Consider the following 72,089-nt stretch of genomic DNA (forward strand, 5'->3'; position numbering starts at 1 on the left):
CGAAATTATGTTCATCGTCTGCTTCATCGTCTGCTTTCAAATGTCTTCCATATCTCTCGTTTCCCTCACCCCTGACTCTCAGTCTGAAGAAGGGTCTCGGCCCTAAACGTCACCCATTCCTTGTCTCCACTGATGCTGCCTGACCCACTGAGATATTCCAGATTTTGTGTCTATCTTCGGTTCAAACCAGCATCTGCAGTTCTGCTCCTTCCCACACATCAATGAGGGACCGTGGTCTCTGGGTTAACCAGATGCACTGTTATTTTATTTTACTCACAGCCTGAGATGCTTCACCATACTTCGACCACAAGCTGCGGGCGTTCAACACAATCATCCCTCAGCACCTGATAAGCAAATTGGGTCCATTGGGCCTCAGCACCCCCCTGTGTAACTGGCTACTGGACTTCCTCACTGACAGATCTCAGTCAGTGCGGGTTGGAAACAACACCTCCAACATCATCTCTCTGAGCACCGGTTCCCCTCAGGGCTGTGGCCTGAATCCACTGCTGTTTACCCTGATGATCCACGACTGTTGTGCCAGGTTTAGTACAAAGCACATCATGAAGTACGCAGATGACACAACAGTGATGGGCCTTATCCGGGACGACAATGAGCTGGCTTACAGGGAGGAGATGAAACTACTGGTGGACTGGTGCAACATGAACAATCTGATCCTGAATGTTGACAAAACAAAGGAGGTCATCATTGACTTTGGGAGAAACCGGTACAGTCACACACCACTACACATTAATGACATCGATGTGGAGCTGGTCAGTAGCACAAGTTCCTGGGGGTGCAGATCACTAACAGTCTGACCTGGCCAAATAACATCACATTATTAGTTAAGAGTGCGCAGCAGAGTTTGCACTTTCAGTGCCGAATGAGAGGAGCTCATCTCCCCCATCCCGTCCTCGCCACTTTCTAAAGGGGCACCATAGAGAGTATTCTGACCAGCTGCATCTCTGTCTGGTTTCGGGACTGTAAAGCCTCCGACTGGAAGTCCACGCAGAGAGTGGTGAGGATGGGTCCACTGTTGTTTGTCATTTACATCAATGATAATAATAATAATAATGCATGGGATTTATATAGCGCCTTTCTAGATACTCAAGGCGCTTTACATCTCATTATTCATTCACTCCTCAGTCACACTCTGTGGTGGTGAGCTACTTCTGTAGCCACAGCTGCCCTGGGGCAGACTGACGGAAGCGTGGCTGCTAATCTGCGCCTACGGCCCCTCCGACCACCACCAATCACTCACACACATTCACACACATTCACACACAGGCAAAGGTGGGTGAAGTGTCTTGCCCAAGGATACAACGACAGTATGCACTCCAAGCGGGATTCGAACCGGCTACCTTCCGGTCGCCAGCTGAACACTTAGCCCATTGCGTCATCCATGATCTGGATGATGGTGTGGTAAATTGGATTAGTAAGTATGCAGATAATATTAAGATAGCAGGTTTTGTGGATAATGAAGTTGATTTCCAAAGTCTACAGAGATATTTAGGCCATTTGGAAGAATGGGCTGAAAGATGGCAGATGGAGTTTAATGTTGATAAGTGTGAGGTGCTACATCTTGGCAGGACAAATCAAAATAGGATGTACATGGTAAATGGTAGCGAATTGCGGAATGCAGTTGAACAGAGGGATCTAGGAATAACTGTGCATAGTTCCCTGAAGGTGGAATCTCATGTAGATAGGGTGGTAAAGAAAGTTTTTGGTGTGCTGGCCTTTATATATCAGAGCATTGAGTTTAGAAGTTGGGATGTAATGTTAAAATTGTACAAGGCATTGGTGAGACCAATTCTGGAGTATGGTGTAAAATTTTGGTCGCCCAATTATAGGAAGGATGTCAACAAAATAGAGAGAGTACAGAGGAGATTTACTAGAATGTTGCCTGGGTTTCAACAACTAAGTTACAGAGAAAGGTTGAATAAGTTAGGTCTTTATTCTCTGGAGAGCAGAAGGTTAAGGGGGGACTTGATAGAGGCCTTTAAAATGATGAGAGGGATAGACAGAGTTGACGTGGATCAGCTTTTCCCATTGAGAGTAGGGAAGATTCAAACAAGAGGACATGACTTCAGAATTAAGGGGCAGACGTTTAGGGGTAACATGAGGGGGAACTTCTTTACTCAGAGAGTGGTAGCTGTGTGGATTGAGCTTCCAGTGGAAGTGGTGGAGGCAGGTTCGAATTTATCATTTAAAAATAAATGATAGGTATATGGATGGGAATGGAATGGAGGGTTATGGTCTGAGTGCAGGTAGATGGGACTATGGGAAAATAAGTGTTCGGCATGGACATGTAGGGCCGAGATGGCCTTTTTCCGTGCTGTAATTGTTATATGGTTATATGGTTATATGATGGCTGAAAAAATCATCGGGACATCTCTCCCCTCAATCGGGGACAATGGGGGCAAACATAGCTTGTCTAAGGCCAGCAGTATTATAAAAGACCCCACACATCTCCATCATGGAATGTTTACTCTGCTGCCCTCGGGCAAAAGATATCGTAGCATAAGGAGCAGAACGTCAAGTTTTTGCAACAGCTTCTTCCTACGAGCCATCAGACTCTTGAATGCCATGTAATGTGCCGCCACTATTATCTATTTTATCTTTTTATCCATTTTATCTTTTTATCCATTTTATCCTTGTTTATTTTTGTGTTGCACGGGGAGCCAAATGCAACAAAATTTTGTTCACTCGCATTTATTGATGTATTTCTGAATGACAATAAAGTTGTGATTGATTGATTGATTGATTGATTGATTGATTGATTGATTGATTGATTTAGTTGAATGTGCAGATAGTTATTAATGAATATGATATAATTGAGATCACGGAGACATGGCTCCAGGGTGACCAGGGCTGAGAGCTCAACATCCAGGGATATTCAATATAAAAAGGAGGTGGAGTTAGAGAGGAGATTAACGCAATAGAAAGGAAGGACATTAGTTTGGAGGATGTGGAATCAGTATGGGTAGAGCTGCGAAACACTAAGGGGCAGAAAACACTAGTGAGAGTTGTGTACAGGGCACCTAACAGTAGTAGTGAGTGTTGGGGATGGCATCAAACAGGAAATTAGAAATGCGTGCAACAAAGGTAAAACAGTTATAATGGGTGACTTTAATCTACATATAGATTGGGTGAATCCAATTGGCAGGGTTGCTGAGGAAGAGGATTTCTTGGAACGTATGCGGGATAGTTTTCTAAACCAACATGTAGAGGACCCAACGAGAGAGCAGGCTATTCTAGACTGGGTATTGAGTAATGAGGAAGGGTTGGTTAGCAGTCTTGTTGTGAGTGGCCCCTTGGGCAAGAGTGACCATAATATGGTTGAGTTCTTTATTAGGATGGAGAGTGACATTGTTAATTCAGAAACAAGGGTTCTGAACTTAAAGAAAGGTAATTTTGAGGGTATGAGACGTGACTTGGCCAAGATAGAAACATAGAAATTAGGTGCAGGAGTAGGCCATTCGGCCCTTCGAGCCTGCACCGCCATTCAATATGATCATGGCTGATCATCCAACTCAATATCCCGTACCTGCCTTCTCTCCATACCCTCTGATCCCCTTAGCCACAAGGGCCACATCTAACTCCCTCTTAAATATAGCCAATGAACTGGCCTCAACTACCCTCTATGGCAGAGAGTTCCAGAGATTCACCACACAAAAAAGTTCTTCTCATCCTGGTTTTTGTAGATTGGTAGATTGGCAATTGATTCTTAAAGGGTTGACGGTAGATATGCAATGGAAGGCATTTAAAGACTGCAACAATTGTTCGTTGCAGTTTGGCAAAAAGCATACATCAAGGAAGGTAGTACATCCGTGGATAACAATTGAAATCAGGGATAGTATCAAAACAAACGATGAAGCATACAAATTCTGTCTTCACTAAGAAAGACATAAATAATCTACCGGAAATAGCAGGGGACCGGGGGTCAAATGAGATGGAGGAACTAAGTGAAATCCAGGTTAGTCGGGATATGGTGTTAGGTAAATTGAATGGATTAAAGGCCGATAAATCTCCAGCTGCATCCCAGAGTACTTAGGCTGTAGCCCCAGAAATAGTGGATGCATTTTATATTATTGTATTTATATTATCAAGTGATAATTTTTCAAAACTCTTTAGATTCTGGAGTACTTCCTGAGGATTGGAGGGTAGAGAATGTAACCCCACTTTTTAAAAAGGCAGGGAGAGAGAAAACGGGGAATTACAGACAAGTTAGTCTAACATCGGTAGTGGGGAAACTGCTAGAGTCAGTTATTAAAAATGGGATAGCAGCACATTTGGTAAGTGGTGAAATCATTGGACAAAGTCAGCAAGGATTTATGAAAGGTAAATCATATCTGATGAATCCTATAGAATTTTTCGAGGATGTAACCAGTAGAGTGGATAAGGGAGAACCAGTGGATGTGTTATATCTGGACTTTTAGAAGGCTTTCGACAAGGTCCCACATAAGAGATTAGTATGCAAACTTAAAGCACATGGTATTGGGGGTTCTGTATTGATGTGGATAGAGAACTGGCTGGCAGAGGGGAATTGAATGCAACATCCCCAAGTTTGCGGATGACACAAAGCTGGGGGGCAGTGTTAGCTGTGAGGAGGATGCTAGGAGGCGGCAAGGTGACTTGGATAGGTTGGGTGAGTGGGAAAACACATGGCAGATGCAGTATAATGTGGATAATTGTGAGGTTCTCCACTTTGGAGGCAAGAACAGGAAAGTAGACTATTATCTGAATGGTGGCCGCTTAGGAAAAGGGGAGATGCAACGAGACCTGGGTGTCATGATACACCAATCATTGAAAGTAGGCATGCAGGTGCAGCAGGCAGTGAAGAAAGCGAATGGTATGTTAGCATTCATAGCAAAAGGATTTGAGTGTAGGAGCAGGGAGGTTCTACTGCAGTTGTACAGGGCCTTGGTGAGACCACACGTGGAGTATTGTGTACAGTTTTGGTCTCCTAATCTGAGGAAAGACATTCTTGCCATAGACGGAGTACAGAGAAGGTTCACCAGACTGATTCCTGGGATGTCAGGACTTTCATATGAAGAAAGACTGGATAGACTCAGCTTGTACTCGCTGGAATTTAGAAGATTGAGGGGGGATCCTATAGAAACTTACAAAATTCGTAAGGGGTTGGACAGGCTAGATGCAGGAAGATTGTTCCGAATGTTGGGGAAGTCCAGAACAAGGGGTCACAGTTTAAGGTTTAAGGGCGGAATCTTTTAGGACCGAGATGAGAAAAACATTTTGCACACGGAGAGTGGTGAATCTGTGGAATTCTCTGCCACAGTAGATAGTTGAGGCCAGTTCATTGGCTATATTTAAGAGGGAGTTTGATGTGGCCCTTATGGCTAAAGGGATCCGGGGGTATGGAGAGAAGGTAGGTACAGGATACTGAGTTGGTTGATCAGCCATGATCATATTGAATGGCGGTGCAGGCTCGAAGGGCCGAAGGGCCTACTCCTGCACCAATGTTCTATGTTTCTATGGATGAGCCAATTGACAATTGACAATAGACAATCCGTGTTAATCATTTCTATTTGCACCTTCTCTGCCAACCAATTTTCTATCCATGTCAGCACTCTACCCCCAATATTATGTGCCCTAATTTTGTGCACTTATCTCCTATGTGGGACCTTATCAAATGTTTTCTGAAAGTCCAAGAACACTACATCCACTGACCCTCCCTTGTCCATTTTCCTAGTTACATCCTCAAAAAATTCCAGAAGATTAGTCAAGCATGATTTCCCCTTCCTAAATTCATGCTGACTCGGACCGATCCTGTTACTGCTATCCAAATGCCGCTATTTCATCTTTTATAATTGACTCCAGCATCTTCCCAACCATGTCAGGCTAACTGGTCTATAATTCCCCGTTTTCTCTCTTCCCTGTATTGTCTTTTTCGTTATCTTCTGTCGCTCCCTAAACATTACCCAATCCTCTTGCTTCCCGCTCATCTTTGCTACGTTGTACTTCTTCTCTTTTATTTTTATACTGTCCCTGACGTCCCTTGTCAGCCACGGTCTCCCCTTACTCCAGTTGGAATCTTTCTTCCTCTTTGGAATGAACTGATCCTGCACCTTCCGTATTATTCCCAGAAATACCTGCCATTGTTGTTCCAATGTCATCCCTGCTAGGGTATCTTTCCAGTCAACTTTGGCCAGCTCCTCCCTCATGTCTCCATAGTCCCCTTTATTCAACTGTAACACTGACACCACCAATTTACCCTTCTCCCTCTCCAATTGTAGATTAAACGACCATATTGTGGTCACTACTTCCTAATGGCTCTGTAACCTCGAGGTCCTTTATCAAATCCGGTTCATTACATAACACTAAATCCAGAATTGCCTGATCCCTGGTAGGCTCCATTACCAGCTGCTCTAAGGAATCCATCACAGAGGCACTCCACAAACTCCCTTTCTTGGGGTCCAGTATCAATCTGATTTTCACAGTCTACCTGCATGTTCAAATCTCCCATAACAACCGTAGCAGTACCTTTACTACATGCCAATTTTAACTCCTGAATCAACTTGCACCCTATATTCAGGCCACTGTTTGGGGGCCTGTCTATTAGTCCCATTAGGGTCTTTTTACCCTTACAATGCCTTAGTTCTATCCATACTGACTCCACATCTCCTGTTTCAATGTCACCCCTTGCAAGGGACTGAGTTTCATTCCTCACCAACAGAGCTACCCCACCCTCTCTGCCCACCTGTCTGTCTATTCAATAGGAGGTTGAATATTCAGTTCCCATCCCTGACCCTCTTGCAGCCATGACTCTGTAATTCCCACAACAAACCGTTTAGTTTTAGTTTTAGTTTTAGTGATGCAGAATGGAAACAGGCCCTTCAGCCCATCGAGTCTGCGAAGGATATTTAAAATAAAAAGGCTGTTTAAAGTTCACAAGCTGAACCTTTTTAAAAAAAAATCGAATTTGAAGGAAAAGTGAAGAATTATAATGAAAATGTTCCCAAGAGCTGACGACATTCCGGGGAGCACTCGGTAATTTTGACAACCAATTCGACAGAGATTTTTGGGTCTCCAATTCATGGTTCAAAGATGCAAAAAGTTGCGTTTACAAGTGAAGCTTTGACAACCCTATTTTAAAAGAATTTTAAATTAAAAGTAGTCCACACTCCATCAACAATAAAAGCATAATTAGTCCAAAACTGAATAGATTATTCTACAGAGGCATCGTTTAAGACTCGTTTAAAGCACTACCATAATTACCTTGTTTAAGAAAGAACTGCAGATGCAGGAAAAATCAAAAGTAGACAAAAATGCTGGAGAAACTCAGCAGATGAGGCAGTATGCATCTAGACGCTGCCTCACCTGCTGAGTTTCTCCAGCATGTTTGTCTATCATAATTAATTCACTACCTTCACCCAGGAGGTGGGTATATGGAACAAGCTGCCAGAGTAGGTAGTGGAGGCTGGTACAAAGGCATATAGAAGACATTTGGACAGGACTATTTGGACTAATTGTCTGTTTCTCTAATATGTACTGAACTTTTTTTGCTGTTTAGTTAGGGTTTTACAGTGCAATATTTTTACACTACTGTTGTGCTGCGATGTAACCCGCTCCATGACAGACTGAGGAGCACCTTCAGCAACAGACGAGTTCCACCAAGATGCAGCACAGAACGCCACAGGAGATTCTGCTTCCCCGTGTCTATCAAACTGTACAACTCCACCCCCTTCTGTTGTGGAGTAGACTGACAACCTCCCTCTCCCTCCCCAATATTCGAACATCCCCAATCCTTTCCACACGTCACTTTAATTTCATGTTTCATGTTTAGTTTAGTTTAGTTTAGTTGAGAGATGCAGCGCGGAAACAGGCCCTTCGGCCCACCGGGTCCGCGCCACCAGCGATCCCCGCACATTAACACTAACCAGCGATCATCCCGTACACTTGCACTACTCCACACACTAGGGACAATTACAATGTTACTGAAGCCAATTAACCTACAAACTTGTACGTCTTTGGGGTGTGGGAGGAAACCGAAGATCTTGGAGAAAACCCACGCAGGTCACGGGGAGAACGTACAAACTCCGTATAGACAGCACCCGTAATCGGGATCGAACCTGGGTTTCCGGCGCTGCATTCGCTGTGAGGCAGCAACACTACCACTGCGCCACCGTGACCGCCTTTATCTTGTGTTTTATGACTGTTGGCTGATCAATTTCCCTCCTTGGATAGATAATGTTCTATCATATCGTAAGTCAGTATTTAATTGTTCATTTTGTGATATATGACAATAAAATAATCTTGACTCTTGACAGGTACATGGATAGGATAGGTATGGAGAGATATGGAGCAAATGCAGGCAGGAGGAACTAGTGTAGATGTGGTCAATGTGGGCAAGACAAAATGTGCAGGAACAGCAGATGCTGGTTTGCACTGAAGATAGACACAAAATGCTGGAGAAACTCAGCGGGACAGGCAGATTACAACTCAGCGATATCAATATTGATTTCTCCAACTTCAAATAACCCTTGCTTTCCCTCTCTCTCTCCATCCCTCCCCCACCCTAGTCCTCCAACTAGCTTCACTGTCCTGTGAAACGTCACCTATCCATGTTCTCCACAGATGCTGCCTGACCCGCTGAGTTACACTAGCACTCTGTGAAACGCCATCTATCCGTGTTCTCCACAGATGCTGCCTGACATTCGTCGTTTCACATTGGGACACTTTCCGGTTTGAGTGGGCCAGTGGAGTAGAGAAGCCAAGACAGTTGTTGCACCAACAGTGGATATAAAAAGGTCCAGAGAGGGTAGAAGGCTGGGTAGGGGCTGGGGGGAAGGGGGGGTGGGAAGAGGTGGGGGAATTTTGGAGACTGGAGACAGGATTGTCACTGGATGGATAGGATTCTCTCCCAGCATGAAAAGCTCAGAGGTGGCAGAAGAGCCCTACGTCCCTATGTTCCCGATGTAGGGGGAGTCCAGAACCAGGGGTCACAGTTTAAGAATAAGACCCGCTGAGTCACTGCACCTTTTATCTTGGTCTATTAACAGATTCAGATCTACCTTAGATCTCCTTTTGTAAGTCTGCGTGCCGCTCTCCTTTTTCACCGGCATTCTCGAAACTCCTTGCTTGGGTTATTGATCCACACCGTGTAGGTTAGAGTTTCGACCTCTAGTAGCTACCGGCTGTTTCTATGCCTGGCAGAATGGGTTTGGTGCACCCACTTCAAGTTGACAGATGAAATGGAGCCCGTCTCTCATGGTTACGGATGCAGTTCACTGTGAGGTCACCGGCCAGGCACATTATGACGTCACCTCAGATTATGATGGTTTACAAACTTGTGATCTTACGAATGGAAGGCAGACCCAGAAGGGAATAAACCATTTCACCATATGACCACAGGTCACAGTGGTTATAACCAACTGGACTCAAGTGTTAGATACAAGGAACTCAGTTCAGTTGAGTTTATTGTCACGTGTACAGAGAAAAGCTTTTTCTCGTGTGCTAAAAACAGTCAGCAGAAAGACAAGACATGATTACAATCGAGCCATTTACAGTGTATAGATACATGGTAAGGGAATAACGTTTAGTGCAAGATAAAGTCAGCAAAGTCCGATCAAGGATAGTCCGAGGGTCACCAATGAGGTAGATTGTAGTTCAGCACTGCTCTCTGGTTGTGGTAGGATGATTCAGTTGCCTGATAACAGCTGGGAAGAAACTATCCCTGAATCTGGAGGTGTGCATTTTCACACTTCTGTACCTTTCCTTATTTGAGGAAGGACATTCTTGCTATTTAGGGAGTGTAGCGTAGGTTCGCCAGGTTAATTCCCGGGATGGCGGGACTGATATATGATGAAAGAGTGGGTCGACTGGGCTTGTATTCGCTGGAATTCAAAGAATGAGAGGGGATCTTATAGCAATATACAATTCTTAAAGGATTGAACAGGCTAGATGCAGGAACAATGTTCCCGATGTTGGCGGAGTCCCGAAACAGGGGTCACAGTTTAAGAATAACGGGTTAGGCCATTTAGGACTGAGATGAGGGATAACTTTTTCACACGGAAAATCTGTGGAATTCTCTGCCACAGAAGACAGTGGAGGCCAATTCACTGGATGTTTTCAACAGAGAGTTGGATGTGGCTCTTAGGGCTAACGGAATTAATTGATATGGGGAGATAGCAGGAATGGGGTATTGATTTTGGATGATCATATCGAAAGGCGGTGCTGGCTCGATGGGCTGAATGGCCTACTTCTGCACCTATTTTCTATGTTTCTACGTCATGGTGAGACCAGCACACGTTGATGTCTGGTCCTGAAGAAGAGTCCCGCTAAGTTACTCCAGCACTCTGTTCCTTCATGGTCTGGCTGGTGTCTTGCTTATATGAAAGAGTTACATTGCCAATGCACACAAGCTCCAACTTTGCTGTTAACATGAAACTGTTGACAGTTCAAGAAATGAAAAATGTCGATGAAACCCGAGTGATGGACAAGATAATGCTTCACAGGAGAAAATTAAATCTGCATTGAATTAAACTCCACTTGTAGAAACTAAACTAAAGGAAGATGTTTCCAAAAGTTACAAGCTTGATTCTATTACTCCAGAAGTGAAGGGCAGGTGGGGGAGAGTCTAAGGCCATAGACGCCGATTGACTCCGCTGTCTTTAAGAGTCGTATCTAGCTCTCTCTTGAAAGTATCCAGAGAACCGTCTGGCAGTACAGTCCCTCTGAGCAGCAAAGATTCCACAGACTCACAACTCTGGGGAGAAAAAGTGTTTCCTCTATCCGCCTAAATGTTTTTAAATGGCTTAGCACTTATTCTTAAACGTGTGGCCCCAGAAAGTTCTGGCCACCGTGCATGTGCCGGGAACAACCCCCAATAGCTCTAACGTGTCCCAAAACTGCTACAAACAAATGATATGTTTCGAAAGAGAGCTGAGGGATCATCCTTCTAAACTCCAGATAGGTACAAGCCCAGCCGAGATGTTGATTCTCTCAGCATTAGACAGTGAGCCATCCTGTGAATTTTGGCTCTTGTAGGCGAACTGCTGCAGTCCCTGGCAGGTAGACTATTTTGATGTGCTGCCTAACTAGGAAAAAAAACTGCATTACAATGACTCCATGTGTGGTCTCACTGGGGCCCTGTACAACTACAGAAGGGCCTCTTTGCTCCTATACGACTCGACTACTCTTACAAGGCCTAGAGGGGTAAACTTTCAATGGAAATGCCAACAGCTTTCCAATTCACTTCACCGCCTGCTGTACCTGCATGGATTTACTTAGCAGGAATGGGGATTGATTTTGGATGATCCCCCGAAGGGCGGTGCTGGCTCGATGGGCTGAATGGCCTACTTCTGCACCTATTTTCTATGTTTCTACGTCATGGTGAGACCAGCACACGTTGATGTCTGGTCCTGAAGAAGATCCCGCTGAGTTACTCCAGCACTCTGTTCCTTCATGGTCTGGCTGGTGTCTTGCTTATATGAAAGTTACATTGCCAATGCACACAAGCTCCAACTTTGCTGTTAACATGAAACTGTTGACAGTTCAAGAAATGAAAAATGTCGATGAAACCCGAGTGATGGACAAGATAATGCTTCACAGGAGAAAATTAAATCTGCATTGAATTAAAACCCACTTGTAGAAACTAAACTAAAGGAAGATGTTTCCAAAAGTTACGAGCTTGATTCTATTACTCCAGAAGAAGTGAAGGGCAGGTGGGGAAGTTCTAATGCAATTTCATCAACACAGGGGACAAGGGGTCGGCTTAATCATACTTAGATCTGTCAAGAAATAAAAGGCAAACAATATTAAATCTCAAGTGTTTTTGTTTTGAGATACAGTGTGGCAACGGGCCCTTTGGCCCACCGATCCACGCCGACCAGCATTCACCTGTATACACGCACTATCCTACACACTGGGGACTTTTTACCAAAGCCAATTAACCTACAAACCTGCACGTCTTTGAAGTGTGGGAGGAGACCGGAGCACCCGTAGAGAAAACCCACGCGGGTCATGGGGAGAACGTGCAAACTCTGTACAGACAGCACCCGGGTCTCCGGCGCTGTGAGGCAGCAACTCTACCGCTGCACCATCGTACCTTGTTGGGGAAAAATACTTAAAAAGCAGCAGAATATTTTTGACGTTTACCAAATGAGAGTTGTCTATAGTCAAAGTGTGTGTAGTTTGTTCCTGGCACGAAAATACTTCTGCTTTATCAGTTTCACACTTAACTCTATAAACCTAAAGACTCCACTGTTGGAATGCAAATTCAATATTTGACAAATCTGAACATCGTAACAGACAGATATAAAGCACACAGAGGGATTACTGGAGTGCATTTTCCCTTTGTTGTCCCTGAGAAATTAGTGGCAGTGGCAGAGGGTTGTTCTGATGTTCTAAGCCATGCCAATCCAGATATGATTGCGGTGGCGCAGTGCTGGATACATCGTGCAGCGGACGATGCCTTACTCGGATCGTTGTTTGAAGCTCTGGAGTGTTGGGCCTGCTGCTTCGACATCGTGGAGCTGTGGCTTGTAGAGCTTCCAGCTGCGGGTGACGCTGACTTCAACATCACGGCGACCTGGGATCCCTTTGCCGAAGGCCGCCATTGTGAATCTCCGCCCAACTCGGCCTGTGGACTTCGGGTCTCCGGTAAAAAGTGGCCTATTCGGAAGTCCAAGCCTCTGAGCATGTTCCTCCATATAACCATATAATATAATAACCATATAACAATTACAGCACGGAAACAGGCCATCTCGACCCTTCTTGGCCGTGCCGAACACGTATTCTCCCCTAGTTCCATATACCTGCGCTCAGACAATAACGGGATAATTCCTTTCCCGTCCATATAACTATCCAATTTATTTTTAAATGATAAAAACGAACCTGCCTCCACCACCTTCACTGGAAGCTCATTCCACACAGCCACCGCGTTCTGAGTAAAGAAGTCCCCCCTCATGTTACCCCTAAACTTCAGTCCCTTAATTCTCAAGTCATGTCCCCTTGTTTGAATCTTCCCTACTCTCAGTGGGAAAAGCTTATCCACGTCAACTCTGTCTATCCCTCTCATCATTTTAAAGACCTCTATCAGTCCCTCCTTAACCTTCTGCGCTCCAAAGAATAAAGCCCTAACTTGTTCAACCTTTCTCTGTAACTTAGTTGCTGAAACCCAGGCAACATTCTAGTAAATCTCCTCTGTACTCTCTCTATTTTGTTGACATCCTTCCTATAATTAGGCGACCAAAATTGTACACCATACTCCAGAATTGGCCTCACCAATGCCTTGTACAATTTTAACATTACATCCCAAATTCTATACTCAATGCTCTGATTTATAAAGGCCAGCACACCAAAAGCTTTCTTTACCACCCTATCTACATGAAATTCTACTTTCAGGGAAATGTGCACAGTTATTCCCAGATCCCTCTGTTCATCTGCATTCTTCAATTCCCTACCATTTACCATGTACGTCCTATTTTGATTTGTCCTGCCAAGATGTAGCACCTCACACTTATCAGCATTAAACTCCATCTGCCATCTTTCAGCCCACTCTTCCAACTGGCATAAATCACTCTGTAGACTTTGAAAATCTACTTCATTATCCACAACCCCACCTATCTTAGTATCATCTGCATACTTACTAATCCAATTTACCACACCATCATCCAGATCATTGATGTACATGAAAAACAACAGTGGACCCAACACAGATCCCTGTGGCACCCCACTAGTCACTGGCCTCCAACCTGACAAACAAGCATCCACCATTACTCTCTTGCATCTCCCATTCAGCCACTGTTGAATCCATCTTGTTACTCCACCATTAATACCCAACCATTGAACCTTCTTAACCAACCTTCCATGAGGAACCTTGTCAAAGGCCTTACTGAAGTCCATATATACAACATCCACTGCTTTACCCTCATCAATTTCCCGAGTAATCTCTTCAAAAAATTCAAGAAGATTAGTCAAACATGACCTTCCAGGCACAAATCCATGTTGACTGTTCCTAATCAGACCCTGTTTATCCAGATGCTTATATATATTATCTCTAAGTATCCTTTCTATTAATTTTCCCACTACTGACGTCAAACTAACAGGTCTATAATTGCTAGGTTTACTCTTCGACCCCTTTTTAAACAATGGAACAACATGGAGTACGCCAATCCTCCGGTACTATTCCCGTTTCTAATGACATTTGAAATATTTCTGTCATAGCCCCTGCTATTTCTACACTAACTTCCCTCAATGTCCTAGGGAATATCCTGTCCGGACCTGGAGACTTATCCACTTTTATATTTTTTAAAAGTGTCAGTACTTCCTCTTCTTTGAATCTCATAGTTTCCATAGCTACTCTACTTGTTTCCCTTACCTCACATAATTCAATACCCTTCCATTCCGACGTCGGAGTTCCATCATCCCGGCGAGAAGGCCTGAACATCGGGACGCCAGTGCGGCTACTGCGGGGAGTTCGTGAGGCCCCGACCACGGGTGAACATCAAAGAACGTCAAAGAGGACAATGACAGAACTTTGGTGCCTTCCCTCACAGTAAGAAACTTTGAATCCGCTGTGTGGGGATGTTTATGTTAAAGACTATCGTGTTCTGTGTTCTTTTTTTATTCGTATGGTGATCTCAAATTTCACTGTACCAATTGGTGCATGTGATAATAAATGTCTCTAGAATCTTGAATCTCTTGAATCATTGGGTTTGAAAGTTTGCAGAGGGATAACATACAACTCCCTTAGCATCAGGTGAATTGGTCGGCACGCTGGCGCCGTGGTAGAGTTGCTGCCTTACAGCGCCAGAGGCCAGGGTTCGATCCTGACTATGCGTGCTGTTTGGACGGAGTTTGTATGTTCACCCTGTGACCGGTGTGGGTTTCCTTCGGGTGCTCTGGTTTCCTCCCACATTCCAGAGATGTGCCAGTTTGTAGGTTAATTGACGTCTGTAAATTGCCCCTAGTGTGAAGGATATAGGACTAGTGTACCGGTGATCGTTGGTTGGCGTGGACTCGGTGGGCGGAAGGGCCTGTTTTCACGCCATCTCTCTAAAACAAACTATTGCCGTTACCTCGTTGGTCTCAGTTTAACATTGCTTGTGAAAGTCAGCAAAGTGCAAGATTCTTTCTATAGCCCTCAGACAGGTGAGGCCATGTGTTCAAACGACGATCCGGGTAAGGCATCGCCCACTCCACCATCTATCTAGCGCTGCGCCGCTGCTGAAGCTCTGGTCCGGTCTCCGGTAAGAAAGGCCGCGCAAAAGTCCAGTTGATAGGCCACTGGGGGGAGGGGGGAGGGGGGGGGGGGTGAAGAAGCGACTCAGAGAAAAGTCGCATCCTCGCCAGGAAGTGTCTGGGAAACAGTTTCCCCCTTACTCTACCCACCTCCTCCCACATAAAACCAGACAGTCAGAACCTTTTTTAGTTTAGTTTTGAGATTCAGCACAGAATCAGGCCCTTCAGCCCACCGAGTCTACGTCAACCAGCGATCCCCGCTCTTTAAACTACCCTACACACTAGGGACAATTTACATTTACACCAAACCAATTTACCTACAAACCTGCACATCTTTATAGTGTGGGAGGAAACTGAAGATCTCAGAAAAAAACCCTACACGGGTCACGGGGAAAACGTACACACTCTGCAGAATCAAACGTTTCCTACTGTGAGGGAAGGCACCAAAGTCAGTCATCTTACTCCTGTTCCTGATGTTCACCCGTGGTCGAGGCTCCGGAGTCACCGCTACGGGCGGCCCGCCACTCAGGCCCGCTCGCCGGGATGATGGAACACCGACGTCGGAACGGGAGGACAAGCTCAGCGGCTTGGCCCTCCGAATTGGACGCCTCCCACCTGATTCCGTGTCTCCCGAAGTCCCCAGGCCGCGTTGGGCGGAGATTCATGTTGGCGGCCCTCAGTAAAGGGCCCCAGGGACTCCGCGATGTTGAAGTCAGAGCCGCCCGCGCTGGGAGCTCCACGAACCAGAGCTCCGCGATGTTGACACTGCAAGCCCGACACTCCGGAGCTCCAAATAGCGATCCGGGTAGGCATCACCCACTCCGCAGTGAATCCAGCGCCGCTCTGATCCAGTTGGTCCAGGAGGGGGGCGAAGACGGGACTTGGAGAAATAGTCGCATCCTCGGAAGGAAGTGACTGGGAAACGGTTCCCCCCTTACCCTACTCCCCTCCCCACATAGAAAAACTAAAGAATCCCCAAAGCCAACTGTTTAAACAAACTAAAATGAAAAAAAGATAGAAAAAAACGAACAGACTGTAGGCAGAGGCTGCCTTTAATGCGGTGCCCCTAGTAGCTAGTTTTTGGATAGGCAGAGAATGGAGGGATAATGATTATGTGCAGGCAGATAAGAGTTGGCAGTGGTGTCATGTTTAGCACAGACATTGTGAGCCGAAGGGCCTGTTCCTGTGTTGTACTGTTCTATGTTCTATACCTCAGGTTATCAATCTTTAACTTTAAGGGAATGAGATGAGTTAAGCCAAGCTGATTTAGACTTTAGAGATATAGCATGGAAACAGGCCCTTTGGCCCACCGAGACCGCACCGACCAGTGATCACCGGCGCACTTGGGACAATTTTCAAATTTTCTGAAGCCAATTAACCTGGAAAACTTGTAGGTCTGTGGAGTGTGGGAGGAAACTGGAGCACCCGTAGAAAACCCACACTGTCACAGGGAGAAGGTACAGGCAGCATCCCCGGTCAGGATTGACCCCGGGTCTCTGACGCTGTAAGGCAGCAACTCTACCGCTGCGCCACCGTGCTGCCCAAATAGTTGCACATCAGATTAGACACGTTAGGAAGAAGAACGTGTACAACATTGTAGATTCAATTGCTGAGTTTGATTACTTCACGCAGCTGTTCTTGTAACAGATTGGTAAAAGGTAAGAAAATAATTATTCATTTACTCCTCATGCCACCATTAACCTTGGCAAGGAGGATAGGAGGCACAGGTCAGTGGGGCTGAATGGCCCGATTTGCACAAACTAAATGGAGCAGTCTACTGGGGTCACCAAACCCACAAAGTGTCTGGACCTGAAAACTCACCCATTCCTTCTCTCCAGAGATGCTGCCTGTCCTGCTGAGTTACTCCAGTACTTTGTGTCTATCTCTGGTGTAAACCAGCATCTGCAGTTCCTTCCGACACAATTTGAATGTGGTTTGAATGTTTACCTCATGCATTCCAAAAGATTTAAGGCAGACATTATTGCTTCATTTCGAGCAAAGAGCCCAGTTTTTACTTGGCACCTGACCAAAACCCAGAAGGTATTTTACTTGTCTAAACTTGTCTAAATGTCTCACCCAGCTAGATTTTAAAATAAGCCTGCATTATTCAACGTGGTTTAAGTGGAAAACTACAATTCTGAACTAGGATTAATCCTGTATTATTCACTAATGGCTGCATGCTACACTTGGGAGTTTTGTCTTCTTAAAAACATCTGTCACTTACTTTGAAACTTTGAGTGTAACTACTTGGGGATTTTCACTGAACAAGACCCTTGCCTTGAGCACAACTCTTGGATCTAAGCAAGCATATCACACAATTTCCCCTGCAACCACATGAGATGCAATACCTGTCCCTACACCTCCTCCCTCAACTCTGTCCAAGGACCCTGACAGTCCTTTCAGGTGAGGCAGAGGTTCACTTGCACCTCCTCCAACCACATCTACTGTATCTGCTGTTCCAGGTTTGGACTCCTTTATATCGGTGAGTCAAGAGCAGGCTCAGCGATCGTTTCGATGAACACCACCGCTCAGTCTGCCAAAGCCTACACAATCTCCTGGTTTAACTACCCCTCCCATTCCCACACTGAACTTTCAGTCCTGGGCCACTGTCAGAGTGACGCCCAGCGCAAATTGGAGGAACAGCATCTCATATTTTGCATGGGCAGCTTACACCCCAGCGGTATCACTATTGACTTTGATTATATGCCTTGTTGTCACTTTCCCCTCAGCTAACAATGGACCTTTCTACATTTCCTTATCACATTCTGCTTTGATCTGTCCTTTTCACACCTTTCCCCTCCACATCTCTACACTCCCTCCCAGTCAGAAGAAAGGTCTCAATCCAAAACATCACCCATTCCTTCTCGAGAGAGATGCTGCCTGCCCCGCTGAGTTACTCCAGCATTTTGTGTCTATCTTCGGTGTAAACAAGCATCTGCAGTTCCTTCCTGCACTACTGTCAATGTCTGTGAACCACATTACCTCATGATATAAATAAGCACATACCATTTGCAGAGGCAGCAGACCATGATCAGTTTAAGACACTAGATGGGAAAATAGGACTTAGTGTCCCTTTTCTCCTACCCATAAAGGACCTAAGCCAGTAAAGGACTTTGCTTACCTAGAGGAATGAGGAGAGGAATCTTAGAAACTTACCGAATATTTGAAAGGCCTGGATAGAGTGGATGTGGAGAGGATGTTTCCACTAGTGAGAGAGACTAGGACCAGAGCACACTATATTACTTCTCGTTAGATCAGGAACTAAAATAAGAAACCAGCAGTACATTGAGCGACATCAGGTATCAAGAATGATTTTTGCCCTAAATTGCCCCACCTGCTCACTGGAACATTTCCAGCCTCATCCCATCTCTGGTTTTAAGCCAAATATCTGTGCTATTTAGTTTGGGAGATACTCTAGTAATTGCACAGACCAGTGCAGTACAGGAACAGGCCCTTCGGCCCACAATGTCTGTGCTGAAGACGATACCAAAGGGCTTGTCCCACTTACGCAACTTTTTCTGCAACTGCCGGCACCCGTCTTAGGTCGTTGAAATATTTCAACATGTTGAAAATTCAGTGGCGACCAGAAAGACGTTATGACTCTTTGGGTGACTAGGAGACTACTCATGACCATACAGGCGACACCGTGGCGACATGTTGCGGGGTGAAGCCTGTATGGTCCTGAGTAGTCGCCCAAAGAGTTGTACTTTGTTCAGGTCGCCGCTGGATTTTCAATTTTGAAAAGTCAAGTAAGTGGTACAGGCCCTAAGGTAAAGCAACGGGTGCCAATGATCCATATCCATGAGTAAATCCAAAAGCCTCTTAAACACCATTATTCACTGGAAGGATGAGAGGATATCTTACAAAACATATAACATTCTTAAAGGATTGGACATACAGGCTAGATGAAGGAAAAATGTTCCCAATGTTACACCAGAGGTCACAGTTTAAGAATAAGGTGTAGGCCATTTAGAAAGGAGGTGAGGAAAAACGTTTTCACCCAGAGAGTTGCGAATGTGGAATTCTCTGCCCCCGAAGGCGGTGGAGGCCAATTCACTGAATGTTTTGAAGAGAGAGATAGATTTATCTCTTAGGGCTAATGGAATCAAGGGATATGGGAAAAAGCAGGAACAAGGTACTGAATTTAGATGACCAGCTGTGATCATATTGAATGGCGGTGCTGGCTCGAAGGGCATATTTGTATGAAAACTTTCCCCGCACATCTCCTTTAAACTTTGCCTCTCTCACCTTAAAGCTCTGCCCTCTAGTCTTCCACATTTCCACTCTGGGAGAAAGGTTCTGACCGCCTACCCTATCTATGCCTCTCAAATTTTACATACTTCTATCAGGTCTCCCCTCATCCTCTGATGTTTCAGAGCGAAGAATAACCAGCAAACACCTTCGCTCAGCCAACCTGATCTCCCGGTTGCTGGACACTTTTAATTCTTCTTCCCATTCCCACACAGACCTTTCTGTCCTCAGTCTTCTCCATTGTCAGAGTGAGTGAAGCTAAATACAAATTGGAGGAACAGCAGCTCACATTTTGCTTGGGCAGCCGGTAGTACAAATCTTGATTTCTCTCACATCAGGTAGCCCCGGCATTCCCACTCGCTCTCTATCCCTCCCCCACACAAGTCGCACCAGCTTCTCGTTTTCACCCTACAAACAGCTTACAACGGCCTGTTTCCTTTATCATCATAACTTTTTTGCATATCTTTCATTCATTGTACTTTATCTCTCCACATCACATCTATATCTCTTGTTTCCCTTATCCCTAACCAGTCTGAAGAAGGGTCTCTACCTAAAACATCACCCATTCCTTCTCTCCAGAGATGCTGCTTGTCCCGCTGAGTTACTCCAACTTTTTGTGTCTATCTTCGGTTTAAACCAGCATCTGTACATCCTTCTTACACAACAAACAACCTGTTAGTCTGTTTTGGTTAGGCTGGTACATAAGCTTAATCAGAAACTCCTGCTCCATAATGAATCATTTTGTAAAGACTATTTATACACAGAAGAGAACTCCAATTCATGGCCTGGTGTTTTGCACAGAGTGAAGGGAACAACCTTGAGGGGTACGAACGCAGCAATTACCCCCTCGATCTCTGAATGTTGTACCTAGTGTGTTACTTTCAGAATTTCTAGACATCGCACAACAGGGATATGAAACCAGGGTGGACATACACAATTTTAATCTCGTATTTTAAACAGATGGGGTGAAAGGGCTGTTTCCTTGCTGTATAACTATGATTCCAATTCCCACATAGGGTTGCCAACTGTCCCGTATTAGCTGGGACATCCCGGATTTTGGGCTAAAATAGTTTGTCCCATACGGGACCGCCCTTGTCCCGTATTTGACTGGTACTACTATTCGGGTCGAGGGGACTGTCAGGTCAGAGCGCCACGTCCAGCCCCGCCTCACACGTCCCGACATAGTGCAGCCCCTGGAGTGCAGCGGCAGCAGCTCCTCGCCCGTGGCCCCGTCGGTCGGCAGCCCGGTAAGCTATCTGAACTTTGGACCTTTGTTTACCGCAGACACCGCCATCCTTCCTTCTCATGGCCGATCATCGGTTTATGAGTTGGATGGGGTGCTGGACTATGCGCGCAAAGTCACCTGGGCCAAAACTCCTCAGCTGGCCCGCCGGCTGGGCTTTGTGTACAATCCAGCACTCGGGCCAACTCATCATTCACCCAGACACGGCCAAGTCGGTCAACAAATTGTCGTTGGGCATTTGTCCCGTATTTTGACCTTTTGCCCCTTATTTGGGAGTGAGAAAGTTGGCAAACCAATTGCCATAGGTAATCGCACTCTGCCTCAGTCTCAAGTGGAAAGCTTCCTAATGTCGGACAAGTATCTGCAACTAGTGCTTCTCCATAAATGAGAGGAATAGATCGGGTAGAAGAACCGTCTCTTGCCCAGAGTAGGGGGATCGAGGACCAGAGGGCATAGGTTTAAGGTGAAGGGGAAAAGATTTAACAGGAATCTGAGGGGTAACCTTTTCACACAGAGGGTGATGAGTGTCTGGAGCAAGCTGCCAGAGAAGGTAGTTGAGGCTGGGACCATCCCAACATTTAAGAAACTTTAAGATGGGTACATGGATAGGACACGTTGGGAGAGATATGGGCCAAATGCTGGCAGGTGGGCCTTGTGTAGCTGGGACATGTTGGCCGGTGTGGGCAAGTAGGGCCAAAGGGCCTGTTTCCATGCTGTATAACTAAATGCAGAAAGCGAGTTTGATTTGACAGCCCACAAATTTCTCTGCACACTGCTGATATTTTTCTCAGTTCAGTTTAGTTTATTGTCACGTGTAGCAAGGTACAGTGTACAGGCTTTTGTCACGTGCCATCTAGTCAACAGAAAGACAATACATCATTACAATCGAGCTATTTACAAGGTACAGATACATAATAAGGCAATAATGTATAGTGCAAGGTAAAGCAAGCAAAGTCCGACCAAGTATAGGTCGAGGGTCACCAATAAGGTAGATCAGCACTGCTCTCTGGTTGTGCAGTTGAGAAATTCCTAGCCCAAGTGATGCTGAGAGAATATCGCTACATTATTTTGCAAATCATAGACTGACACTGGATGATGCTGGAGTAACTCATCTCTGGATAGAAGGAATGGGTGAAGTTTTGGATCAAGACCCATCTTCAGATTCTTTGTACATAGTGTACAAACTTGTGAGCATCAGCAAGAGTTCTCCTTCAATAAACCGCAGAGTACCTTTCAAAGTCCAACCAAAGAGCTGTTCTTCCCTAGTCTGTGCAAACTTCAGGGCAATGCCAGACAAATAACTGGCATATCTCATTCAGTTTGCACAAATTCAGCCAAGTAGATAAGAATTTTGTTTTGCCGGCATGTTTACAATTCCAATTAAGTAAACAAAAAAAAAATAATGCTTTGAATGTTCAAAATAAATGAAGGGTCACGTACCTGAAATGTTAATGTTTCTCCTTCCACAGATGCTGCCTGACCTGCTGAGAGAGTTTCCAGCATTTTGCTTCGCGTTTTGCAGCATCTGCACGTTTGGTTTTCCCAAGAGGCTCTCGCCTGCATTTATTCCCTTGACAGCTTCCAAACTTGACAACGAGTTGTAGAGGGAGCTTCATAACTATTGGAAGTTGGTGAGTGGAGGTGGGCGACTTGTGTCAGAAGTAACTGCAGATGCTGGTATACACCGAAGATAGACACGAAAAGCTGGAGTAACTCAGCGGGTCAGGCAGCATCTCTGGAGAAAAAGGGATAGGTGACATTTCTGGTTGAGACCCTTCTTCAGGCTACTTGCTTTTTTCACACAAATGGTGGTTGAGGTGGGGACTATCCCAATGTTTAAGAAACAGTTAGATAGGTACATGGATAGGACAAGTTTAGAGGGATATGGCCAAACAAAGGAAGGTGGGACGAATGTAGACGAGGCATGTTGGGCTGAAGGGTCTGTTCCCATACTGTACAACTCTATGATCTAGCAAATGTGCATACATATTATATAACCTCACAACAACACCTTAATATGGGCCAAAGAACAACATGGCCATTTTACTGTTAGTAAGATGGATGGACAACACAAGAGCAATGGGAACAATACCGAGCTTCCCACCAAAACGCACAGCTGCCCAATGTCTTCAGCATCTGTGGAAGGGTCCCGACCCGAAACGTCACCCATTCCTTCTCTCCAGAGATGCTGCCTGTCCAGCTGAGTTACTGCAGCATTTTGTGTCCTCCTAATGTAATCAAGAGGACATGACTTCCGAATTAAGGGACAGAAGTTTAGGGGTAACATGAGGGGGAACTTCTTTACTCAGAGAGTGGTAGCTGTGTGGAATGAGCTTCCAGTGGAAGTGGTGGAGGTAGGTTCGATTTTATCATTTAAAAATAAATTGGATAGGTATATGGATGGGAAAGGAATGGAGGGTTATGGTCTGAGTGCAGGTAGATGGGACTAAGGGAAAATATTTGTTCGGCACGGACTTGTAAGGCCGAGATGGCCTGTTTCCGTGCTGTAATTGTTATATGATTATATGGTTATATAATGTCACACTTACATCAAAAATACACCATTAAGGAATGTACGTAGAGGGTCTTCAATCTAGTGTGGGATGCATTACAAATCTACAGCCTGGTAGCTCATAGACAAACAAAGATACCATATCTGAAAAGAGGGCAGGATCACAATTGCAATCAAACACCATGTTGCATATTGAAAATTTGTTAAATTAGCAATAATTGCACCTTGGAACTTTGATCAAAATGTTTAGGGTGGCACAGTGGTGCAGCTGGTAAAGTAGCTATCTCACAAAGCCAGAGTTCGGGGTTTGATCCTGGCCTCCGGCGCTGTTTGTGTGGAGTTTACGCGCAAGTTTAGTCCAGGTACTCCATTTCCTTCTGCATTCTAAAGACGTGGGGTTTTGTAGGCTAATTGGCCTCTAGTGTGTAGGATGCAAAAAGTGAGAAAATGTGAACCTAATGAACGGGTGAACAATGGGTCGGTGTGGACTCAGTGGACCGAAGACTAAAACTAAAACAAACACAATCTGGCTTCCTCTGGTATCCTTCCAAATCCCAAAGACGTATAGGTTTGTAGGTTTAAGGTACACAAAAATGCTGGAGAAACTCAGCGGGTGCAGCAGCATCTATGGAGTGAAGGAGATAGGCAAAGTTTCGGGCCAAAACCCTTCTTCAGTGTTTGTAGGTTAATCGGCCTCTAGAGATAGCCCCAGTCTGTAGGGAGTGAATGGGAAAGTGGGATAGCATAGAACTATAGTGTGAACAGGTGATCTATGGTCAGTATTGGCTGTGGGCCGAAGGGCCCATTTCCATCCTGTATCACTAAGCTAAACCTTTAAGTGGTGTCCTTCGAATCTACGACTAGTCTCGCAATGTTAAATTCCTGCGCAGAAGTCGTGGCACTATGTGGTCAAGGGAAAACCAGAAACACACACAGAGACACACACACACACACACACACACACACACACACACACACACACACACACACACACACACACACACACACACACACACACACACACACACACACACACACACACACACACACACACACACACACACACACACACACACACACACACACACAGACACACACACACACACACACACACACACACACACACACACACACACACACACACACACACACACACACACACACACACACACACACACACACACACACACACACACACACACACACACACACACACACACACACACACACACACACACACACACACACACACACACACACACACACACACACACACACACACACACACACACAGACACACACACACACACACACACACACACACACACACACACACACACACACACACACACACACACACACACACACACACACACACACACACACACACACACACAGACACACACACACACACACACACACACACACATATACACACACACAGACACACACAGAGACGCACACACACACACACACACACACACACACACACACACACACACACACACACACACACACACACACACACACACACACACACACACATACACACACATATAGACACACACAGCCACACACAGACACTCACACCAATGTTAGCAGAAACTTGCGGAGGAGATTTTACTGCCAACCGGATGAGTTATACATGTCATTTGGCACCTAACTATCAGAGGGAACATGTGATTATTGAATTGCTCGAGATAAGAGATCCTGATAATCTGACTCACTTGGGAAGGCAGATTCCACATCAACCTAACCATTGATTTAGCAGCAAAAGAACAACTAAGTGCTGGAGTAACTCAACGGACCAGGCAGCATCGCTGGAGAACATTGACTTATTTGCAGATTGCATTTTTTGTGGTTTGTTTACATAGACATTTAGCACCAAGAGGAAAGGCAGGCAGCAATAGATCAGTCTAGAGAAGGACTAATAATATTGTGCTTTCAAGACTGAAGGAAGTACAAGCCCATGTTTAAATAAAAGCGCGCTGAAGTAATTCAGCGGGTCAGGCAACATCTCCGAAGACAAATAGACAGCATTTAGGTTTAAGACTTCTTCAGGCCTGTTCATAAATTATAGGAACAGAATTAGGCCATTCGGCCCATCAAGTCTACTCCCCCATTCAATCATGGCTGATCTATCTCTCAATACCATTCTTCCCCCTTCTCCCCATAACACCCGCACTAATCAAGAATTTGTCAATCTCCGCCTTTAAAATGTATGTTGTAGTTTAGATTAATATAGAAGCAAGGAACTGCAAATACTGGTTTACAAAAAAACCCACAAAGTGCTGGAGTAACTCAGCAGGTCAGTTACCACCTCTGGAGAACATGGAGGTCACGTTTTGGGTCGAGACCTGAAATGTTGCATTGGTTTGTTCTGGAAAAGCCCAGATTCTAAATGAACGTCCAGCAAGTCCAGGTGTCCCTTGAAAATAGCTCCACTCTCAGTCGAAAGAAGGAACCGCATTCTAGTAATGTTAAGATAAACTGGAAATGTTGGCATGTGAGGTTTAAAGACAGACTTGGAACCAAAGACAGCTAATAGTGGATTAAATGAGAGGCAATAAGTGCAATTTGCCATTAACCTTGTGAAAACCCATTACTATGCCTATGCCAAAAGTTTTCAAAGCAAAAAGCAAATAAACCTAATTAATTGTGTTCTATCGGTTTTTTTTCCAATGTGCCCATAACCGTTTTTACTTAAGGTTATTAATGTTATTATTATTAATGATCGTGGCGTGTTATTAATTTGGTGTTCTGGCCATTTAGCTGCAGTGGTATCAACTTCAACACAAGTCGTGACACAGTGGCATAGCAGTAGAGTTGCTGAAGGAAATGGTTTACAGAGGTCATGGGGAGAACGTACAAACTTCGCACAGACAACACCCGTAGGCAGGATCGAACCCGGGACTCTTGCACTATAGGGCAGTAACTCTACCGCTGTGCCACCGTGCTACCCATTTAAAGGCCTCTAAAACGCCACATCTGTCTTCACCACCAGCTCTGGCCGTGCTTTCCAGGCACCCACAAGCTTGTGTCTAAAAAAAACTAGCTCAGAACATCTTTAAATTATGCCCTTTTCTCGTTAAAGCTATGTCCTGTGGTCTTTGACATTTCCACACTGAGAAAAGGTGGCTAAAATATTTTGTGACAGTGATTTCTTGCTATTGCGATAGATATCAGATTGTACATTTACACACTTCCAGCTTAAGGAAGCTTATAGATTTATAATATAGAACATGCCGAACAGTGCAGGGCAAGAACAGACCCTTCGGCCTAGAATGTCCATGCCAAACATGATAGCAAGACCATTATCTATATAATTAGAAGTCTCACCTTGACCACTTCCGTCTGCGCTGTATATTGAGTTTAGAAACAAACGCTACCATATATTGCTATTTTTCTATTGATTAAAAACTAAAGAGTTATGAGTGTTTAAAAAACCTTGTGATGCTCTCGCCTGTCAATCTGGGGGAGGGACTATAAAACCTCGGATGCCTGGACATGACTCACTCAGCAAGATTGCGAGGGAGATGCCGCGACTACCATTCTAAGCTGTGAATCAACTGAACTGTGAGTCTGCAAAGTATTTGCAATAAATGAGTTGTTAGCCCTTAATGAAAATGAAATGAGTTGTTTGGCCTGCCCTGTGCTTGAAACTGCAATGGCAGTGGAAGTAAAATGAAAATGCAGTCAGCTGTTTGGCTTGGCCTGCCCTGTCCTTGAAACTGCAATGGCAATCAAAGTTAAATGAAAATGCAATCAGCTGTTTGGCTTGGCCTGCCCTGCCCTTGAAACTGCAATGGCAGAGTAAGTGAAATGAAAATGCAATCAGCTGTTTGGCTTGGCCTGCCTGTCCTTGAAACTGCAATGGCAGTGGAAGTGAAATGAAAATGCAATCAGCTGTTTGGCTTGGCCTTAGACACTCTGGAGCCATGATCCTCTTATGATCTTTGCAACTTTTGCATAAGATGTCACCAAGCTTTACAAAAGCAGAAATCCTCCCTTTTGTCAAGCACCCAAAATGCCCAATATTACCATGTGTAGGATGCGAAACTGGGATAACTTAGGATTGATGGACGGGTGATTATTGTTCTGTGCTGACCATGAGCTGAAAGGTCTGCTTCCACACTGTATCTTTAAAGTAAATTAAACCTCTCACTCATTTAAACTGGAGCAAAAATAAGTCAAATTCACTAAATCTTTCATTAAAAGACAGGTCCGTCATTCCATGAGACCAGAGGTGAAGATGGAAAAGGAAGTACAGTGAAGCAACATAATATGTGGCAACGTGTAGAATTCACCTGCAGCTTCAGAAAGCAATAAAGATCTGAGGTTTAAATTCCTTTGGTTCTGAGAAGGGAAAGAGAGTGAAGTGAAGCGTTACAGTAGCACAATATGTGGCAACGTGTAGAATTCACCTGCAGCTTCAGAGAGCTCTTATAATGAGCACGTGGACCAGACACGGCATACAGCAGCAATGGTTACTCTTGGCCAGGCCGACCCTGCAACGCCGCCAGGACAACTGAGCTTCATGGTCAGGTCAATATCCCTGCGCTTACAACAACTGGGACTTGAAAATGGGGCCAAACTAGCGACTCTGGTTACTGTCTCAGTGTACTACTGCTATACACTTGTACTCTATCTGAGATGCTTATCTAACATGTATCTAAGTGCTTATGTATGGTGATACGTACTGAACTGTATACAAAAATGAAAAGGTCACCGCAAAGTCTAATTGGTTCTGAAACTGGGAGCAAAACACAAAGTGACTGAATGAAAGATATACATTCCAAACCCATGCCTTATACTACAACACAGCTGGCTGGAGGAGTCAACGACAATTTATATTGCAGATGAACTGAGGGAAAAACAATTATTACATGACAAGATTAAAATAACTGCAGAGATTAAGAGCAATGACAAACCATTATTTGTGAACTTTTATGGCTTTCTCTCACAAATACATGTTAACCTTTCACTTTCCTATCTATATTTTCTTCAACAAACTAAATAAGGATTTCTCTCACAAATACATATTAAGTTGTGTTTTTTCTTATTTCTATGTTCTACAACAAATTGTCAATGAACCTTTATGGATTTCTCTCACAAATACATGTTAAGTTTCTTTTTTTCCGCCGTATATTTTCTTCAACAAATTAACATGTCAATATACATTTGATATATTCCTTACCAGTCAATAATGTTGTTGTACGCAATAATGCTGTTCTTTAAATATGGCTGGGGATTGATGCTACTTCCAAACGCATATTTTAAATGTCCGTCACGTAAACGGTATGATCCTCTCCTGGATATCACTGCTATTAGGATGTCCTTCAGGTGATTCTGAGGGAAGTAGGATATTTTTTGCAATTAAAACAGAAAATGCTAGAAAACAGTAGTGACTGCAAATGGAGAATTTTTCACATTCACTTTTAACCATTCTAGTCCTTTAATAGAAACATAGAAAATAGGTGCAGGAGGATGCCATTCGACCCTTTGAGCCAGCACCGCCATTCATTGTGACCATGACTGATCGTCCCCAATGAATAACCTGTGCCTGCCTTCAAATAATTTCAGGAAATGGTCCAGTGATTTTGTTTTCTCAAATCCCTTTGAGGGGAGCTGGTGAAGTGGGACGGCAAATGCGAACGGGTGATCAATGGTCGGTGTGGACTAGATAGGTGAAGGGCCAGTTTCCATGTTGTACCTTTATTAAATGAATATGTTATTGAGTTTTCTTCACATTATTTACTTAGTATTTTGTTGTGTTGGTTGGGCTAGTATTATGTTGTGTTAGTTGGGCTAGTATTATGTTGTGTTAGTTGGGCTAGTCCTGTAATCTTCCCAAAGCCGTAGTTACATTAATTTAGTTTATTATCATTTGTACTGAGTTATGGTGAAATGCTTTTTTGTTGCCTGCTATCCAGCCAGTGAAAAGTAGTATGTTTTAAAGTGTGTATTTAGTGGGGTTTTTTGTGTTTTGTCTGGGGGGTGGTGTGGGTGGTGTAAGGGGGAAACCGCTTCGGTCGCCTCCTCCATGGAGAGGCGACTTTTTCCAGGTCGCCTCCCCCGTGGCCTACCATCAAGGATCGGCGAGGTCTTTCCCGGAGATGTGTCCGGGGCTTCAGCGGCAGGCGCAGCGTGGACTCGGCGTAGAGCGGGTGAGCCCTTGCTGGGGCTCGCCGGAGGGGAGCGCTCCATTTCACTGGCCCGGGGCAGCCGGCAGCCTGAAGTCTCAGCCTAAAGCCGCGGTCTGCAGAGTTCCAGCTGCTGCGGCGTCTACAGCCCGGGATCCCTCGTGGGGGACCCCGGGGAAGAAGAAGCCGCCATTGCCAGCCCGCGGATAACTTCTACCGCGGGCCCGGCATGGACTCACCATCACCCCTGGAGGGGAGCTTCGACCGCCGGCCCTGCAGTCTACAGTGCTTCTGGCTGCGGCGGGGTCTTTAAATCTCAACCGCTGGCCTGCGGCCTACACAATCTTGAAGCCGTGGTCTCCGGTGAGGAAAGACCGATCCTGGACTGGACTCTGGACTCTGGTCTTGTCCACGGGGGGGGGGGGGGGGGGGGGGGGGGAATGGAGGAGGACGGCCAAAATTTTTTTGTGCCGTCCACCACAGTGATGAATGCTGTGGTGGATGTTTATGTTACATGTTGTGTCCTGTTTATGCATTTTATTATTTTGTTAACCCATCTTTATGCTTTGTATGGAACTGATTTTTAAATTATGTAAAGCACTTTGGGGTCAATGAAAATGTGCTATATAAATGTACTTATTATTATTATTATTATTATTAAAAGACTATACATGATTACAATCAATTTTACATCGGCAACTAAAGATACAGAACTGAAACTTATAGGCTGCTAGTGTTCTCTCTGAGCTATGAATCCCTGTCTGCAACTTGCAGGGAAACAAGCTACGTATCTGAAAAGACAGGACCCAGAGTGGCAACATGCATCGTGGGCAGGTCTTAACAAACCTACCCACAAATCAGATCAAATAAAACTCTGATTTAGACTTGAGATACAGTGCGGAAACAAGTTCTTCGGCCCACTGAGTTATTGCCGACCAGCGTTTAACTCCTTACACTAGCACCATCCTACACACTAGGGACAATTCACAATTTTTTCCGAAGCCAATTAACCTACAAACCTGTATGTCTTTGGAATGTGGGAGGAAACCAGAGGACCTGGAGAAAACCCACACGGTCACGGGGATCACATACAAACTTCTACAGACAGCACCTGTAGTCAGTATTGAACCCAGGTATTTGACGCTATAAGACAGCAGCTCTACCACTGTGCTGCCTTAATATCTGATAACTAGCAAGACAGCGCTCTAGATTTTCTTGTTGTCAAGGACATGGAAATATTTTGATTTCCCTGACATTTAGAAGCATTCAAAAATAAATTGTACAACACATTTTTAAATATATACTAATTCCTTGATGTATGAAAGGTCACTACAAATTCTCACTGGCTCTTTGGGTCACAAGTCTTCAATATTCCATGTTATCTTTCGTTATATCAAATGGCATGTATAAAATATGCTGTACCAAAATGGTAACAAGCATTTCACTATGGATCACAGCACTCTTGGCATTCTCCCACTCCATTGTGTTGTCTGCTCTGTAAGTAACTGTGAATTATTACCCTGCATATTGTAGACACAGGACAGGCAGCATCTCTGGAGAGAAGGAATGGGCGACATTTCGGGTCAAGACCCTTCTCCAGACTGATGTCAGGGAAGTGAGTGAGACAGAGATAGTATTTAGTCGGAGATAGTAAGGCTGGTGGAAGAACTGGGAAGGGGAAGGGGATGGATCGAGAGGGACAGCAGGGGCTATTTGAAGTCAGAGAAGTCAATGTTCATACCGCTTGGGTGTAAGCTACCCACGCGAAATATGAGGCACTCTTCCTCCAATTTGTGCTGGGGCTCATTCTGGAGGAGGCCCAGGCCAAAAAGGTCACATTGGGAATGGGAGGGGGATTTAAAGTGTTGAGCAACCGGGAGATCAGGTCGGTTAAGGCGGACTGAGCGGAGGTGTTCAGCGAAACAATCGTGGAGCCTGAGCTTGGTCTCACCGATGTACAGACGTTAACACCAGGAACAGCTTTCCTACGCACCATGCATATTGTGTTCCCCTCATAATAGCTTCAAAAGCCCCAGCAATTCCAAAGAAGTCACTTGTACCAAAAAGTCACGGCAATAAACATGCTGGAAGTAATTAGCAAAAGTAAATTGGTGGACATTAGTTTTTAGAGATACAGCATGGAAACAAGCCCACTGTGTTCACACCAACCATCAATCACCCGTTCACACTAGTTCCATGTTATCAGACTTTCTCATCCACTCCCTACACACTGGAGGCTCTTTACAGAGGGCCAAGTAACCTACAAATCCACACGTCTTAGGGATGTGGGAGGAAACCAGAACACCCAGTGGAAAACCACAGGGTGAATGTGCAAACTGCACACAGATAGCATCTGAGGTCAGGATCAAAACCGGGTCTCTTGTGCTGAGGCCAGAGCTATTCACTACATCTTGCAGTATCATCAGTGCAAGCTTGCCTTAACAGCACTGAGAAATGAAAACGTTCTCATCCACAATCAGCACCTCATTCCTCACCAAATGCTGTTATCTTTAAGAGCTCTATCTATCTCTCCTTGAAAGCATCCAGCGAATTGGCCTCCATTGCCTTCTGGTCAGAGAATTGCACAGATTCACAAAGCTCTGGGTGAAAAGGTTTTTCCTCATCTCCGTTCTAAATGGCCTACCACTTATTCTTAACCTGTGGCCCATGGTTCTGGACTCCTCCAACATTGGAAACATGTTTCCTGCCTCTAGCGTGTCCAATCCCTTAATATTCTGAAGTCTGAAGAAGGGTTTCGGCCCGAAACGTTGCCTATTTCCTTCGCTCCATAGATGCTGCTGCACCCGCTGAGTTTCTCCAGCTTTTTTGTGTAACCCTTAATATTCTTCTATGTTTCAATAAGATTCCCCCTCATTCTTCTAAATTCCAGAGCATACACCCCAGCCGCTCCATCCTATCAACATATGACAGTCCCGCCATCCCGGGAATTAAGCTCGTGAACCTATGCTGCACTCCCTCAAAAGCAAGAATGTACTTCCTCAAATTTGGAGACCAAAACTGCACACATGTGAAGAGAAAACGATTAGTTAAAACAAATCTAGGTCCCTTGCAGTCAGAAACAGGTGAACTGATCATGGGGAACAAGGACATGGCAGACCAATTGAATAACTACTTTGGATCTGTCATCACTAAGGAAGACATAAATAATCTGCTGGGAATAACACAGGACCGGGGGTCAAATGAGATGGAGGAACAGTGAAATCCAGGTTAGTCAGGAAGTGGTGTTAGGTAAATTGAATGGATTAAAGGCCAATAAACCCCCAGGGCCAGATAGGCTGCATCCCAGAGTACTTAAGGAAGTAGCCCCAGAAATAGTGGATGCATTAGTCATAACTTTTCAAAACTCTTTAGATTCTGGAGTAGTTCCTGAGGATTGGAGGGTACCTAATGTAACCCCACTTTTTAAAAAGGGAGGGAGAGAGAAAACAGGGAATTACAGACCAGTTAGTCGTACATCAGTAGTGGGGAAACTGCTAGACTCAGTTATTAAAGATGGGATAGCAGCACATTTGGAAAGTGGTGAAATCATTGGACAAAGTCAGCATGGATTTATGAAAGGTGAATCATGTCTGACGAATCTTATAGAATTTTTCGAGGATGTAACTAGTCGAGTGGATAAGGGAGAACCAGTGGATGTGTTATATCTGGGCTTTCAGAAGGCTTTCGATAAGGTACCACATAAGAGATTAGTATACAAACTTAAAGCACACGGTATTGGGGGTTCAGTATTGATGTGGATAGAGAACTGGCTGGCAGACAGGAAGCAAAGAGTAGGAGTAAACGGGTCCTTTTCAGAATGGCAGGCAGTGACAAGTGGGGTACCGCGAGGATCAGTGCTGGGACCCCAGCTATTTACAATATATATTAATGGTTTGGACGAGGAATTGAATGCAACATCCCCAAGTTTGCGGATGACATGAAGCTGGGGGGCAGTGTTAGCTGTGAGGAGGATGCTAGGAGGCTGCAAGGTGACTTGGATAGGCTGGGTAAGTGGGCAAATGCATGGCAGATGCAGTATAATGTGGATAAATGTGAGGCTATCCACTTTGGTGGCAAAAACAGGAAAGTAGACTATTATCTGAATGGTGGCCGATTAGGAAAAGGGGAGATGCAACAAGACCTGGGTGTCATGGTACATCAGTCATTGAAACTAGGCATGCAGGTGCAGCAGCCAGTGAAGAATGCAAATGGTATGTTAGCATTCATAGCAAAAGGATTTGAGTACAAGATACAAGATACAAGATACATTTAATTGTCATTTGGACCCCTTGAGGTCCAAACGAAATGCCGTTTCTGCAGCCATACATTACAAACACATAGACCCAAGATACAACATAATTTACATAAACATCCATCACATCGCTGTGATGGAAGGCCTAATAAACTTATCTCTCCACTGCACTCTCCCCCCAGTATAGGAGCAGGGAGGTTCTACTGCTGTTATACAGGGTCTTGGTGAGAACACACCTGGAGTATTGCGTACAGTTTTGGTCTCCTAACCTGAGGAAAGACATTCTTGCCATAGAGGGAGTACAGAGAAGGTTTACCAGACTGATTCCTGAGACGGCAGGACTTTCATATGAAGAAAGACTGGATAGACTCGGCTTGTACTCGTTAGAATTTGGAAGATTGAGGGGGGTCTTATAGAAACTTACAAAATTCTTAAGGGGTTTGACAGGCTAGACGCAGGAAGATTTTTCCCGATGTTGGGGATGTCCAGAACAAGGGGGTCACAGTTTAAGGATAAGAGGGAAATCTTTTAGGACCGAGATGAGAAAAACATTTTTCACACAGGGAGTGGTGAATCTCTGGAATTTTCTGCCACAGAAGGTAGTTGAGGCCAGTTCATTGGCTATATTTAAGAGGGAGTTAGATGTTGCCCTTGTGGCTAAAGGTATCAGGGGGTATGGAGAGAAGGCAGGTACAGGATACCGAGTTGGATGATCAGCCATGATCATATTGAATGGCGGTGCATCTCGAATGGCCGAATGGCCTACTCCTGCACCTATTTTGTATGTTTCTATGTTTCTACAATACTCCAGGTGTGATCTCACTAGGGCCCTAGACAACTGCAGAAGGACATCTTTGCTCCTATACTCAACTCCCCATTTGAAAAGCCAACATGCCATTCGCTTTCTTCACTGCCTGCTGTACCTGCATGCTTACTGGGACCAAGATGGCTGCGCGCCAGGACGCTGCGGCTGTGAGCTCTCCTAGATTGAACTGTTTTTTCATCTTATCTCTGTTTGTTTGGTGGGAATTGTGCCAGGGTAGACCAAGCACGATTCACTTCACCCGAGAATCGCTAACTTTTATTGGAACGACGCAACAAGTGGGGGTTACGTGTACTTTCCAACATACACACGAGATTCCAGCAGAGATCAGCAGAGCACCGGGGTCCCCATGGATAACCTCCCCCAACAGTTACCGCAGGAGACGGAGAGACCGCAAACGGAAGCGAGGGCGTAGAGCCGACGTGCTAACTCGGCTAAAGAGGAATCCGCACAGACCACCACTCCCTCCCCAGCCTCTTTGTCTCCAACGCCAGGTCTCATAACAACAAGATGGATGAACTAAGACTGTTTATCATCACAATCAGCTATCCAGGATAGTTGTGTTCTGATAATCAGTGATACCTGGCTCCATCCTGAAATACCTGATGTTGCTATCGAGCTAGCGGGCCGGGCTACTCACCGCAGCGACAGAACCGAAGCCTCAGGTAAACAAAGCTGGGGGGGGGGGTTGTTTTTATGAACAATAACTGGACTACGGATGCTACTGTTACTGAGAGACATTGCTCACCAGACCTAGAAATAATGGTAGTTAAATGTAGACCCTACCATCTCCCAAGAGAGTTTTCTGTGATTTTTATTACAGCCGTGTACTTAGCTCCGGAGGCTAAAGCTAATGTAACACTGGGCTACCTGCTAAATGCGATCAACAAACAACAGAACTCACATCCTGATGGGGTTTTTATCGTGGCTGGTGACTTTAATCACACCAACTTAAAGAAAGTACTGCCACGGTTTGTGCAACATGTTAAATGCCCAACTCGAGGGGAAAACACATTAGAGTGTGTTTATTCTAACATTCCTAAAGGTTACAGAGCCTTACCCCTCCCACCCCCCCCCTTGGACAGTCAAACCACCAGTCATTGTTGTTAATCCCAGCCTACATCCCCATCAGTAGAAAGCAGAAACCCACTACCAGGATCATGCAAACTTGGACAGAGGATGCAACCTTACAACTGCAGGGCTGCTTTCAGAGCACAGACTGGAGTCTATGTTATAATCAGGACCTAGACGAGTACGCTGCAGCAGTACTCTTCTACACCAGATGTTGTGTGGAATGTGTCACCATCAACAAGTGCATCCGTGTCTTTCCGAACAGGAAACCATGGATGACTACGGAGGTCCAGCGTCTTCTGAAGGAGCGAGACTTGGCCCACAAATCTGGCAACAAAGAACTGTACAGCACTGCCAGACACAAGCGGGGCATTAAATCAGCTAAAATCTCCTACAAGGAGAAGATTGAGGACCATTTCACCTCCAGGGATACAGTACGCATGTGGCAGGGAATACACCACCTAACAAACCTCAGGGGCAGCAGGGACCCACCGACAGCTGCAAATACATCGTTGGCAGAGGAGCTCAACCACTTTTTTGCCCGTTTCGAGAGACGTCCAAATGAAAGAACCTCTCTCCAACTGGACCCTGCTGACCAGCCACTTACCCTCCAGTTAGAGGAGGTAAAGCGGGCCCTGAGAACTGTTAATGCTATGTAAGGCTGCTGGCCCGGATGAGATCCCAGGCAGGGTGCTCCGGGACTGTGCTCACCAGCTCGCTGGGGTTTTCACAGACATTTTTAACCTTTCCCTAGCACACTCCTCCGTGCCAGCGTGCCTGAAAACCACCACTATCATCCCGGTGCCCAAGCAGACAATCATCAACTCCCTCAATGACTACAGGCCCGTTGCTCTTACATCTGTAGTCTTCAAGTGCTTTGAAAGGCTGGTCCTAGGTCACCTTAAATTATCTCTCCCACCCTCACTCGACCCACACCAGTATGCATATAGGGCTAATAGATCTACAGAGGATGCCATAAACACTGTCCTCCATGCTGCACTACAACACCTAGAGGAGAAGGGGTCATATGTCAGGATGCTTTTTGTTGATTACAGCTCAGCTTTTAATACAATCATACCCAGCAAGCTGATCACAAAAATGCTAGACCTTGGCCTCAGCAGTCAACTGTGTCGGTGGATATTGGACTTTCTCAGTGAACGCCCACAGACGGTGAGACTTGGACCTTACACCTCGACATCCCTGACCCTCAGCACAGGAGCACCGCAGGGCTGTGTGCTCAGTCCGCTCTTCTACGCCCTATACACACATGACCGCTTGCCCCATCACCCCGCAAATAGGATTATAAAATTTACGGACGATACAACCATGGTGGGGCCCATCTCAAATGGGAATGAGGTCGCCTATAGAGAGGAGGTGCACAGACTTTCTGAGTGGTGTGCTCACAACAATCTCTCTCTGAACACTAAAAAGACAAAGGAAATCATCACTGATTTCAGGCAACATAGAGCGGAGCTCAGGCCACTGGAGATAGGAGGCGAGGAGGTGGAGAGGGTGCCTAGTTTTAAATTTCTGGGGATCTACATCAGTGAGGATCTTAAATGGTCTGTGAACTCTGCTGTAGTTGTAAAAAAAGGCGGAACAGAGACTTTACTTCCTCAGAACACTGAGGAAGGCACATCTGTCTGCTAAACTGCTGGAGTCTTTCTACCGCTGTTCGGTAGAAAGCATACTGACTTACTGCATAACTGCCTGGTTTGGGAACTGTTCAGCAGCTGACAGAGCAGCTCTCCAGAGGGGGATAAAAACTGCCCAGGGTATCATTGGACTGACTCCCCCTGCCCCATCTGGAGGACATTTTCCACTCCAGATGCCGCAGCAGGACCTGTAATATCGTGAAAGACATTACACATCCTTGTCACCACCTTTTCACACTGCTGCCCTCAGGAAAAAGGTACAGGTCGCTAAAGTCACGCACTGCCAGACTCAAGAACAGCTTTTACCCATCAGCAATCTTGGAACTGAACTCTGTCTCGGGAGTGGGTTATGGGGAAGGAGGGGGGGTGGGAGAGAGTGTTAATTTATGTAAATGTGAATCCATGGGTGGGTTTGGGGAGGGAGGGAGTATAAAAGGTATGAGTATGTGAATGTTTGAAGTTATTTTAAATGGAGAGACACAGTAATCTCGTTGTATGTGATACATGCAATGACAATAAAGCATTCTGATTCTGATTATGATCTTACTTTAATTGACTGATGAACAAGGACCCCCAGATACCATTATATTTCCCCTTTTCCCCAACTTGACACCATTTAATTAGTAATCTGCCTTCCTGCTTTATCCACCAAAGTGGATAACCTCACATTTATCCACATTAAACTGCATCTGCCACGCATCTGCCCACTGCCCAGTCCTTCTGGGGTAGGACTGACCTGTAGAAAAGGGACGGGTTACTCCTTAACTGGAGGGGGATCGATGCTCTAGCAGGCAGGTTTGCGAGGGCTACACGAGTGGATTAAACTAAATAGTGTGGGGGAGGGATTGAGAAATTGGGAGTATAAAGACTTAAAGTGAAGTGAGTATGGGAAAAGTTACAAAAGACTCCAGAATTAATGGGAATGAAATTTCGAGAAGGGATAAGAGGAAGGTCAGGGCCAATAGTGACCAGACTGAGAGGGGAGGTGAATACCGAAGTCAAAGTGTTGTATATGAATGCGCAAAGTATAAGAAATAGTGGACAAGAATGAGGCTCCGTTTGAAATTGACAAGTACGTTGTTGTGGGAATTGTGGACATTGCTGCAAGGCCAGGGCTGGGAACTGAACATTCAAGGGTACACGTCCTATTGAAAAGACAGGCAGGTGGGCAGAGGACGTGGGGTAGCTTTGTTGGCGAGGAATGAAATTCAGTCCCTTGCAAGGAGGGGTGACATTGAAACAGGAGATGTGAAGTCAGCATGGCTAGAAATAAGGAATTGTAAGGGTAAAAATACCATCCTTGGAGTTATCTACAGGCCCCCAACCAATAGCCTGGAATTCGGGTGCAAGTTGAATCAAGAGTTAAAATTGGCATGTTATAAAGGGAATGCTACGTTTGTTATGAGATTTCAAGATGCAGATAGACTGGGAAAGTCAGGTTGGTACTGGAGCCCAAGAAAGGGAGTTTGTGGAGTGCCTCTGTGATGGATTGTTAGAGTAGCTTGTATTGGCACCTTCCAGGGAGAAGGCAATTCTGGATTTAATGGTGTGTAATGAACCGGATTTTATAAGGGAACTCGAGGTAAAGGAGCCATTAGAAGGTAGTGACTGTAATATGATAAGTTTCAATCTAGAATTTGAGATGGTGAAGGGTAAATTGGAGGTGTCAAGTGGTACAACTGAACAAAGCAGACTGTGGAACTATAAGGCAGGAGCTGGCCAAAGTTGACCGGAAAGATACCCTAGCAGGGATGACAGTGGAACAACAATGGCAAGTATTTCTGGGAATAATACAGATGGTGCAGGATTCCAAAGAGGAAGAAAGATTCCAAGGGGAGCAAGGGGCGACCATGGCTGACAAGGGAAGTCAGGGACAGTATAAAAATAAACTTAGCAAAGATGAGCAGGAAGCCAGAGGATTGGGAAACTTTTAAAGAGCAACAGAAGATAACTAAAAAGGCAATACGGGGAGAAAAGATGAGGTACTAAGGTAAGCTAGCCTAGAATATAAAGGAGGGTAGTAAAAGCTTCTTTAGGTATGTGAAGAGGAAAAAATTAGTTAAGACCAAAGTTGGACCCTTGAAGACTGAAAAGGGTGACTATATCATGGGGAACAAGGAAATGGCAGATGAGTTGAACAGGTACTTTGGATCCGTCTTCACTAAGGACACACACAATCTTCCTGATGTACTAGAGGCCAGAGGATCCGTGAAAATGGAGGAACTGAAGGAATTTCACATTAGACAGGAAATGGTGCTGGTTAGACTGATGGGACTAACGTCAGATAAATCCCAAGGGCCTGATGGTCTGCATCCCAGGGTACTTAAGGAAGTGGCTCTAGAAATCGTGGACGCATTGGTGATCATTTTCCAATGTTCTATAGATTCAGGATCAGTTCCTGTGGATTGGAGGGTAGCTAATGTTATCCCACTTTTTAAGAAAGGCGGGAGAGAGAAAACAGAGAATTATAGACCAGTTAGCTGAACTAAACTACCTGAAACACTAACAGAATCAACTATTACGCTTATTCCAAAAAAAGATAAAGATTTAGAAGATCCGGGCTCGTACAGAGCTATATCACTTTTAAATACAGATCAGAAAATTTTAGCAAAGATTTTAGCAAGTAGATTAAGCAAATATATTAGTAAACTGATAAACCCTGATCAAACGGGGTTTATACCTAAAAGATACTCATTTAATAATCTGAGACGCCTGTTTAATATAATGTACTCGCATAAAGTAGAGGAAGAAGATATATCAATTATTTCTTTGGATGCAGAGAAAGCATTTGATCAGGTAGAGTGGCAATACTTATATAAAGTACTACAAAAATTTAACATGGGAGAGAATTTTATAACATGGGTAAAATTATTATATGATAAACCGATGGCAAGAATTTTAACTAATAACATGTTATCTCAAAAATTCCAACTATCAAGGGGTAATAGGCAGGGATGTGCACTATCACCCCTGCTATTTGCCCTTATGATAGAACCCCTGGCTGAAAGTATAAGAATTCATCCGAATATTCAGGGCTATAATACCAGGGACTCAAAGAATAAAATCTCATTATATGCAGACGATATACTTTTATATATTACAAAGTCACAAACGAGCATACCAAATTGATTAAACTTAATAGAGGAATTTGGGTCTTTTTCTGGATATAGAATAAACTGGAACAAAAGCGAAATCATGACATTAAAACCTCAAGAACCTACACACTTACTGAAGTTCCCCTTTAAAATCGCAACAGAAAAATTTAAATATTTGGGTATTCAGATTACTAGAAAATATAAAGCATTATTCAATGCTAATTTCATACCTTTATTAAATAAACTTAATACACGGATTAAATTTTGGAAAACACTTCCCTTATCATTATTAGGTAGAATAAATGCAATAAAAATGATCTTCTTACCACAATTACTATACCTATTTCAGTCTATACCGGTATATATACCAAAATATTTTTTTAAAAAATTAGACTCTAACATTACAAATTATATTTGGGACTATAAATCACATAGAATCACAAAAAAACACTTATGTAAACCAAAAGAGGTCGGGGGACTTTCACTTCCGAATTTTATGTATTATTACTGGGCAGTGCATATTAAGAATATGATTTATTGGTTGGATAGTTCTACACAACAGACAGAATGGATAAAAATGGAGAAGGAGGATTGTCATCCTTGTAATATAGGAACGATCCTCTTTTCCCCCAAAAAACTGAATAACACAATATATAAGAAGAACCCAATTATATATGGTACAATAAGAATTTGGAAACAAATAAAATTATCTTTAAATTAAGAAATCTATCACTGTTAATGCCAATTGCGAATAACCCTTTATTTAAACCATCTCTTATTGATAAGACATATAACCAATGGGAAAGTCTCGGAATTAGAAGGATCAGGGATATGTACGAAACAGGAAACCTACTATCATTCCAACAACTACAATTAAAATTTAAATTGAAAAACAACCAATATTTTAAATATCTTCAGATTTGCGACTTTGTGAAAAAATATATACAAGGATATCAAAAAGTAATCCTGACTTATTGGAAGAAGCAATGAATATTGAAGCTGACTCACAAAAATTAATATCCTATTTATATAATAGTATTCTAAATATAGACCTACCATCGACAGAGGTACTTAGAGAAGAGTGGGAACGGGAATTAATGATAAAAATTACGAAGGTTAAATGGGAAAAATACCTGATATATATTCACAAATGTTCAATTAATGTAAGACATAATCTAATACAATTTAAAATTGTACATAGATTATATTATTCAAAAACAAGATTGAACAAATTTTATCCAAATATATCCGCCACTTGTGATAAATGTCTAGCCCAAAAGGCAACTATAACACACTCCTTAGGTTTCCTGCATAAAACTTTATAGATTTTGGAATGATATTTTTGAAATACTTACAAAATTATTCAAGACAAGAATGGAACCTAATACTGAAATGATTATATTTGGTGTAATGGAAGATGGGAATAAATTGAACACATCTCAAAATCTATTCCTTAATTATGGTTTAATAATAGCAAAAAAATTAATACTTAAATTTTGGAAGGGTACATCAATACCAACGCTTAAAATGTGGATTGCAAGTATGTTGGACACCGCTCATTTTGAGGAAATGCGATTCCTCCTAATGGATAAATCAGACCAATTCATAACGAGTTGGTCTCCATTCGTCGTTTTTTTGGAATCATATGGTGCAACACAATTGTAAAAAATAACTGTTTCAGGACTGGACGAGGGTTGGTCAAGACTATAAATAATGATCTCCTTTTCTTTTCACTATTTTCTCTCTCAACTTTCTTCATTTACTCGTTTTCTTTCTTCACACACTATATATTTCACATTTTTCTATCCTTTACTATCTAACCTCTTTTTCTTATTCTCATCTTTTTTCAATGTAACAAAAAAAAAAAAGAAGTTGTACATAAAATGTATTATGAAAATATATATTAGGCACTTTGGTGCCATATGACTGTGCTTACTTCTAATAAAATAAAATATAAAAAAAAAAAAGAAGGTAGTGACTGTAATATGATAAGTTTCAATCTAGAATTTGAGATGGTGAAGGGTAAATTGGAGGTGTCAGTGGTACAACTGAACAAAGCAGACTGTGGAACTATAAGGCAGGAGCTGGCCAAAGTTGACCGGAAAGATACCCTAGCAGGGATGACAGTGGAACAACAATGGCAAGTATTTCTGGGAATAATACAGATGGTGCAGGATTCCAAAGAGGAAGAAAGATTCCAAGGGGAGCAAGGGGCGACCATGGCTGACAAGGGAAGTCAGGGACAGTATAAAAATAAACTTAGCAAAGATGAGCAGGAAGCCAGAGGATTGGGAAACTTTTAAAGAGCAACAGAAGATAACTAAAAAGGCAATACGGGGAGAAAAGATGAGGTACTAAGGTAAGCTAGCCTAGAATATAAAGGAGGGTAGTAAAAGCTTCTTTAGGTATGTGAAGAGGAAAAAATTAGTTAAGACCAAAGTTGGACCCTTGAAGACTGAAAAGGGTGACTATATCATGGGGAACAAGGAAATGGCAGATGAGTTGAACAGGTACTTTGGATCCGTCTTCACTAAGGACACACACAATCTTCCTGATGTACTAGAGGCCAGAGGATCCGTGAAAATGGAGGAACTGAAGGAATTTCACATTAGACAGGAAATGGTGCTGGTTAGACTGATGGGACTAACGTCAGATAAATCCCAAGGGCCTGATGGTCTGCATCCCAGGGTACTTAAGGAAGTGGCTCTAGAAATCGTGGACGCATTGGTGATCATTTTCCAATGTTCTATAGATTCAGGATCAGTTCCTGTGGATTGGAGGGTAGCTAATGTTATCCCACTTTTTAAGAAAGGCGGGAGAGAGAAAACAGAGAATTATAGACCAGTTAGCCTGACATCGGTGGTGGGAAAGATGCTGGAGTCAATTATAAAAGATGAAATAGTGGCACATTTGGATAGCAGTAACAGGATCGGTCCGAGTCAGCATGGATTTATGAAGGGGAAATCATGCTTGACTAATCTTTTTGAATTTTTTGAGGATGTAACTAGGAAAATGGGCAAAGGAGAGCAGTACATGTAGTGTACCTGAACTTTAAGAAAGCATTTGATAAGGTCTCACATAGGCGATTAGTGGGCAAAATTAGAGCACGTGGTATTGGGGGTAGGGTGCTGACATGGATAGAAATTCGGTTGGCAGACAGGAAACAAAGAGTAAGGATTAACGGGTCCCTTTCAGAATGGCAGGCAGTGACTAGTGGGGTACCGCAAGGCTTGGGGCCACAGCTATTTAAAATATACATTAATGATTTAGATGAAGGGATTAAAAGTAACATTACCAAATTTGCACATGACACAAAGCTGGATGGCAGTGTGAACTGTGAAGAGGATGCTATGAGGATGCAGGGTGATTCGGACTGGTTGGATGAGTGGGCAGATGCATGGCAGATGCAGTTTAATGTGGATAAATGTGAGGTTATCCAATTTGGTGGCAAAAACACGAAGAAAGATTATTATCTAAATGGAGTCAATTTGGGTAAAAGGGGAAGTACAACGGGATCTGGGATTCTTGTTCATCAGTCAATGAAAGTAAGGATACAGATGAAGAAGGAGATTGGCATGTTGGCCTTCATAACAAGAGGAGTTGAGGATACGAGCAAAGAGGACCTTCTGCAGTTGTATAGGGCCCTAGTGAGACCCTATGCGTTGGTACTGAGTGCAGTGTTGGTTTACAATGTTAATTCCCGAGATGGCGGGACTGTCATATGCTGTATGAATGGAGCGGCTGGGCTTGTATACTCTGGAGTTTTGAAGGATGAGAGAGGCTCTTATTGAAAATATAAGATTAATAAGGGTTTGGACATGCTAGAGGCGGGAAACATATTCGTGATTTTGGGGGAGTCCAGAACTAGGGGCCACAGTTTAAGAATAATGGGTAAGCCACTTAGAACGGAGATGAGGAAACATTTTTTCTCACAGAGAGTTGTTAGTCTGGACTTCTCTGCCCGAGGTCGGTTTTCTGGATGCTTGCAAGAGAGAGCTAGATAGAGCTCTTAAAGATTACAGAGTTTGGGGAAATGGGAAGAAGGCAGATTGAATGGTGATGCTTGCTCGACGGGCCGAATGGTCTACTACTGCATGTATTGTCTGTTGTCTATTATCACCCATTCCTTACCTCCAGAGATGCTGCCTGTCTCGCTGAGTTATTCCAGCTTTTTGTGGCTATCTTCAGTTTAAACCAGCACTTGCAGTTCCTTCCTACACTCTTTGTTAAACGAAAAAGATCCTTTCGACAAGGTCCCACAGAAACATGATATTGGGTGTTCAGTATTGATGTGGATAGAGAACTGGCTGGCAGACAGGAAGCAATGAGTAGGAGTAAACGGGTCTTTTTCAGAATGCCAGGCAGTGACTAGTGGGGTACCGAAAGGCTCAATGCTGGGATGTTGGCATTCATTGCAAAAGGATTTGAGTATAGGAGCAGGGAGGTTCTACTGCAGTTGTACAGGGCCTTGGTGAGACCACACCGGGAGTATTGTGTACAGTTTTGGTCTCCTAATCTGAGGAAAGACATTATTGCCATAGAGGGAGTGCAGAGAAGGTTCACCAGATTGATTCCTGGGATGGCAGGACTATCATATCAAGAAAGACTGGATAGACTCGGCTTGTACTTGCTAGAATTTAGAAGATTGAGGGGGGATCTTATAGAAACTTACAAAATTCTTAAGGGGTTGGACAGGCTAGATGCAGGAAGATTTTTCCCGATGTTGGGGAAGTCCAGAACAAGGGGTCACAGTTTAAGGATAAGGGGGAAGTCTTTTAGGACTGAGATGAGAAAATCATTTTTTACACAGAGAGTGGTGAATCTCTGGAATTCTCTGCCACAGCAGGTGGTTGAGGCCAGTTCATTGGATATATTTAAGAGGGAGTTAGATGTGGCCCTTGTGGCTAAAGGGATTAGGGGGTATGGAGAGAAGGCAGGTACAGAACACTGAGTTGGATGTTCACCCATGATCATATTGAATGGCGGTGCAGGCTCGAGGGGCCGAAAGGCCTACTCCTGCACCTATTTTCTATGTTTCTATGGTTCTATTCTCAAAATATTATTCACCTCAAATGTCTTTTTTTCACCTCCATTGCTGCAGAGAATACAATCCCAGTTGTCAAATCTTTCTTCAAAGTAAAAACCAATTCCAGCCCTGCCAATATCTTCATAAATTGCCCCTGGATCTTCTCCAGAGCAATTGCACCCTTTCTACAATGTGTCATAGTCTTACAGCATAGAAATAGACCCTTCATCCCAACTTGTCCATGCGGATCAAGATGCCCCATCTAAACTAGTCCCATTTATCCGTATTTGGCCCATATCCCTTTAAACCTTTCCTGTCCATGTACCATAACTACCTGACAGTGACAGTGTGACTGCACTGTTAAACCCTACTGTATGTTGTCATTAACCAGGTGGTTTTAAAATACATATTGGATTCACTGCGGAGCGAGCGATGCTTTACCTGGATCGCCGTTTGATGCTCCGGAGTGTTGGGCCTGCTGCTTCAACATCATGGAGCTGTGGTTTGCAGAGCTCCCAGCCGCGGGCTGCGCTGATTTCAACATCGCGGAGCCCTGGGATCCATTTGCCGAGGGCCGCCAGCGTGCCTCTCTGCCCAGTTCAGCCTGTGGACTTCTGGAGCCGCGGTCTCCGGTAGGATGTGGCCGATTCGGAAGTCCATGCCACTGAGGGTGTTCTTCCGTTCCGACGTCAGAGTTCCATCATCCCAGCGAGAGGGTTTGAACATCGGGACGCCCGTAGCGGCGACTGCGGGGGGCTCGGGAGGCCCCGACTCACAAAATGCAGTCCACTTGAGTGAAGAAAAAATAAATCTGTATAATAAATAGATGGGAAATATTTCTTAAAGAATTGTTCCTTATTGACAATTATATTGCAAAATCTCAATCAAATCTGCTTCCAAAAACCATTTACAAAACAAGAATGCTTTTTAAACGTTAATTTGATACAAATACATCTATAGATGCTCCTGAACACATCATCAGTGATGTAACCTAGGGTCATTGGGTGTTTCGGGTCTTTCAACATCAAACACCCTCACCCAGGCGACCCAGCCGTGGTTGATCAGACCACGACTTGTGTTCTGGTGGCATTCGCTCCTCCCCATGGACCTCCTCTCCTGATCCAGAGCCATCTCGAGGCCGTTCTCCGCTGCCTCTGTGACGTTCTTGATGGCCCTTCTCTTCGGCACTCCGTTGATGTCCAGTGCACTCAAGGTTTTGTAGAGCGATTGCCCTGCAAAACCTCTGCAGCCAACCTCGATGGGCATACACCTTGCCTTCCAGCCCTGCTTGCGGCAGTCTATGACCAGTTCTTCATACTTGGCCATCTTCCTCTCATGGGCCTCCTCCAGACGGTCCTCCCACGGCATTGTCAGTTCTAACAAGACAATGTTTTTGGTCGCCTCTGAGACCAGGAGGATATCTGGCCTCAGGGTGGTCGTGGCAATGTGCCATGGGAAATTCAGCTGTTTCACCAGGTCTACGGAAAGCTGCCAGTCCTGCGCAGTTGCCAGGATTCCTGACTGATTCCTGGCTGCTGTGGTTCTTGGCAGCTGCACTCCGGCCTTCACAAAGGTGATCATCTGGGTTGTGGGGCGTTCTCGTCTGCAGCTGCTGATTTCCATGCTGATAGCTTCTGCAATGGGTTTGAGAACCTGGTCGTGACATCATGTGTACCGGCCCTGCCCAAGAGCCTTTGGGCAACAGCTCAGGATGTGTTCCAACGTCCCCTTGCCCGAGTCAAATCTGAATCAAATCTGCTTCCAAAACCATTTTCAAAACAAGAATGCTTTTTAAACGTTAAAACAAATAGTAAATACCCAACAAAAAAGTTTCATCAAATCAATTGATTCATCTAATCAATTAAACTCATCTAAATTCAATTACTAGATCTACACATCTATCCATTTCTTAAGAAAATGCAAATATTTTTAAATAGCCAAAGAATCCAAATAACAAATAACAAACTGATCCCATTTACACAAGAATTCACAATACAACATTTTTAAAATCTCACTTTGTCATGAATTTAAATGCCAAATGGAAGGAATTTAATGTTTAATTCCAATAAATTCCAGAAACATCCACTCTCAAGATAATTAAATCAGTATTTTTTGCACAATATATCTGACTGTAGTGGATATTTAGTATGAAAATATTGATCATGGGTAGACAATAACACAAAATATAGATGATTTAGATGTCCTTATGACATGATTGTGCTAAACAATAATGAATTTGATCATCTTGAGAGTGGATGTTTCTGGATTGTTATTGAATGGAATGTGGCGCTGCCATGATTTAAGCCCGATATCAGCAGGCAAGACAAGGCCGATTCATATCGGGGTTTAAATAAAGGACATTTATTGTCACGTACAACAATTGGTGTAGTGAAATTTGCATTGCCATAGCGGCACACAAATAAAATAAACACAACATTATAGAATTTAACATTAAACATAAATAACATCCCCCCACAGCAGGATCAACTTTTCCCACTGTGAGGGAAGGCACCAAAGTTCAGTCCAATTCCTCGATGCTCACCCATGGTCGGGGCCTATTGAGGCCTCCGCAGTCGCCACCACGGCGGCCCGATGTTTCAGGCCCTCTTGCTGGATGATGGAACTCCGGCGTCGGAAGAATGCTCTCAGCGGCTTGGAGTTCCGAAACAGCCGCTTGCTACCAGAAGTCCACAAGCCGCGCTGGATGGAGTTCCGACACTGCCGATCTTGGTGAGAGATCTCAGGCTCCACGGTGTTTAAAGTCAGCGCCGCCCGCGGCTGGAAGGTCCGCAACCACAGCGCCACGATGTTAAAGTCGGCACTCCGGAGCTCCTTACAGCAACTCGAGTAAGGCAAACCCCGCTCCGCGGTGGTACCTCAGTGCTGAAGTTGCAGCTCGAAGCTCTGTCCGGTCCCGGCAGGAAAGGCCGCGCCAATTCGAATGGTAGGGCGCAAGGAGGGGGCGAAGATGCTGCTCGGATGAAGGACGACACACCTCACCCAGGTAGGGACTGGGAAAAATGGTTTCCCCCTTCAAAACAAGGCCTCCAGAACATAACTTTTTAACAAACTAAAATTTGTTTAAAAGAGTGAAGAACTAACAGCTGCAGGCAAGCATGCCACCACCACTCAACATTTTCAACAACAGCAGATTAAGCCACAACAAAAAGCAGCCTATGAAGCCTATATGTAAATCCGGCTCTGGAGAGGGTGTGTGTCAGTGTGTGAGGGTGTGTGTGAGGGTCCGTGAGAGTGTGTGTCAGTGTGTGAGGGTGTGTGAGAGTGTGTGTCAGTGTGTGAGGGTGTGTGTGAGGGTGGGTGAGAGTGTGTGTCAGTGTGTGAGGGTGTGTGTGAGGGTGTGTGAGAGTGTGTGTCATTAGTGATGGTTCTTCCCCTTTCCCCTTTCTGAATCAGTTACCCTGACCACACACCCGCCAGTTATTGAGGGAGCGCAGTGTAGGTACACCAGGTTGAATCCCGGGGTGGTGGGACTGACGTACGATGAAAGAATGTGTCGACTGGGCATGTATTCACCAGAATTTTGAAGGATGAGAGGGAATCTTACATCTAAAATCCTTAAAGGATTGGACAGGGTAGATGCAGGAAACATGTTCCCGATGCTGAGGATTCCAGAACCAGGGGCCACAGTTTAAGAATAAGGGGTTGGCCATGTAGGTCTGAGTTGAGGAGCAACTTTTCCATCCAGAGAGTTGTGTTTCTATGGAATTCTCTGCCACAGAAGACAGTGGAGGCCAATTCATTGGATGTTTTCAAGAGGTAGATTTAGCTCTTAGGGCTAGCGGAATCAAAGGATATGGGGAGAAAGCAGGAATGGCGTACTGATTCTGGATGATCATCCATAATCAAATGAATGGTGGTGCTGGCTCGAAGGGCCAAATGGCCTACTCATACATCTATTTTCTATGTTCTAGTGTGTGAATGGGCGATTGCTGGTCGGCACGGAAAATGCTTCTCAAAGGCCAGCAGACAACATACAAGAGAGAAGAAGGGTTTCGGCCCGAAACGTTGCCTATTTCCTTCGCTCCATAGATGCTGCTGCACCCGCTGAGTTTCTCCAGCTTTTCTGTGTAACATACAAGAGAGATATACTGTGGGTACCACACCGTATCGATCCTGAAGCTTATTCTCTTGTCACTGGCATCTCTGAAGCCATACTCTCAAGATTACACCATTCTCGGAGCTCATTAAGGCATTTGTTCCTGTCTTGAGGGCGAAGGAAAGAGCGAGAGCGGGACACGGACGGGGAAAGGGGATAAAGCTCTCTCTCTCTCTCTCTCTCTCTCTCTCTCTCTTTCTCTTCCCCCCCCCTCCGGCCCCTACATCCCTCTCCCAATCTCTAGAGGCTGAGGGGAGGGGAGGGGGGGAGGGAGAGAGAGAGAGGGTGTAGAGAGAGGGGGGAGAGAGAGCAAGGGAGAGAGAATGGGAGAGACCGAGAGGGGGGAGAGAGAGATGGGGTGAGAGAAGGGGGGAGACAGAGAGGGGGAAGAGAGAGAGAGAGAGGAGAGAAGACCGAGAGGGAGAAAGAGAGAGGGAGAGGGGGAGACAGACAGATTGGATTATGCAATGGATCATCAAGCTGTCTTCATTTTCCATTCAGTGTGTGCATATTTGCAAAAGAAAGATGATTATTTTAACCGCTATTTCCCCTCCCTCCCCCTTCCTGCTTTTGGAGGGAGAAGAGAGGGACGAGCGATGGGGGGAGAGGGGAGAGAGAGAGAGGGAGGGTAGAGAGGGAGGGGGAGATAGAGGGGGAAGAGAGAGGGGCGGGAGAGAGATGGGGGGGAGAGAGAGGGGGAGAGAGAGAGGGGGGTAAGAGAGAGAGGGGAGAGCCTATGATACAGTCCTGTGGCCCAGAACTTAGGCCAAAACCCAAAAACTTAGGGTCTGTGGTTGAATTTTCAGGAAATTAGGGGACTAGAGCCTTTTACACAGGCCTGTTGCATCTCTCTCTCTCTCTCTCTCTCTCTCTCTCTAAATCTCTCTCGGACAGGTTGGGTGAGTGAGCATATGCATGGTAGATGCAATTTAATGTGGATATCAAAAAGACATGTAATATATTTGTGCCTGGAATTAAATGTATTAGTGCTGCTTTTTGTGCCCAAAATCAGCGATTAGATGATAAAATGCATCAATAAAAACAAAATAAAGCATGATTGTGTTAAATCTCTCTCTTTCTTCTTTTTACCCTTCTCTACCTCTTTCTTTCCACCATCTCTGATTCACTCCTCTCTCTATATTATGGCCCCGCGCTCCAAATCTACACTTTATATAACGCTGCTCTCCTTCCCCTCTCTCTCTCCCCTCTCTCTCCCCTCTCTCTCTCTCTCCCCTCTCTATCCCTCTTCATCTCTCTCCCCTCCTCTATCTTCCCCACTCTCTCCCCCCTACAGCAATCTCTCCCCTAACGATATTCTACAATATCTGCACTGAGGTAAAAGAATAGCCAAACAAACAACTTGCTAAAATTCTCTGAATTATCGGCAGTATTTGAGTTACGATTAAAGAATGGGTCGACAAGTCCATAGATCCAATTTGAGGAAGAACATTCTTGCTATTGAGGGAGTGTAGCATAGGTTCACCAGGTTGATTCCCAGGATGGCGGGACTGACATATGATAAAAAGGGCTGGGATTGTTTTAACTGGAATTTAGAAAGATGAGAATATTGAAATATATTAAATGATTAAGGGTTTGGACAGGCTAGATACAGGAAACACATTCCCCATGCTGGGGGCCTATGTGCAGAACCTTTTTTATTAGGCCCCTTGGGCCATGGGTGGCCACGTGTGACCAGGTGCGACCCTGTGTGTCCATGAGTGACCATGTGTGCCCATGTGTGACCCTGAGTGTCCCTGTGTGACCATGTGTGCCCATTTGTGACCATGTGTGAGCCTGTGTGGCCCCCCCCCCCCCCCCCCAGCAGCCTACCTACTGGATTGGCGCGGCCTTTCCTGCCGGGACCGACCAGAGCTCCAGCAGCAGCAGCGGCGCAGCGCTGGATACATCGCGGGGCGGGCGATGCCTTACCGGGGATCGCCGTTTGGAGCTCTGGAGTGCTGGGCCTGCTGCACCGACATCGCGGAGCTGTGGTTCACGGAGCTCCTAACGCGAGCAGCGCTGATCAACATCGCGGAGTCCTGCGACTCCGCTCGGCTCGGCCTGCGGACTTCAGGAGCCGCGGACTCCAGTGGGAGGTAGCTGATCTGGAGGTCCAGGCAGCTGAGGATGTTCTCCGTCGGAGTTCGGCGTCGGTGTTCCATCATCCCTGTGTGAGGGCCTGAGCATCGGGCAGCCCGTGGCGGCGACTGCGGGTGCTTGGGAGGCCCCGACCACGGGTGAACATTTGGGAAGATCGGCGGGGAGGCTGGTTGGACTATGGTACCTTCCTCAACTTTGGTGCCACTGTGTTGTGTTGTGGTTATGTTGTGTCGTGGACTTCTGTGTTTGTGCTTTTTTTAAATTTTAATATGTTTTATTTATTTATTATTTATTTTTATACTTGACTGTAAGGAAAATTCATTTAATTGTCTCTAATATGAGATAATGACAATAAATTTCAATACAATAAATGTGTGACCCTGCGTGACAATGTGTGTCCCTGCGGGACCATGTGTGTCCGTGTGACCCCTTGTGTCCGTGTGACCATGTGTGACCCTGTGTGTCCGTGTGACCATGTGTGACCCTGTGTGTCCCCTTGTGACCCTGTGGGTCCCTGTGTGACCATGTCACCCTGTGGTTCCCCTTGTGTCCCTGTGTGACCATGTGTGTCCCTGTGGGTCCATGTGTGACCCTGTGTGACCGTGTGTGACCCTGTGTGACCCCTTGTGTCCGTGTGACCATGTGTGTCCCTGTCTGACCCTGTGTGATCGCTTGTGTAACTGTGTGACCATGTGCGACCCTGTGTGACCATGTGTCCGTGTGACCGTGACCCCTTGTGTGTCCCTGTGTGTCCCCTTGTGTGTCCATGTGTGATCCTGTGTCCCTGTGACCCTGTGACTCCTGTGTGTCCATGTGTGACCCTGTGTGTCCATGTGGGTCCATGTGTGACCCTGTGTGTCCATGTGGGTCCCTGTGTGACCCTGTGTGTCCCTGTGTCCATGTGGGTCCCTGTGACCCCTTGTGTGTCCATGTGGGACCCTGTGTGTCCCTGTCACCCCTTGTGTGTCCATGTGTGACCCTGTGTGTCCCCATGTGGCCCTGCGTGACCATGTGTGACCCTGTGTGTCCCTGTGACCCTGTGTGTCCATGTGGGTCCCTGTGTGTCCCTGTGACCCCTTGTGTGTCCATGTGGGTCCCTGTGTGTCCCTGTATCTCCTTGTGTGTCCCTGTGTGACGATGTGTGTCCATGTGTGATCCTGTGTGTCCCTGTGTGACGATGTGTGTCCATGTGTGACCCTGTGTGTCCCTGTGTGACGATGTGTGTCCATGTGTGATCCTATGTGTCCCTGTGTGACGATGTGTGTCCATGTGTGACCCTGTGTGTCCCTGTGTGACGATGTGTGTCCCCGTGTGACCCTGCGTGTCTCCAGGGTGCAGCCGCGGGGGGGGGAGGGGGGCTGACCGGCCGGGATGGGCGGCTCCAATTGGCGGAGGGCGCTGTCTGTCCGAGGGCGGGGTTACGGCTAGACCTTTGGGACGCGGTGAGTGGCGGCGGGATACCCGTCTTTGATTGGTTGTAGGTATGGAGGGGGCGGGGCCGCTGGCACTGTCCAATGAGGGGAGGGGGCGAGGAGCGGGGTCGCTGGCATTGTCCAATGAGGGGAGGGGGGGAGGGGGGGGCCGCTTGCATTGTCCAATGAGGGGAGGGGGAAGGGGCGGGGCCGCTTGCATTGTCCATGAGGGGAGGGGGAAGGGGCGGGGCCGCTTGCATTGTCCAATGAGAGGAGGGGGGAGGGAGAGGCGGGGGGCGCTGGCATGTGTCCAATGTGGGGACCCTGGTGTCTCCAGGGGGCGCTGGCACTGTCCAATGAGAGGGGGGGGGGGGGGAGGCGGGGGGCGGCTGGCACTGTCCAATGAGAGGAGGGGAAGGGAGGGGCGGGGTCGCTGGCACTGTCCAATGAGAGGAGGGGGAGGGAGGGGCGGGGTCGCTGGCACTGTCCAATGAGAGGAGGGGAAGGGAGGGGCGGGGTCGCTGGCACTGTCCAATGAGGGGAGGGGGGGGGGCGGGGCCGCTTGCATTGTCCAATGAGGGGGAGGGGGAAGGGGCGGGGCCGCTTGCATTGTCCAATGAGGGGAGGGGAGGGCGGGACCTGTTCGCCGGCCGCTCACCGTTCACCGGTCACGTGAGGGGGACGGCACGGCCGAAGATTATAGAGGATCTTTGGGCACGGCGGCTGGGTCGCGGGAAGAGGCTTCTCTCTGCTCAGCGCCGCCGTTCGGCTCCGCGTCAACTCCCCACCCCCTCCACTCTTCCCTTCCCGAGGGCGATCCTGCGGCCGGCGACGCGAGGAGCCCGAGCGGGGAACGACGTCAGTGTGTGAGTGTGTTACCTCTGGTCCTCCGGCACTAGCGCCACTTGGCGGCGGGAGGCCGCGGCGCAACGTCTTTGTTTCTCCGTCTATTGAAGGTGCAGCGCCTGTAGTCCAGCACCCCCTGCCGGTGGGAGGCCGCTGTGTAGCATTTTATGTCCTCCGACAGTAGCGCCCTCGTGGCGCCGGGAGGCCACGGTGCACCTTTCCACGCTCCACGCAGTCGCAGCTCGACCCGCTGAGTTACTGCATTACTGTGTGACCTTCTGCCCATGATGCACGTGACTCAGCTGCAGAGACCAGTGGGGCAGTGCCTGCGGTCAGGACGCCGGTCGTGCGCGCCGCCCGTATGGCAGACGTCACGGCGCAGGGTGGTTGGCTGTTGGATGTGCGGCTCAACGCAATGCTCGGTGCTCCCCCCCCCTTCTCCCACTTGCTTCCTCCCCCCCTTCAAGGATTAGTAATGTTGACGCGTTAGCAATGTCCTGTTTGCCACCTTATTGACCCTCTGTGTTCCCCTCCTGCAGGGTTTCAGAGTCGTTGATGTGGACGGAGAAACAGGGACGTAAGTGGCCATTGAGGGCGGCCAGGGTGCCAGTGAGCCCCCCCCCTAGCAGCTCGGTGTGCGGGCTGAGCTTTGAGGGGCTGACCTTCGATGGAGAACCACATGACGGGGCACAAAAAGGAGAAGCGTTATGAGTGCGACGTGTGTGGCAAGAGCTGGCAGCGTCCGAGTCAGCTGGAGATCCACCGGCGGGTGCACACAGGAGAACGCCCCTTCGACTGCTGCGACTGCGGCAAGAGCTTCAAGACGATGCATGAGCTGAAGAACCACCGGCGGGTGCACACGGGCGAGAAGCCCTTTGGCTGCTCTACATGCGGCAAGGGCTTTGCCCGGTTGTCGGGGCTGCGGGTGCACCGGCGGGTGCACAGCAGTGAGCGGCCCTTCACCTGCTCTGACTGCTGCAAATGCTTCAAGTCGTCGCAGGACCTGTTGATGCACAGGCGCCTGCACACTGGGGAGCGGCCCTACACATGCAGCAACTGCGACAAGGGCTTCACCCGCGCCCACAGCCTGCTGGAGCACCAGCGCACCCACACCGGTGAGCGGCCCTACACCTGTGACCAGTGCGGCAAGGGCTACACCAGCTCCAACAGTCTGCTGGAGCACCAGCGCATCCACACTGGCGAGCGCCCCTACACCTGTGGCGTCTGCGGCAAGGGCTTCACCCGCTCCAGCAGCCTGCTGGAGCACCAGCGCACCCACACTGGCGAGCGCCCCCAACACTTGCGCCCAGTGCGGGAAGGGCTTCACCCACTCCTCCAGGCTGCTATCGCACCAGCGGGTGCACACCGGCGACCGTCCTTTCCCCATGCCCTTCGGCTGCTCCGACTGCGGTAAGGACTTCAAGGGGGCGAAAGAGCTGAAGATCCACCGGCGGGTGCACACAGGTGTGAACCCCTATGGCTGCTCCACCTGTGGCAAGAGCTTTGCCCGGTCGTCGGGGCTGCGGCGGCACCAGCGGGTACACAGCAGTGAGCGGCCATTCACCTGTTACGACTGCGGAAAAGGTTTCAAATCATCGCCGGAACTGAAGGTGCACACGGGCCTGCACACTGGGTATGGGCCCCACACCTGCAGCGACTGCAGCAAGGGCTTCAAGAGGTCGCAAGAGCTGGAGACCCACCGGCAGGTGCACACGGGCGAGAAGCCTTATGGCTGCTCCACCTGCGGCAAGAGCTTCGCGCGGTTGTCGGGGCTGCGAGTGCACCAGCGGGTGCACAGTTGTGAGCGGCCCTTCACCTGCTCCGACTGTGGCAAAGGCTTCAAGTCGTCCACGGACCTGAAAGTGCACGGGCGCCTGCACACCGGGGAGCGGCCCTACACCTGCAGCGACTGCGGCAAGTGCTTCACCCGTTCCAACAGTCTGCTGGGACACCAGCGCACCCACAGCGGGGAGCGTCCCTTCACCTGTACCCATTGCGGCAAGGGCTTCACCCGCTCCAACAGCCTGCTGTTCCATCAGCGAGTGCACGTCGGCGACCGTCCCTTCCCCAGCCCAGGCCTCCCATGCCCTGTCTGACCAGCGTGTGCACACCAGTGGCCAGCCCCACGACTGCCTGTACTGCTGTGAGGCATTTGACGGCTCGCAGTTTTTGAATCAGCACCGACAGGCCCACGCTGGCGAGCAGCTGCTCCCACTGCGGCAAGTGTTTCAACAATCCACGGGGGCGGCGGGAACACCAGCGGATTCACAGACCACGATGGAGAAGGTGAGGACAGACTCTACTATGGCAGTATAAAACTGGACCATCATTGCTTGTGGCAGATTGTATTTCCTCAGCTGCCGCAGGAAGTGCATCCTCTGTTGGGCCTTTTTGACTGTAGTCGATGGTTGCCTCCCATTGATCTGTCCAACAATGATCTATACAATATTCTCCTTGAACTCCATTTCCTTTGCCCTGTTTCACTCCTTACACTTCCTTATCTCTGTACCTCCCAGCAGACTAAAGAATGGTCTTGACCTGAAACGTCACGCATTCCTTCTCTCCACAGGCGCTGCCCGACCCGCTGAGTGACTCCAGCACTATGTAACCTTCCCATAATGCATGCTGCCCTTCACATGACTGCACTATATGCTAGGAGACTGCAGGACTGTCTTATGAAGAAAGACTGGATAGACTTGGTTTATACTCTCTAGAATTTAGGAGATTGAGAGGGGATCTTATAGAAACTTACAAAATTGTAAGTTTGGACAGGCTAGATGCAGGAAGATTGTTCCCGATGTTGGGGAAGTCCAGGACAAGGGGTCACAGTTTAAGGATAAGGGGGAAATCCTTTAAAACCGAGATGAGGAGAACTTTTTTCACACAGAGAGTGGTGAATCTCTGGAACTCTCTGCCACAGAGGGTAGTTGAGGCCAGTTCATTGGCTATATTTAAGAGGGAGTTAGATGTGGCCCTTGTGGCCAAGGGGATCAGAGGGTATGGAGAGAAGGCAGGTACGGGATACTGAGTTGGATGATCAGCCATGATCATATTGAATGGCAGTGCAGGCTCGAAGGGCCGAATGGCCTACTCCTGCACCTAATTTCTATGTTTCTATAGTAGGAGGCAGACAGTAGGTGCGGGAGTAGGCCATTTGGCCCTTCGAGACAGCAGCGCCATTCAATGTGATCATGACTGATCATCCACAATCAGTACCACATTCCTGCCTTCTCCCCATATCCCTGTTCCTGCCTTCTTCCCATATCCCCTATTTTTAAGAGCCCTATCTAGCTCTCTTTTGAAAGCACAGGGCTCTCGCTTAACTTTTTTTCCGTGTTGCCAGCTGGGCAACCGTGACAGCTTTTTAGGTTGCCAAATGACAGTTTAGGTGGTCATTTAAGACGGTTTGCATGACGCTTGCGATAATGTGCTCGGACGAAGCGCGTAGTTACCAGTCGGAATTATGCTCAATGAAGCATTCACATATTTATGTTCAAGAAGGAACTGCAGATGCTGGAAAATCGAAGGTAGACAAAAGTGCTGGAGAAACTCAGTGGGTGCAGCAGCATCTATGGAGTGAAGGAAATAGGCAACGTTTCAGGCCTGAAGAAGGGTTTCGGCCCGAAACGTTGCCCATTTCCTTCGCTCCATAGATGCTGCCGCATCCGCTGAGTTTCTCCAGCACTTTTGTCTACATTCACATATTATTTCTGCTTCAAATAACTCGCAAACTAAACATATTCACCAATCAAGACATGATATATACCACAATGACATGCAGCAAAATATAATACAGTATCTCAACTCTTTTTACACATTGCGATTAATGCAATAGTTCTTTCCACTTCCAAACAAAAATGTGGTTGGATTATTCAGCGTATGATCAACCTGTGTCAATAAATCCTGGTGCATGGTTCACCATGCACACTACAGATTGATGCAAGCATGTTTTCTGTGAAGGACCGAAAATATCATGACATGGCCATAGCATGGGTCGTTATTGCTATTGACACAGAAACACTCTGGGTTCCCACATAATTTATCCACACTAAAATATACAGGTTGCAAGGAAATTTCTAAAGGCATTTTATGATAATAGCTGTTAAAACCGACTATACCCATCTGACAGCTTAAACAATACACTAACTGACATTCCGATGGGCGGAGCAACTCACGTCGCAGCGGCCTCTGCAGTCCGTCTGTCTTTTTATTATTTTCTGTCTCGTTTCAATGTAGTTTTTATTTTATTTGTTTTGACGGGGTATGTGTGTGGGGGGCGGGGGGGTGGGGAAACTTTAAAATCTTTCCCCTGCACGGGAGACCCGACCTTTTCTTTGTCGGGTCTCCGTTGTCGTTGGGGCTGCAACGTGGAGCGACTTCCAGCAGGAACAACCTGGAGCTCCAGTCGCAGAGTTGCGGACTTATGTACCATCATGAAGCTGGCCGAGTCCGGAGCGGGTGGAACGGTGGTGGCGCGCTGCTGTGACCCGACCCCCGGAGATTTGGAGGCTCCAACCGCAGGTCTGGCAGATAGGAACACCGGGAGCCCGCGGGTCCCTGCTGGGAGACCGCTTTTCGGGGCTTCCGCAAAGGCGACTTCTCCCACCCATATCCCTCCAAACCTGTCCTATCCGTGTACTTGTCTAACTGTTTCTTAAACGTTCGGACAGTCCCTGCCTCAACTACCTCCTCTGGCAGCTTGTTGGAAATCCTTTTAAAGTTAAATCTTTTCCTGGAGCGGGGCCTTACATCACTGCCCCGCGCGGCTTGGAATAGCTGCGGGAATTTGCTAGCGCCCGCTGGGGGCTCCAACAACAAGACCCGGAGCGTGGCCTTGCATCACCCGGCGTGGCTTTAATGGCCGCGAGAGAATTACCATCGCCCGCCGGGGGCTTTGACTCTGACATCGGGGGGGGAGAGGGGAGTGTAGGGGAGAGATACGTTTTTGCCTTACATCACAGCGAGGAGATGCTCTGTGATGGATGCCTGTGTAAATTGTGTTATGTCTTCGGTCTTTTTCTTTTTGTATGTATGACTGCAGAAACCCCACCTCTCCCAAATCCCCTCCCCACCCTTCAAGCACCAGTAATGTCCACGCGTTAGTAATGTCCTGTTTGCCAGTTTATTAACCCTCTGTGTTCCCCTCCTACAGGGTTTATGAGCCATTCCTGTGGACGAAGAGATGAGGATGTGAGCAGCCCTTGAGGGTGGCCAGGGTGCTGGTGAGCCACCCATCTGCTGGGTGTGCGGGCTGAGCATCGAGGGTCTGAGCTTTGATGGAGGACCACATGATGGCGCACAATAAGGAGAAGTGTTGTGATTGTGTAGAAAGGCCTGGCAGTACCCGAGCCAGCTGGAGACTCACTGGCGGGTGCATACGAGCGAGCAGCGCTATGGCGGCTCTACCTGCAGCAAGGGCTTTGTCCAGTGGTGGGGCTGCGGGTGCACCGGCCGTTGCACATTGACAAGAAGCCGTATGGCTGCTGCACCTGCAGCAAGGGCTTTGACCAGTCGTCGGGGCTGTGTGAGCACAAGGGGGTGCACGGCAGTGAGCGGCTCACCTGCTCTGACTGCGGCGAATGCTTCAAGTCGTTCAAAGACCGGAAAAGGCACAGGCGCCTGCACACCGATGAGCGGCCCTACACCTGCAGCGACTGCGCAGACTGGTGGAGCACCAGCACACCCACACCATCAATGGCTTCACCCACTCCACCAGGCTGCTGTCCCACCAGCGGGTGCGCCCTGACCCCATCCCGGTGTGTGGAGACCGCTTTGCCATGGCCTCTCATGCCCTGTCTCATCAGCGCGTCCACACTAATGGCGAGCCCTATGACTGCCCTTACTGCGGTGAGACAGCTCACGGGGGTTGCGGCAACACCGGCAGGCCCACGCCGGCGAACGGCTCCTCATACTGCGGCAAACATTTCTAGAGCACACGGGGGCAGTGGGAGCCCCACCAATCAACATGTCCCAGCTACACTAGTCCCACCTGCCTGCGCTTGGTCCATATCCCTCCAAACCTGTCCTATCCATGTACCTGTCTAACTGTTTCTTAAACGTTCGGATAGTCCCTGCCTCAGCTACCTCCTCTGGCAGCTTGTTGGAAATCCTTTTAAAGTTAAATCTTTTCCTGGAGCGTGGCCTTACATCACTGCCCCGTGCGGCTTGGAATAGCTGCGGGACTTTGCTAGCGCCCGCTGGGGGCTCCAACAACAAGACCCGGAGCGTGGCCTTACATCACCCGGCGTGGCTTTAATGGCCGCGAGACAATTACCATCACCCGCCGGGGGCTTTGACTCTGACATCGGGGGGGAGAGGGGAGTGCAGGGGAGAGATACGTTTTTGCCTTCCATCACAGCGAGGAGGAGATGCGCTGTGATGGATGTCTGTATAAATTATGTTGTGTCTTCAGTCTTTTTCTTTTTGTATGTATGACTGCAGAAACAACATTTCATTTGGACCTCAACGAGGTTCAAATTACAAATAAAATTGTATTGTATTGTATTGTAAGAGATGGCCAAAGGACATAACTACAGCAAATGTTCTTTTGGTAAAATATGTTTAAAGGTGTCAAAACAAATAATAGCATTGGGAATTAAGACACATTTGATTGCATTCCGTTGTCAAACATAGTCAATGTTCGCTCTGAAGACAATGAAGCACAATAGGGTCAGGGGGTGTGTGAATCAGTGCGGGGTGGATAGATGGTGGGGGGGGGGGGGGGGGGTGTTGAGAAGGCAATCCGTGCGGAATGGATGGATTGAGGCAGGTGAATTAGTTAGGGGGGAGAGCACGGGGGATTGAATGGGGGGTTCAGTGGTGTTGAATGGGGGGTTCAGTACGGAATGGATGGGGGGGATCAGTCCAGGATGAATGGGGGGTTCAGTTCAGCAAGAATGGGGGTAGGCAAAAATGATGGAGAAATTCAGCGGGTGATGCAGCGTCTATGGAGCTAAGGAAATAGGCAATGTTTTGGGTCGAGACCCTTCTTCAGACTGTTCCCCCCCCCCATTTTTCTTGATGGTAGGATAATCAATGTGAGGTGGGTAGGGTGATGAATAAATTGGGGGGGGGGGGTAGATGGGTGGGGTGCACAGGGGATGTCAGTGAGGACTGAATAGAGGAGGGAATGGGATCAGTGCGGGATGGAGAGGAGGGGTCCCAGGATAAGGGGTGGAGGGGGCGTACAAGAGAGAGAGAGAGAGAGAGAGAGGGGGGGAAGGGGCAGAGGAGGTGGGGAGGAAGGAAAGTCGGTGCTCCTCGGACAACATTGCCCCGCCTCCTTGGCCGTCCCTATCCAACGCCAAAGTGCCGACGCCAAGGGGGAAACGGTTGTGAAATCCTCGCCGCCGCCTCCCCTCCTCCGCCAGCCAACAGCAATGTGCTGGGCCGAGCGGTGCAGCTCAAAGATCCTATAGCCATAGGAACTGTCGGGTAGCTGCTTCAGACGGCGGAAGGAAACCTCCCGCCCTCCTCGCCTGGTGCGAGAGTGGTTGTTTTGAAAGCGCTGTTGGCGGATTTGCAAGCAGCGGCCGTTATCAGGGCGATAGCGGCCGCTGCTTGCAAATCCACTAACGGCGCTTTTGAAACAACCCCTCTCGCACACCGAGGCCGGGAAGGAGGGAGAGGGAGAGGGAGGCCTCCTTCTGCCGGGCGGGGTGCGGGAGGAGGAGGCGGTGGAGCTCCTAGAGGAGCCAAGGATCTTTGGTTGTCGCGGCCGCTGCTGCCGCTGTTCGGGGCCTGGCATTCGCTCCGACCCTTCATCACCACCCAATCAAAGATACTAGAGGAATACAGCCGCCACCACCGCCGACATTAAACGTCACGTTCCTATTCTCCAGAGATGCTGCCTGACCCGCGGAGTTACTCTAGCTTTTTGTGTCTATCGGTATAGGGTGATTTCACCAAATGTCAAATGAGCGTAGATCCCCCCCTCACGTGACCGAAAATCTTAACTGGAGGACATGTCTCAGTTTGGTACATGTTAGTGAATGGGGAAACACGCACTTTCCCACCCGTTAAAAACATGGAAAATGGCCGATATTTGAGCTGAAATTTTCTGTGCTAGTCGGGGTGACCGTGAAGCACAGCGACCTAAATTTTCAGGCAAAAAAAAAGATAGAAAGTAAGGTAATTACAAGAGGGAACTGAAGGTAGAAAACAGCGGAAGTGAACAGCAAACATTTGCCGTGGTGATTTACAGGTCCAAAATATTGGGAATTGTTAACTTACTTTTGATGAAATTCAGCGAGCAAACGCGATAACCCATGAGTTTGCAAACAACCGTCTCAGGGCAATCACTGTGGCTGCTGATGTTGCATGTCTCACCCGAATGGCTTCAATCCATTTGCTGTGAGCATCAACCACAATCAACAAATTCTCCTCGTCCATGCTTGCATAGTCACAGTGAATCCTACTCCAGGGTTTCTCCGGGAACTCCCACGGGTGGATTTGGGCTGCTACTGGATTATGTTGACGCTGCTGACAGCCGGGACAACTTCTTACTTGTTGTTCCAACTCTTTGTTGATCCCTGGCCACCAGACATATGACCTGGCCAAGGCCTTCATTTTCACGATGCCCGGGTGCGTACTGTGCAGCTCTTCTAGGATCCTAGTCCGCATCTCCACGTTATCCGGTATTACCACTCGTGATCCCCACAGGATAACGTCATCTTCCACCGACAGCTCCTCTCTCCTGCAGGCAAAGGGCCTCACTTCCTCTGGTAGATTCCTAGACCCTGGCCACCCCTGCATGATGTGGCTCATTACCCATGAGAGGACTCTGTCCTTTCTGGTAGCCCTTCTCACATCCCTTGCCTCAACCGGACGCGTGTCCAGATCGGCGAGCAAGTTGATGCGTGCGTCTGGTGCTTCATCGAGCTCCGCGAGCTCAGGGTGGTTCCAAGAAGAGTCCTCTTTGTGTATTGGAAAGCGCGACAACGTGTCAGCATTCTGGTGTTTCCTGCCTTCCCGATGGACAATCCTATAATTGTAGGCTGACAGGATCATATGCCATCTTGCTACCCGGGCCGATGCCATTGGGCTCACAGGCTTGTGGTCTCCAAATAGTCCCGTCAAAGGCTTATGATCAGTTACAATGGTGAAAACCCTCCCATGTAGTTGTTTGTGGAACTTTTTTAGTCCAAAGATGATAGATAAACCCTCCTTCTCATGTTGCACGTAATTCACTTTGCTGGGCTTGAGAGTGCGTGAGGCAAACGCTATTGGACGTCCCTGTCCCTCTGAATCCACATGGCTTATTACAGCACCCAAGCCATAGGGGCTTGCATCCGTTTGGAGCAGGATTGTCTTGGCTGGATCGTAATATGTCAGCACACTGTCACTCTGCAGGAGACGCTTGGATCTCTGGAATGCCTGCGCCTGCTCCTGTTCCTTTCCCCATTTGAACCGGGGATCGGGCTTGCCGCTTCCCTTCCCACTCTTCCACTCTGCTGACCGGTACTCTTCCTTTAGCATTAGAATCAACGGTGCAATCTGCTGTGACAGGTTGGGAATAAACTTCCTGTAATATCCCAGTAATCCCAGATACGCCTGCAGTTGGCTTTGGTTCACCGGTCGCTTGGCTTCCCGCACCGCCTCGACTTTGTCTTGAAGCGGACGAAGGCCCTTCCTGCTCAGTCGATGACCGAGATAGTCGACAGACTCCTGCATCAGTGCACACTTCTCCCTCTTTAGGCGCAACCCACTGGTCTCTAGTCTTGACAGGACCACTTCCAGGTCCTTTAGGCGCTCTTAATCAGTTCTTCCGCTGATGATGATATCATCCAGATAGGGCTTGCAGGCTCTCCATTGTTCTTTGGAACATGGCTGATGCACTAGATATCCCAAAAGGTAATCTAGCATACTCAAAGAGCCCTCTGTGTGTATTAATGGTGGTGTAGCTCCGAGCATCTGGGTCTAACTCTATCTGATGATAGGCATGGGAGAGATCTAGTTTAGAGAACTTCTCTCCTCCTTCTAGTTCCTGCAGGAATCCTCCAACGTTGGAAGTGGATACTGTTCCACTTTCAGCATCTTATTCGCTGTGAGCTTATAATTTCCACAGACTCTCATGGCCCCATTCGGTTTCTTAACAGTTATGACTGGGCATGCAAAATCTGCCGTCTTCACTGGCTCGATAATGCCCTCCTGCAGCAAGTCATCTAATGTGGCCTCTATTTGCTTCCTAGCTGCATATGACAACGGCGCAGCTTTGTAAAATTTGGCCCCACTGTTTCCGTCTTGTGGGTACACCTTGGCTTGGTACCCCTAAAGTACTCCATTGGTGGCAAACAGCTTGGCGTGCTTGTTTAGTACTGAGCCCAAAACCTCTCGCAAATTGTGTATCCTACTTGGTGGCCTTAGACTTGAACCCGGCGTCTGCTGGCAGGCCATAGTTGACATCACTTCAGGGAACCTCCCCAACCAATCTCTTCCCATTAGGCTTGCCCCTTTCTTGACCACCACTATGGTCAGCTTTTCTGGCTTTCGGTGAGGATAGAGCCGTACCTGTACCGCTGCTTCCCCCGATAATGTCCACCTTCTCTCCTGTATAAGACTTTAGTTTAAGGCTACAGGCTTCCAGCCTGGGTTTTTTACCGAGTTCTTTGAAGGCTTCCTCTGGTACTATAGTCCATGGACTTCCCGTGTCCACTTCCATTTGTACCTCCTTGCCGTTTATTATCACCGTGGTCGTATACGGTTCAGCGTTCGACAATTTGTTAATTGATTCATCATACAAGTGGCCTATATCATACTCTGATGAATCCGACTCAGTCTCTTCCAAGTGGTTTGCTTTCTTCCATAATTGTCTTCTCCCCTGCTGGTAAGCTCTAACAGCCTCATACTGGCTTTTAGTGTGACCCATTCCCGAGCACCTGAAGCACCTACTATCTCTGAACCTACACATTGCCGGCCCATGGCTACCACCACATCTCCAGCACCTCTTGGAGTTGGGAATCTTGTCTTGAGATGCCCTTGGTGGAATCCATGTCTTCTTCCGTCTCGGCCCCTTGTCTCTGGATGCCCTTGGAGGACTGCTTGTCCCTTTTAGTCCAGGTTCCTTCCTTTGGATCTGATGGACGGATTCATCCCGCCACCTTCCAATCTTCCTAATTTGCTCTACATCCTGCCCCGCGACCTCCATTGCCGTTGCAATAGTGACTGCGGTCTCAAAGGTCAGATTCGGGGTACCCAACAGTTTCCTCTGGATGTTACTATCTGCATATCCTACCACCAACCTATCCCTTATCATCTCTTTTCCAATTCCTGAAAATTACACCCCTCACTTAACTGATGAAGCTTCGCTAGGAATTGCGTGATAGTCTCACCTGCTTGTGTCCAGGTATAAAACCGATACCTTTGCACGATTTCTGTTGGTTTAGGTGAGAAGTGAGCACTTAATGCCTCTTTACATTCCTCGTACGTTTTAGTCGTGGGCTTTGCTGGCTGCAGCAACGCACGCAAGGTGTGATAACCCTTGCTTCCTAAGCCGGTGAGTAAAATTGCTTGTTTCTTCACTGCCGTAGTGACATCACTTGAAATGAACCAAGCCTCTAACACTTCAGTCCATTCCTCAAAGTTATGATCCGGATCAAACATGGGCACATTCCCTACCACTGTAGTAGCCATGATACCTGTTGCTATCCCGGTGCCCTCTTCAGGTGCTTCTGTAATAAAACACCTATCTCCTGTACAGCCAAAACACTGACTTTTCCAGGATAACAGTTACACTGTGTTAATTAGCTTTAGCAACAATCACTGTCTCCTACTCAATCTTATAATAATAGATTTATACTATTAACTATCAAATTATTGATAACAGTGACCCATACATTAAATCCCAACAGCCATGCTTTAACTGTGACAATGCACTACATTCATAGAGGACTTTTATTATGAAGGCTTTCACTGCTCCAGCTTGCTGTTTGTGGACACCGATGCCTTCTTGACCTCTCGAGCCGTCCCCACCAGTACTTTTGCTGTGGCCTCACCGGACTTCCTCTGCTGCTTTCAGGTTGGCTTTTGCTGGCCCACTTGCCTGCCCGCTGTCTCCACAGCCCTCCTGGCTGCACTGGGCTCGTCGCTGGCTCCCGTGGTCACCCTGCGGAAGGTGAAGGTGAGTCGCTGCTACTGGGGCTGGCCGTTGGCTTCACAGCAGCAGCCCTCAGTAGTCTGTGGCTCAAACGACGGCTGTTTAACTGCTCTGCTTGTTTTCCTTCGCTCTTCCCTGAGCTATTGCTTCCCGTTCCTACCTTCTTTTTTATTTTCTTATTTTAGGTTTAGGTTTCTTTGAAATCTTTTTAGTTTCTTAGAAATCTTTAGGTTGCGTGCTTTTCCACTTTTTCCCAAATTTTACTTCTATTTTTAACCTGCTAGTTTTTCTTCTTGCTGGCCTTGTTCATATCCTTGTTCTTTTATCCTTGTTGCCAATTGTTATGTATTCATGTGCTTGATAAAGACTTGAAATAAGGCTCTTCAGGATGCCACCTCTAGACTCCCCGTGCACATGCGCACTTGCCCCATGACATCACAAGACACTATTTGCATATGCTAATTATCACATACCTAACAATGCTTCAATCTATAATAACTGAACATTTCTTTCAGTTCTCTTAAATTTTAAGAAAGTTATGGGCTTTTAAATGTTTCAATCACAGCTTTTGTGTTAAGTCAATGAAAAAGCAAAATCTCCGAGTATGAATATTGCCGTAACTTTTTTAATACTGAAGATATGAAAGTGAATTAGGTGTCCAATTAAACTTCTTTTATGCTTTATCTGATGGGATAAATTAAAGACTTGATTTTTAAAATCTCAACATTTTGTAACATTGCTACATGTCAGACAGCATCTCTGGAGAAAAGTAATGGGTGACGTTTAGAATTGAGACCCTTCAGTCAGGGAAGAGGGAGACTAGAGATATGGAAGGATGAGGTGTGAAAATGACAGAAAAAGGCAGATGCTAAGGATATGCAAAAAAAAATGATGTTCAAAGGAAACAGGCCATTGTTAGCTGTGGGTGTGGTTACAATCGAGTTACAATAAGACTCAACAAGATGACTTTGAAACTGGTAACAACGCAGGCATTCTCCTGCGACTTTGAGTCTGAGGAAGGGACTCAACCTCGAAACGTCGCCCATTCCTTCTCTCCAAAGATGCTGCCCGTCCTGCTGAGTTACTGCAGCATTTTGTAGTCTGGCCCCATCGAGGTTTTATCCCAGATTTGCAGCCTTTGTGTGGGAGCCGCGGGGGTGGGTGGGCCGGCCGCCGCGCCGTGGCAACCGTTGCTAGGGTGCTGTCTGACCGAGGGGCGGGGCTACGGTTCGACCTATAGGACGGAGCTGGTCTGACGCAAGGAGGGGTCGGTACCTGGTCCTTTGTGACGTCGATAGTGGGAGAGGCCGGGCCTGATCCATTGGTGCGGGGAGGGAGGGGGGGGGGACCTCGTTGCCGTTCACGTGAGGCGGGACGGTGGGTCGACGCAGTTCAGCGCCGGGAGCTCAGGTGGGAACAACCACCGCCGCTCGACCCCGCGTCCTTTCCCCAGCCCTCCCTTCCCCGGGGGCCATCCTGCGGCCGGAGCCCGAGGCGTGAGGGCGGCGGGTGTACCTCAATAGTGGGATAGGTTATTGGCGGTCATCATTGAACTCGAAGGGCCGAAGAGCCTATTTCCTTGCTGCATGGTTCAATGTTGGGTTAGCCTTATTGGTCACTACCAATTAGATGGGCCAAAGGTCTCCTGTCCCGCATTGCTCAATCCTGGAATAGGGTGATTTCACTAAAGGTCACTGGAGCGTAGATCCGCACCCACGTGACCAAAATTCTCAAGTGGAGGACACTCGAGGGTTCGGTACATGTTAGTGGATGGGAAAAAACGCATTTTCCCACCCGTTAAAAACATAGAAAACGGCGAGGTTGTGAGCTGCAATTTACTGTGCCAGTCGGGGTGACCGTGAGGCACAGCTACCTAGATTTACAGGAAAAAAAAAAGATAGCAAGTAAGGTAAATTCAAGAGGGAACTGGTGCCGCCAAAGCGGCGGAAATGAACAGCCGACATTTGCCGTGGATATTTACAGGTCCAAAATATCGGGAATTATCGCGTTTGCTCGCTGAATTTCATCAAAAGTAAGTTAATAATGCCTTACTTTTGATGAAATTCAGCCAGCAAACGTGATAATTCCCGATATTTTCGAGCTGTAAATATCCACGGCAAATGTCGGCTGTTCATTTCCGCCGGCGGCAGCACCAGTTCCCTCTTGAATTTATCTTACTTGCTATCTTTTTTTTTTCCTGTAAATCTAGGTAGCTGTGCCTCACGGTCACCCCGACTGGCACAGTAAATTGCAGCTCACAACCTCGCCATTTTCTATGTTTTTAACGGGTGGGAAAATGCGTTTTTTCCCATCCACTAACATGTACCGAACCCTCGAGTGTCCTCCACTTGAGAATTTTGGTCACGTGGGCGCGGATCTACGCTCCAGTGACCTTTAGTGAAATCACCCTATTGGTACTTGGCGGTCACATTGAAGTCGATTGGCTGAAGGGCTTGTACCCGTGACAAGATATGAGCCAAATGCGGGCCAATGGTCAGTCGTAGATTTGTTGGGCCGTGGGCCCTATTCTGCACTGTATCACTTTGACCCTTCCCCTTATTTGACCCCCATTTTGCCTGCTTTTCTACCCCAACTTTAGTCACTTACTACACTCATCCACCTATCAACCCTCCCACCTGTATACACCTATCACTCGCCAGACTTTGTCCCGCCCCCACATCTCTTTTCCAACAATGCTCTATCCCACATTTTCCTTGATCTACATCCTCTTTCTCTCGCTCACACACCTTACACTTCCTTATCTCTTTATCCCTCCCCCCCGAAGAAGGGTCTCGACCCGAAACGTCGCCTATTCCTTCTTTCTACAGATGCTGCATGACCCGCTGAGTTACTCCAGCGTTTTGGTCTCCACATGGAGCTGTACTGCAGACTCTTCCTCCTCGCGGAGGTAGGACAGGTTTGGTCACAGAGCTCAGAGCAGTCCCCAGGCGGAGCTAAGATTGGGCACCAAGCGGAGCTTCGTGTTGGTCTGCTACCGAGCCTGGTGGCTGCTCACCCTCCCGTCTCTGCACACAAACCTGTTACAATTCATGTTAAAACCACCGCATATTCGCGTTCCCTTTGCCAAAGAATGATGATGGAAACACTTCACTACTGTGTAGTTGGTGAATATTCTGTCTATATATTTCAGTTTTTTATTATCTCAATAAATTATTTTTAAAAGAAAATAAAGCTGCGAACCGAAGCAGAGCGTGAGTTGTTGAAAAGGGTGAGGGAATATGTGGGGGGTGGAGAGGGGAGGACTAGAGAGGGGGGTGAGTGAAGGAACTCAGTGGCAGTAGGGAGAGGAAAGATGAGGGCTAGAATTGGGGAGAGAGGGAGGGAGTGGATGGTGGGAGCAGGGCTGGAGAGGTGTAGGGGGATGAGGGAACACAGTGGGAGTAGAGGGAGGGAGGGACGAGGAGATAAGGAACAGGAGGAGTGGGGATGGATGCCTGGAGGAGGGAGCAATTGAGTTAAGTGGGAGTGAGGAGGAGGAAGTGAGGGGACGTGGAGGGAAAGATGAGGGATTGAGGGATCAAGTTGGGATGGAGTGAGGAAGGTTTGAGATAGAGAGGGGAGGGAACAGAGCTGGGAGCGGGGTGTGAAGGAGACGGCTATACAGAGCGATATCACACTGCTGGGAGCCAGCGGTCCTCCAGGCGGGCGTGCGGATCACAGATCACAGGTCCTCCAGGCCAAGCGGCGGCAGGTCGATGCCAGCCTGGGCCTGAGCAAAGATGATAGAGTGTTGTAGGGGAACAGTGTGTGAATCTTATAGAAACTTACAAAATTCTTAAGGGGTTGGACAGGCTAGATGCAGGAAGATTGTTCCCGATGTTGGGGAAGTCCAGAACTAGGGGTCACAGTTTAAGGATAAGAGGGAAGTATTTTAGGACCGAGATGAGAAAATCATTTTTTACACAGAGAGTGGTGAATCTGTGGAATTCTCTGCCACAGAAGGTAGTTGAGGCCAGTTCATTGGCTCTATTTAAGAGGGAGTTAGATGTGGCCCTTGTGGCTAAAGGGATAAGGGGGTATGGAGAGAAGACAGGGATGGGATACTGAGTTGGATGATCAGCCATGATCATATCAAATGGCGGTGCAGGCTCGAAGGGCCGAATGGCCTACTCCTGCAGCTATTTTTTATGTGTCTATGTTATAGCTCATCTATCACTTCACCTATTTTAATTAATTTTATTGTAAATGTATCCCCCCTGTTTCCACCAATTTCCCCCCCAGTCCCCTCCTTTGTGTAGTTTCCCTTGTATTACTTTAACACACACTGTGCACAAAATTAAATTTAACGGATATATAAATATATATATGGCCTGTTTCCGTGCTGTAATTGTTATATATATATGTGTGTGTGTGAATATGTGTTTGTGTGTGTGTGCCTGTGTGTGAGAGGGAAGTTAGAAATAAATAAAGTTCCTTTTCATGGATCAGAAGCATGGTTTCCACTTATTGCTCACCCCACGTAGAGCTAATGACTGAAATGCCGACCCTTCTACATACTGAGGGAGCTGGTCAGACTTCATAACAGCCGTTTATGTACCACCGAGCGCAGACGTGAAGGATGCTATGACAGAGCTCTACAACAACGTCAGTGAGCAGCAGAGGGAACATCCCGATGCTTTCTTTATGGCAGCTAGGGATTTCAACCAGGCAAGTCTTACATCTGTTCTGCCTAAATTCTACCAGCATGTGAACATCGCAACCAGGGGAATGAACCCACTAGACCTGGTGTACAAAAACATCAAAGATTCATATAGAGCAGCCCCCCTCCCCCATATCGGCAACTCTGACCACCTGGCGGTTATGCTCACACCTGCATACAGACCCAGGGTGAAACAGGACAGGCCAATGGTCAAATAAGTCAGAATATGGCCACAGGGAGCTACCACAGCACTGCAAGACTGTTTTGAAACCACACAGTGGGCCATTTTCAGAGGCAGCAACATGTGTCAGTGGCACTGACCTCCAAGAATATACAGAGGCCTTCATCAAATACATCAATAAATGCATTGATGATGTGACTGTGGTTAAAACCGCCAAGAGGTGTGCCAATCAGAAACCTTGGCTAACTGGGGAAGCTGAGAGTCCGAAATGCTGCATTCAAATCTGGGGCCAATGCAGCATATAAATTGGCATGGAGTAACCTGTCCCGGGGGATCAGGGAAGCGAAGAGGCGGTATGTACAAAAACTAAACGGCCACTTCACAAACAACAAAGACACACATCGCTTGTGGCAGGGATTTCATACCATTACTGACTACAAGCCCCCCCCCTTTTTGTTTTTGTACATACCGCCTCTTCGCTTCCCTGATTGCAGATATGCCAAAATGGCCCCCCTCTACTAGACGAATTAAATACGTTTTATGCACGTTGTGAGCCTAAAAACACGACTCAGACACAAGCACTCCTGCCATCACCCAGCGACCAGTCACTCAGGCTGTCCACAGCCAGAATTAAAAAGGCCTTTGCCAGTATCAATCCACGCAAAGCTGCAGGGCCGGATAACATCCCTGGACGCGTTTCAATGGACTGCGCAGAGCAACTGAAAGATGTTTTTATAGACATTTTTAAAATCTCACTCAGCCAGGCAGTAGTGCCCAACTGCCTCAAAAGTGCCATCATCGTTCCCGTCCCGAAGATGCCCAACCCAGCCTGTCTCAATGACTTTCATCCAGTTGCTCTCACACCCATATTAATGAAGTGTTTTGAGTGGGTGGTCATGCAGCACATTAAAAACAGTCTCCCTGCCAACCTGGACCCACTGCAGTTTGCTTACAGAGCCAACCGGTCCACAGAGGACGCAGTCTCTACAACACTCAGGTGTTGAAGGTGGACACTGGCACTTGCAACTGGGTCTTTAACTTTTTGACGCAGCGACAGCAGACAGTCAGGGTGGGCAGCCGGACATCACAAACCATCGCTGTGAGCACTGGCTCACCCCAAGGCTGTGTCCTAAGCCCCCTGCTGGTCAGTCTGCTTACTCATGACTGTACTGCAAGACTCAGCTATAATTATATCAATAAGTTCGCTGATGACACAACAGCGGTTGGGTCTCATCAGTGACAACAATGAATCGGCATACAGGATGGAGGTGAGCTGCTTACAGATTGGTGCAGATCTCACAATCTCACCCTCAACGTGGAAAAGACGAAGGAGATGGTGATCGATTTCAGGAGGGCTGGGAAACACCATCACACACCATTGCATATTGATGGTGCTGCTGTGGA

The 72,089-nt window shown here is 46.9% G+C and overlaps 1 protein-coding gene and 1 pseudogene across 1 annotated transcript; one reads left to right on the forward strand and one right to left on the reverse strand.

Moving 5' to 3' along the window:
- Positions 1-28,360: 28,360 nt before the first annotated feature.
- LOC129693685 (uncharacterized) lies at positions 28,361-46,991 on the reverse strand. Its single transcript, XM_055630467.1, has 2 exons — positions 45,717-46,991; positions 28,361-28,559 (listed from the first exon to the last, which is right to left on the reverse strand). The coding sequence occupies exon 1, from the start codon at positions 46,896-46,898 to the stop codon at positions 46,254-46,256; it is 645 nt and encodes a 214-aa protein (XP_055486442.1). The 5' UTR covers positions 46,899-46,991; the 3' UTR covers positions 28,361-28,559; positions 45,717-46,253.
- Positions 46,992-53,545: 6,554 nt separating this feature from the next.
- On the forward strand, positions 53,546-60,260 carry LOC129693683 (zinc finger protein 271-like; annotated as a pseudogene).
- The last annotated feature ends 11,829 nt before the right edge of the window (positions 60,261-72,089 follow it).

The sequence above is a fragment of the Leucoraja erinacea genome, unplaced genomic scaffold (genome assembly GCF_028641065.1).
Source record: "Leucoraja erinacea ecotype New England unplaced genomic scaffold, Leri_hhj_1 Leri_389S, whole genome shotgun sequence".
Lineage (NCBI taxonomy): Eukaryota > Metazoa > Chordata > Chondrichthyes > Rajiformes > Rajidae > Leucoraja > Leucoraja erinaceus.

What these genes read in the sequence shown, in the direction of transcription:
- LOC129693685 (XM_055630467.1), bottom strand. Translation starts at nt 46,898, where the DNA reads ATGGAAATCAGCAGCTGCAGACGAGAACGCCCCACAACCCAGATGATC.